At 40.8% G+C, this 60,948-nt stretch overlaps 1 long non-coding RNA gene across 1 annotated transcript; it reads left to right on the top strand.

The window, feature by feature from the left end:
• The first annotated feature begins 41,975 nt into the window (after positions 1-41,975).
• On the top strand, positions 41,976-60,547 carry LOC115656876. Its single transcript, XR_004001774.1, has 3 exons — positions 41,976-42,166; positions 43,884-43,982; positions 60,358-60,547. It is a non-coding gene; the product is annotated as an uncharacterized LOC115656876 (long non-coding RNA).
• The last annotated feature ends 401 nt before the right edge of the window (positions 60,548-60,948 follow it).

Below are 60,948 nucleotides of genomic sequence, written 5' to 3' on the forward strand. Positions count from 1 at the left end.
TGGCTCCAGTTCAGTATCTGGCTTCAGTACATTTGCTATTTGATATCTGAGATATGTACAACATGTTCACAGTGAATTCTCCAACTGAAAACAGTAGAGTTCAAACCAAGTCAATTAATTCACAGAATGAATGGATTCAAGCCCAGAATCTTGTGCCTTGTGGAGGCCTCTTTGAGTCTCCTGCCAAAAGATATCTGTTTATAAATGCAGCAAACGTAACTATTTGATACTTATAGCTCTTACAGCCTTATGTGATTTTTTTCCCTTGTTATGGCTGATCTCTGATAATTGAGTTACATTTTGCAGACATTTCATGCATTCTTTCTCCCTCTCTGTGCATTTTTTCCCCCCGGCGCTATAGCTCAGCCTGTGCTCTAGACAGTTTCACATTTCCTTTCTCTTTGTTGCCTTGGATATTCTGCAGAAGTAAGGCATAACACAGCTGTATCACAAATCCATGTTCCCATCCAGGCTATTTCTTGAATCTGCTTGAGTTGCTTTCGCATGTGGGAGAGCGCAGTTTATCTGGGGAAGAAGTTTTTGGTGAATTGGTGTCTTCATATATGTTTGTACAGCCCCTAGCATAATGAGACTTCCACTACAAGATTCAGTTATAATAAATATCATCCAGAAAGCAGCACCTCCAGCAAGCTGGTGTCCCCTATTGCTACCTTAAGACATTGAATTCTGTTTAGCTGCTCAAAGAGAAGCATCACTGACTGCAGCAGCTATACTACCTTCTTTGTTGGAAGTCTCCCATTCAAATACTGAGCCAGTTTGGCTTGTGAAAGGTGGTGGAGTCACAGCAAGGGTTGGCACAACGCTAGGTATGCAGTAGTACTAGTGTAAGTCTTAGCATTGTGTTCCATTACCACGGTATAATCAATGAGGAAAGATTGCTGATGAAATAACTGTTGGAACTTTAAATCATTTCACATTGTAAACTGATGAACTGCCTGGATCCTACAGTAGTTCAGCTGCTCTGAGTTTATTTAACTTAACTCACAGCGAGAAAATCAGATCATTGCTATTTTTACAACTGCAGATAAATCCTGCCAGCAGTGATCAAGAAGGCAAAGGGCTGAAACAGTAAAGACAGAAAATAATGAAATAACGGCATTGCTATCATACCAACTGCTATCGCTCGCAATTCAACGAAGAGTTGAGAGTGATCATGTTAAATATCCTGGAATATCCGTTCAAACCCAGATGACTGGGCCTTGCTCTGGTAGCACCTTGAGCAATCACTTTGAAGGACTATGAATACTGCTGCTAGTTTACTGTGAGAAATCCAGTACTGTTGAGGCCATTTTTTGTAGTCATCTCTAGCTTTATAATGTTTATTAAGCTCAATTAGAGTTGGGTGAATAGTGGGTGGGTGGGGACGAAGTTGCAGTATTTAAATAATTGTGAACCTGCACACATAGTATTGATGATTCTTATTTATTTGTATCCCTCAAACATTCATATCAGTGATTATTTTGGTGACAAGTATGCTTGTGGAATGTGAGAGTCTAACAAATATCAGTGCAAACACAGGGTGCATAGAGAACTTTCTCAAATCTTTTTCCTGGTAGGTTAGCGATTACCTGTTTGAGTCACTATCCCTTATTCTTGTACTGAGGACTACCAGGGGGAACTTGTAATATCTTATGTTCATCAATACAAATAAAATAAAATGCAAAAGACAAATTTTTTAAATGACGCCCACTGTTTATGTTCATCAGAAGCTTCATAAAGAGTTTGTGCAGCTCTTTGGAAATCTCTGATTCCCATCCTCCAGTTTAGAAGAGTGTCAGTTATCCAATCAGGGAGCAGAATCAATATCCGGTGATGTGGGCATCTAACCACACCCCCCGAAAAATGAGCAGCTGAGAGTGTGGAACCAACCCACTGAGTGATATGTGTTAGCTTATCTAAAACACTTAATCCCTTCACACAGTCTTACCACTATGGGGGAGAGAGCTTTCTCTTGCCCACTGTCTGCAACCTCCTTCCAAGCCATTGCCTCTCCATCCATTGTCAAATCTAATCTGAAAACCTTTGAGGGGAGAGGGGCTATGTAAAAAGAGGCTAGGATATTGTTATTGATGCTTTTGAGAGTTTCAGGGCTAAAGCCTTGTATAGTGAGTTGAGATCATATCTCCCAAATATGCACATTTTGTGCTGAATAAACTCAGACTCTGGTCTAGATTCTGACTTTAAGCACAGCTTTGGGCAATGAGGGGTGTGTAAATTGTTTTGCTCCAAGAGCAAAGGTGAGGCTTTTGACTCAGACAGCCATTTGAATTTCAGTTCCCCCCTGCTTCCTCCTTGCTTTGGGGGATGAGGGTGATAATTTACCACTTGCCTATGTTAGCTGTAAATTATTCCCCCTTCTACACACACTCTGGCTTTGCCACTCTGGCTAGAGAGCAGGGGGTGGAGAGAGGGCTCAATCCATTCCCCAACACTTCCACCTGCCCCCAGTGAGAGAGTAACTGAGTGTGTACCCCATTTACTCCTACACATTAGGACACTAAGTTTGGGTTGCTTGTGCAGAGGTGTAAGGGGAAAGGGAATTCTTACTCCGGGTATGTAGCCCAAGTCACAATCTATCACTTTGAAAAATTTCCTTCCCTTTTCACTAGGGCTGCACAGTACTGTAGCCTGCTCCATAGTCTTCCTCCTGCTTTTTTTTCCCCCAAGAAAGTTATCTCCTGCTTGCTAGCCTAGCTCAGAGTAATCTATCTGGTTTACAGTTACAAAGTATTGCACTAAGCCATCCTTATCAGTAAGTCACCAGTCCATATAGTTAAAATTATAACATAAAGGCTAATGTTTAAATAGATTTTTTTTTCCTGGAGGCATTTATGCTATTTAAATAAACTCAAACAGCCCAAGTCAGTCCTTCTGACATTCCAAACCCTTCAATAGTCAATGCTTGCTGGCATGCAGCCACTCACTTCTGCACTTGTCCATAACTAAGTCCATTGAAACATATCAGCTCCTTAGAATTATGTGCCTGAAAGTAAGATTACCATGAAGAAAACTACAAAACAGGCTGCTACAATGCAGTGATCATTTATGTGCATCTCTTTATGTTTGAATTGTAAGGGGATTTTCCAACATGCAATGAATTCCCAGTTCTCTATGGCAAGATTTGGACTAGCTAATGGAATGCAGAATAATTATTGTCACTACACATTGGCAGGATATTATTCCAGCAGCTTCAGAGATCATATCAGGGCCTGAGTGGAAGTCACTGTGTTTACAGAGACATTGGGTACTAAGTTAAAGGGCTTGTTTGGAGGAAATAAAAGCTTAATTTAATTCTCATAATGATGATAACATGCAGCTTTGAATGGTATTAATTCCTGTTTACATTACTCATGGTGTTGGTCTAAGCTGCATGTGGCAGTTAGACATAATTACTATTTTATTATTTTTTTCACAGTTAAGTGGAGCATTTTAGCACAGCTGAACTGCTGCAAGCCTTGGTGGAACAAATCTATTAGTGGTATGGCTTGAAACAATACACAAAAGAGCCCTGTGTGTGGTCTGCTCTACATGCTTTTCACTTCCTTATGTTAAACAATAAATCTCCGAGTCAGCTCGAACTCAGAGACTAACATCCAACCAGAGCTGCATTTTATCTTTTATTCATTGGCAGGAACATAGCTGTAGGAGGTATTCAAATCACACTTTTATTTAAACAAACACAGCTGGATCACAGCCTCTTAATATAGCAATTCTCTGATGAAAAATAACAACATAGTATTTATCTCTTTTCTTTTGTGTGGCTCTCAATTTGCTAAAATTAGGCAGACTTCAATCCCGTGCAAAATTGGCATGTTTTCACGACCAGACCTCATAGCAGCTAACTGCAAAATTATAATGGGAATGTAATTATAGTAGGGCATGTGAAATACACATCCTTTGGTGCTGTAAGCTACATGGGGTTATACAATTATGTTTTAATAACATCATTTATCTTAAAATCAGACAGCTGATTTCATTTATTTAACTTGAGCTCACCAGTTATGTGCCTTGTCAGAGAACTGCATGAAGTGTGGTGCAAGAAGTCAGGATTCCCCCAAGAAGGAACACTCCTGCATGCTGGATTTTGCACACGTCTATTGTACTTTTTAATCTTCTAGGTGTAGCAAAGCAAATGACCTGGGCTAGGATTTCTTTGGATGCTTGTATTCTTCGTTGTTACAACTTGTGACTGCACTATTAGTTTCTTTTTGGATACTATTTTATTACAACAGTTAGTAATTAATTTCAGAAGACTATAGCAAAGTGAAATAGCTGAGTCTTCTGGCCATATGTTTAGTGGGATTTTGAAAACAAAAATAAACCACCATCTATAGAGATCGTATGTGTTCATTGAAATACTTCATGCCAACATCTGGATTGTCGTACTAGCATAACTCAGAGCAGTGTTTAGCTTTCTTTATCTTTAACAGAAATACCTAATTTTTTCTGGGTGCATGGTAAATTGTAATGTAGGTGTGAGATTATCATTTCTAGTTTACACCACTGAAGTAGAATGCAATGAGCTGGCAGTATTTGATGGAAAACACCACACAAGAACATAATCTTTTCCAACAGGATTGTTGAGTGTGTCACAACTGCAGGTAGCTTTTTACCCTATCCAGATGTCAAGAATGGCTGAGAAAGAGGGCTGAGGGTGGAGGCCTCAGAGGGGAAACCTGAGAGCAGCCAAGCCTGGAGTGAAGGCTGGGGTTGGAGTTTGTGTTTCATTATGAGTTCCTTGTGGTGAAATTCAGCCAGCACAAGGCATATGTACCATTGAAGTCCCAGGTATACCCTATTTTGAATAAAACTCTGTGAATTAAATCAAACTCAGAAAGTCAGTACATTTTAGACCCACTATAGCTTGTGTGAGCTGTGTTCGGAGTTGGCACGAGAGACCCACCTGCTCACAAGGAGGGACTCACTAGTTCCTCCCGTTTCTGCAGCATGAATAGGAAGGAAATGGTTCTGTTATCTGAGAGGCGTGCTTGCTGCTATAGCATTTTCTGCCAGTGAACTCCGCTAGCTGGTTTTGATGCTTCCTCCTAATCCAAAAGCAAATCTGTGGCCCAGGAAGCACACATTCCACTTGTTTCTTAGGCCGTGTCTATACTACACGGCTAAATTGGTGTCGTTGCAGTCCATTGGTTTAGCGGGTCTGGTGAAGACGCAATAAGTTGATGGGAGAGCGCTTGCTCATTTACTTTGGTATTTCACCTCATCGAGAGGCTGAATCTATGTCGCCGGGAGAGCATCTCCCACTGACATAGCTGGTGTAGATACTGCGTTAAGTCAATGTAAATTAAGTCAACGTAAGTTACGTAACTTACATCAACTTAACCCTCTAGTGTAGACAAGGCCTTATATCCATTATCTCAGTCTTTCCACCTCAGTTAATTAATTAATTTTTAGAAAGTCGTGACTAGTGGCCATTTAACTAATATCTCTGAGAAATATTTTGCCAAATAATAACATGGGTGGGTATATTCCTTTCAGGTCATCTCATGTAACTCAGAAATAGGCTAAATGAAGAATGGTACCTGAGTCTCCTTTCCCCTTTGTCTTCTTCTTCCCTCCCCATCATTCATTTTAGTAGAGGGGCATACCATGAACAGGTTGAGATTAAAACTCAACTCTCCCCAGTTTTAAGGGTATTGAGATCCAGGATTAGATGTGACCCATTACAAGCCCTTTCTACAGTAGGAAAATGTCCTGTTGTTGATGAGGGTATCAGCAGTGGCTTCCCTCTGCCCCATCAACCTTCTCACCAAATATACATAGCCGTTGAAATACACACTTTCCATAATGGGTGCTGAAAACAATTTGGTCCTGGCTTTAGCAGCAGCCACGTTGTTTTCAACACTGATTTGAGGGGTGGCCAGTATGGTGCTGGAACTGTATCTGATACCCATTGTGAAGAAAGACATTTTACTACTGTACACATATCCACAAGAACACAAGCCAGATGCAAACTCCCCAAACTCCAGGGGTCACAAGGATCTATTGGTTTGTATTGGGCACACTCTTAATTTTTTTTTAATTCATAAGCCATGATGCCTATAAACAAGCCAATAAAGAGTAACTTTCAAATGCAAACTTTAATTGAACCATACATTTCTGTATTCATGCCTAACTTGAGTACAGTAACAGCACAATCTGATTGTTAGTAACCTTGACTTTCCAACTAGTTATACCCACAAGCTATGTCACATCTAGAATTAGGTCCAGCCTTCCTGGGCAGACCGTTATGTCCTGTTGACATCAGTGGGGCTCTGAATGGCCACAAGTACCTGCTGACTTGAATCTGATTGAAGCATGCTAGCCCTAGTTTATAAAATCTTTCTGATAGCTACCTTGTCTTTTTGTTTGTGTTGTAAAGCACTCTGTGTGCTTCTGGGTGATGGTTAAAAATAATAAATAATGCACACTGGTCACTGCGAGAGCTGATGGGGCATTCTACCTGTCTATAAATACACTGGTGTGTGGGGAAAAGGGGTCAGAGAATCATCAGTGAGGGAGAAGAGCTATTTAAACTAAAGGACAATGTTGGCACAAGAACAAATGGATATAAACTGGCCATGAATATATTTAGGCTAGAAATTAGAAGAAGGATTCTAGCAGAGAAAGGTATAAACACAATCCCCTGGCTGGAAGCTGAAGCTAGACAAATTCAGACTGGAAATAAGGTGTACCTTTTTAACAGTGAGAGTAATTAACCACTGGAACAATTTACTAATGGTTTTTGTGGATTCTCCATCGGTGAACATTTTAAATCAAGATTGGATGGGTTTTTTTTAAAAAAAATATGCTCTAGGAATTATTTGGGAAAGTTCTATGTTATACAGGAGGCCAGACTAGATAAAGAATCATAGTGGTCCCATCTGGCCTTTGGAATCTATGAACCACTGGAGGAGTGAGGTTCTGGAACAACCTTTCAATTGGAGAGGTGAGAGCAAACAACCTAACTGGTTTTAAGATGGATTTTAATAAATTTATGAATGGGATTACAACAGTGTTGCCTGCAGTAGCAGGGGGCTGGACTTGATGACCTGGGTGCCCCTTCAAGTCCAATCTTTCTATCATTTAATAAACACTTCTTATTTCTTTAAATAAGTATGGCTATGTAACATGCAAAAGTCTTATCTGTTATGAAATGACCTAACAGAAATGGAGTTATGCAGCACTATGTAACTGAGAGGTGACATTTTATGTGTAAGAAAAAGGGAAATGTTATCTCAGCAAGCAAGTCCGGTGTTTTCAAAGTTAGTTATATTTAGCTGACAATTACTAGGTCATGAATAGAACTTTGAACTTGAATGGCTAAATACAAATGCCTTGGAAAGTTAACCGGATTACATCAGTTCACTCGTCCCTCATGAAGACATTAGAAACCTGTGTGCTGCGAAGGTATGGGGTGTGAAGTGGAAATGATAAAGCAGGTATTAAAGGTGGAAAGAAAGCAAAAGCGTGGAAAGATATTATAAAGATGAAAGGACATCAAACAGCTTTAAAAATATCAGCGTACTGCTTCCCTACTGAGTATCTCCACTCTACAGATGAAGAAATGAAGGAAGTCACCTAATATTTCTCAAGACCACAAAGTTCTAGGGGCTGTGAGAAAAACAAGAATAAAAAACAGGCTTCCTCAATCCTAGTCTTGTGAGTTACTCAGAGGGTTAAAGTCCTTTTGAATCTGCTGCTACTGTTACCTTTGTTGACCATACCTGTATCCATGTTGTTCACAACACGAGAAAATGACCAGTGTCCTGCAGGCGAACTCAGATTATCTGAAGCTCTTGGAGGATTCAGAAACTACTGGATAATAATTGAAGAACTAAGAGCTTCAGCCTTGCAGAGTACATTGGGTTCTTGGAGGAGAAGCTGAACTCTCGATCTACTCCTGTGAAGCTTAGGAGCATTTCAAGAGCGGGCTTCAAACTTGCAGAACTTGTGAGGCTGAGAATGCAGTTGCTTGCTCTTGCAGCCTCTGGGGATCAAACCAACCTTCTGTTAACCCAAAGTCTTGTCTTACTGAAGGTCTTTTAATGGAGATTTACCTGCATTGCATACAGGAAGAGGAGAGGACTTTCAGGGACTTGAAGGTATCTCAGAAATCAGATCTTCTATGTGACTAGATGAAAAAGGGTCTCTCTTTTTGATCAGTCTGTAATTCTAAAATCCCATCCATAACTTAGCATTTAATTTTCTTCTCTTTCCCTCCTCTAAATCTTCACTAATTTTCTCCAATAGGGTGCCTATCTACTATCAAACCAGTGCCATTTAGCCAGCCCAGTTGTTACTATCATAATCCTGGGAAAAATCTGTGAGAAAGTGGAAAGAAACCTTGAGAACCACCTTTCACCCCATTAGTACTGTGTAGGTTCATGGCGCCATTTGTGAAGGTGTGGAATACAAACAATAGCAGGTGAGCAAACTGGATACGTAAGGGAAAGCATTTGACAAAGAAGGCTACTCTTCCAGGGACTATCCACCCACAACTGAAGGCGAAAAAACAAATAAGTTAACCTTGGCGTTGACCTTGAGGAATGAAGCTCAGTCAGAATGACTTATTTTTATGGATGCCTCGTAGATCATCAAAATGACAAGTAACTTGTCTGGGCACAGTGACAATTTTCAGATTTGGTCTATGGGTGTGCAGTTTCACTGAACACAGCTCTCATGAATTCAGATGCATGCTGTTTGTGTCTAATTCCACTCTGGTCCACACTAATATTATAGATGGGCAAAGCGGCAGAAGTTCAGATGGGATAAACTGCCCAGCAGTTCCAAATGTTTATCCAAACTATTCAAAACCCTTTGGGTAGTGCTACACTGCTGCAGAGATATTTCAAGAGAACAGGCTATCTTACAGCAGGCCTGATACTTCCTGTTTCTGATTTTACAAAGAGAAATCTTTCTAAGTGTTGCTTTAGCCCTTCTGTGTCAGTCCTTCAGGAAGTGTGGGGCGAGGTTACGGAGGGAACATGGGGGGTAGAAGTAGTAGTGAGAGAGGGAAGCCAGCCAAACTCTTTCACACCTCAAAAAAAGTCTTATTTCAGGTTTGATTCTTGGAGTGAGTGAATGGTTTACCCATTCCTGTCTAATATACTAATCTGAAGAGAGGTATTCCCAATTCACTGTGTAAGCAGAGTCAGGATGAGCTCTACCCTGACATCTGGGGGAAAGAATTTCAGAAAGTGTATTTGCATAGGCACACCTACCCCATCCCAGGCTGTCAAGCTGAGGGACTGCTTTGTGACAGAAATAACTCAACCTCAGTTGGGTGGTACTTGCTAGACAAGGGACATGGGTTCCAAAACCCTTGAATTGAGAGAGGTTGGGGGTAGGTATCTGTGTCTGGTGGTGTAGTCTCCTTGTGGAGCTAGAAGCACCAGTTCTATGCACTCCTCTCTCCACTGTGGAATGTCAGAGTTGATTTTTTATTCCCTTAAGAATCTAGATACAGGTTACTGAGCTGAACTCACTTTGGGCTAATGGTGCATTAGCACTGGGGCTCCCCTACTAAGAGTTGAAATCACTAAAGAGCTGGAATTACTGAGCTGAGAGCACTGAGTACTGTGCTAACTAGTGGGGGAGCCTGAAGCTATACTGTGGAACAGAGCAGCTGGCAGAGTGGCATGGAGCAGTTTGTGGGGATGGCTGGAGCGGTCCATGGAGTGAGTGGAGCCGAGCAGTTTGCGGGGACAGCTGGAGCAGCTCATGGGACAGCTGGTGGAGCGGAGCGGAGCAGTTTGTGAGGACGGCTGGAGGAGTGGAGCGGAGTGGCTGGTAAAGCGGAACAGTTTGTGGAAAAGGCAGAAGCAGAAGCCCACGGAGAGGCAGGGCAGTTGGCCCCAGATCACGTAAGTTGCCCCTTTCTACCTAGGCTGGGGGGAGGGACGTCTGCAGATAGACTCTCATACTTTGGGGCTGCACTAACCCAGGACAGAGACTTTTGGATTGTGGGTCTTTTGGAACTGTGGGTGATTTGGGGGTTGCTGGACTCAAGAGCCCAGGGAAAAGGACATGGCCAAATTTCCTGGGGTGGGTCTTTGCTCACGGTTTGGTCTATGAACTCTAGTTAAGGTGTTTTCCCAATTTAATGCTTGTTGTTTATCTCATGTAATTAAACCTTTTCTACTACACCGAGACTCTGTGCTTGCGAGAGGGGAAGTATTGTCTCTTCGAGGCACCTATAGGTGTGTATAAGATTTTCCCAGGTCACTGGGTGGAGGCTTGAGCTGGTTTGGCATTGTGTTATTGAAATGAAACCCCTGGATACTGAACCCGGCCCTTGTTGCTGCCAACTCAGAGGGGCAGAAGGGTTACAACTGTTTCAATGGTTTTATTTGAATTTGTGTTGGAACTGCTGAATGAGTATTAATTTGCTGAAACAATGCTTTGTGACCATGGAGTTTCCATTGGGATTGCTAAGCCATAGAATTTCATGTACATTCCAGGAGGCTTGAAATTCCACCCTTCCTGCAGCGGGGATTCCACTGAAGAAAAATTGTGTTCTTATTCAAAACAAAAAACAACCACAACAAAAATACACTCCCAAGCAGAACAGGTGGACCTTTTTAAGGCTCTGAGACTGTTTGTATACTTGGTTATGTTTGGCAGAGTAAGCTGGGGCCTGTATTTAAGTTAGGAGGAAAAGAAACTCCATGGGCCAAACACCAGTCACTCTTGGGCTTGTTAAAATTATTGGCATGCAAACGTTGTCTTGGCTGATTTGCTATCTAGCATCAGACAAAGGGGGAAAGAAACTGGCAGCATTTCTACTGCAGTAAACAGTAGCTAGAGTCTTGCCTGTAGATGTAGGTCATGATGGACCAAGTGGAGTGTCTTCGAAGTGTTGGAAGAATTTTTGATATTTCTGTTTGTGTGTATTTGAAAAATCTGAGATAGGCAAAAATGTTTTCTTTTGTTTATCATTTTTCAATGTCAATGAGTTTGCTACCAGGCTAGGTGTAGATCCAGTGATGGAGACAGGTAGAGCACTGATTTTGGAAGGTAACTGGAAAAACTAAAAAGAGGATTGTAGATTCTCCTGCTGTAGCAAGAAAATGACCATTTATGTTTTATATCATTTTTTTAATTTACAAAAAAAGCACAAAATAGGATTATTAGATACCCTTGAAACCATTGATTTCAGCTCAGAAGGTAGATCAACATGCATGGGGTCCCAATAGAAGGAATTATTATTCTGAAATACATCTTTCATAATATCTCTGTGTGCACCTGCATACATTATTTTTTAAAAACCAGGCACCATCAGTTCACATGCTACTACTTATTACATCAATTAAATCTAACAAGACTCAATCATACAATCAGCTGTGGGCTGAGGTTACCCTCCCGAGTTAATAGACAAGGTTTTCATTGTGATTTGAAGATCGAGAGACCCAGAATTTGTTATCCCTCCCTTAGATAAACTTTGCCTCTAGACAGAAAACAAGGCAGCATATAAATTGACTTCTGCAGCGTTGGCCGAGTATAGGGAAAGAGGAGGTTCTTTAGATACTGTACTTAGGACAAACTGCCCAGAGAATCAAATAAATATCAAATCCTTCAATTTGCACCTGAAAAGCTAATAGGGAACCACTGTGTTCTTAAAGCACTGATCCCTGCAGCATTCTGCAAGACAACAGCTTCTAGTAGTCTTCCAGGATAGCTATTCATAGAGCCTGCTTATATAATCCATCCTGGAAATGATAAAGCTATGGATGTCCATGGCAAGCTCCATATGAGAGAAATGGTGGATATAATCTTTGCACCAAATACTGACTGGAGGGGAAAAAGAGCTCTTTCTGGACACTCGGGCCACATGGGACTTTAGGAGTAACAGGGGATCCAGAAGTGCCCATAAACAGAGAAGTCTAACCTAAGGACTGGGATCAAGCATGGGGACAGGCACCATCCCTTTCCTGCTTTCTAAGGCCTAGATTTTCAGCCCTCAGCCTTAACCTGCTTGCACAAATTGGGAGTTCATAAACTTGCACCAGGTAATACCCGTGTTTTATTAACATCTGTACATCTCCTTTAAATAGTGTAGCACCAGCTGATATTCACATGTTAACATTTTGTGCCTGCGAAGCCATTGGCATCCATGGGGTTTGCGAGTGACAATGACACCTGCATTCATGAATGCAGTAACATTTTTACTAGGAGCTTACAAATGCTAGTTTGCACAAGCAAGTGCAGAACAGGTGGAGGCCTGGCAAAAATTGTACCTCAGATTGCTTCTCCTAGCTGTCATGTTTGGCAAGGATGATTAAGCAATAATTTTAGGGCGTGAAAGGTGCAATTCTATCACCTCTGTTCGGTTAAATATTGGAATTTTAATAAGGCGCTCCTGGGAGCCCTTTTCTACTGCATTGTCGGAGAAAGAACTTCAGTTTTAATTCTGCTGATGAACATGAGCTCCTGGAAGGATTAAAGTACCCAGGCAGATCTCACTTCTCTCATTCTCTCTGGAGTAGTTACATTGCTATTTTCAAGCAAGATTTCTGCTGCCCTCCCCCACCCCTCTTCTGTTCATCAAAATCAACATAAGGCTAATTTTGATAAAATGCCCCGAGCAACTTGTCAAAAATTTTAAAATCAAATTTATGATGCATTATGTCACCATGCACAAGCCATCAAATAAGTCTTTTTCAAATAAATCCTTTATAGATTCTCCAGATTACTAGTATGGTCTCTCCCAGTCTGGGTAGGATCTACTGACCTCCGTTACTTGCATGATTTTTACATAGACCAACATGTTACTTCTCTGTATGATTGAAGTTTTGCACGGTACTAGTAACTAATAAAGAGCTAAATTATGATTTTAGGCACAGCCTTGAGCAAGGGGTGATGTGCAAGCTGAACCCCTCCTGCAGAGACAGTGACTTAGACGTGCCTCTCCTGCTTCTGCCTATATCAGCAGTAATTTGCTACCTGCTCAAACTGGCTCAGTTAATCAGGCTAGTATGTAGCAAGGACAGAGCCAAGGCTCTGCGCATCTGCTCCCGGGATGGGATAAGTGAGCAAGTAACCAAAGTCTAGGTAGCATCACTTTGTATTTAAGTTATAATGGCATTGCACTAGACCTGAAACTTGCCCAGTTATTACATAGTTACATTGTTAGGTTTCAGAGTTAACACACAACCTAGATTAATGGGGGTAGTTCATGCTCCTTAGAGCTATAGTTTCTATCTGCAGGTTTGAGAGACAGCATTGCCTTAGTTCACATTTGGAAAGTTACTTTCACAACCCTAAGAGCTAATATAATTTTTTTTAAATAAAAGCTTACTTTCCTCAGCAATTCATAAACTCCCCAGAGCACTCTTAGTAAAGGCTAAGGTTCCACTTGGTAATGGGCTCAGATTCTTGAGCAGAACAAATAAGAGAACAGAAGAAAAAAAGGATTTTTTTAAAAAGAAGTCTTTTATGTTTAGGTCACTTTAATCTTATATGGTTTCTAAAGACTTAGCTACTTGCATAACATTAATGGCCATAATCCTGGGATTATTTAAAATTTCAAAAGGAGGTCTGAAAAAGGTCATTTAAATGAATATTAGCACAAAAGTCTACCCAGGAATTGGGAATGAAGAGGTCTAAGGGAGAAGAGAAATGCCTATGGCAAAATGGGATGTGATAGAAACGATGTGTCAGCTATCAAAGGCATTGAAAGAGAGCTGAAAATGGCAGTAGGAATACATTAATAAAATGTGAAAACAACACCTTGAGGTGTTTGGTATGTTCCATCCTTCATGTCTATTGGAGAGACAGAGAGAAGAAAAGAGCGCATGGAAGATTCCACAAATTTGCATAGAGTTCTTCAAGAATTTTAGTATTTACCATGTTATGGGGTCAAGGCTATCTATGTTTGAACTGTGCTGTAATTGCATACATAAACCACACACTGGTTAACTATGGATAAACAGGGCCCTGAGCCCAGTTAAATAACTGGGTAGCATCCAGGTGCTTGGCCTGAATGATGATCAGTCGCAGCTGGGGAGGCACTGGATCTTCATAAAGGAAGGAGCACTAAATGGGAGGAGATCTAAGTGAAAGTTAGCTAGGAGTGTTTTCTGTTAGGTTACTGGCTCTGGGAAGATTGTGGTCAGAACTGAGCACTTGAGCCTATGAGGCCATGCTCTGAAATAAGAGTAAGAACAAACTTAATGGGCATTAGGCTGAGCCCCTGCAAAAAACCTAGAGGAAGGCAGCTGGGTGTAGGACTTGGAAAAGGAAGCCCAGAAAGCTCAAGGTACCAGGAAAGGCCCTAGAGGCAGAGAAACCTTGTGTATGGACAGTTAAATGCCAAGATGGTGTTTCTCACTGCAGTGGATCCAAAAGAGATGATGTTTCTCATGGCAGTGGAGCCAAAGGAAGGGGGAGTTGAGATTAAGGAAATATTGAGATTTCAGGAGATAATGGGTTTTCACCATGCCAAACTCAAGATAGGGTTCAGTAAAGTACTAGGAATTAAGAGAGACTAGAAGCCCTTGAGCTGAGATTTCACTGAGTGGCCTATGTTGAAGATCTTGGATGAGGCCCTGTGGGTCTTAGAAACCTGCAGGAAAAGGGGCTGAAGAACTGAAACTCTGAGTGTTGTTTTAGGATTTAGGGCCTGAAGATCCCTGGAAAGGGTGGACACTGTTAAGTTTCTAGCAAACACAGAGGAAAATCAGATTAAAAACATAAATACCCTTACTGGAAGGTTGCAGTGTAACACAACTTTATTTTTTAGGGTTCAGCATGAGAGCATCCAAAAACAGACAAAGCAGGCTGCTGTCTAAAGCAGAAAGGTACAACTTACCCCACCTCACTCTAGACTCCATCTCTCCTAGGCCTTGATCACACTCTTTTCTAAAGAGTCACCCAGCCTGCAAGTAGGACTAAGAAACCTCTCTGAAATTTTACAGTCAGCCTGCAATCTCAGTATGGTTTTTAGTACACCACAGGAACAAAACGTGGCCTGCCTGAAGGCCCAAGTCATGAGAAGAGGCAGACTATCACAAGAGCAGAGTGACTGGTGCCAGGTGCTGCTAGTGAAGGACAATCTACTACTCTGGGGCAGTGCGTTTGGTGAGTCCACTTCTACACATACCCATCTCCTGTACTCCATACCTGGTGCTATTTCTTTTCATTTATTAACATTTTAGATTGCTGCATGTGTTCCTATGTAAGTTTAAATCGTTTAATTGTAGTGAAAACTGCTATACACAATATCAGTGAACCTGTCTGTCTACAGCATGATTGTCTGCTAACCTTGCAATCATAAGGGCTAGAAATGTCCTCTGTGTGTGTGTGTGTGTGTGTGTGTGTGTTAAATGAAGAAGCTCTGATGTAATCAGATGACTCCAGGAGCTGGATTCACGTGGATGGCCCTAGAATGCCTTTGCCTTAATGAGCCCGATCATTCTGCCTCTTATAGACTCGAGAGAGAAAACATATATAGATAAAATTGATAACATCATTTTCCAACTTCGATTGCAGAAGTGGAAACAATGTAGCATCTTTAGCTGGACACAAACTTTTAACATTAAATATCCAGTGTACTGTGATAATGCAAATCTTTAACCCATTTTAAAAAAGTACCAACAGATTAAATTGTTTTTCTGGAAACTGGAAAATCCATTATATAAAAAAACAAAACAAAAAACCCCCAGCCAGGTGGTAACCCTAGTTGCAAATATGAGTGTTCTGACAGTTGGCTGTGGTGCAAATGTTGCCATTCTAGCCATGTAGAAAAATGGTGGGTGAGCTTAATTACATTCAGGAGTTCTCACAATCCTGTTTTCATGTTAGTGTTTGTGAGAATGTCAGCTTTCTCACACAACTACGCACAAGGCAAAATTTCATGCTTTTTGTAAAGCTCTAATAAACAATTGCTTAGTGTCTGAGCTGCAATCTGACCCTCTTCCTGCAATAAGATTGTGAGGGCTTTGCTTGTTGTCAATGAGCCTGTCATGGTTTTCAACATGTTTCTTTACAAGAATTTTGTTTCCAGTGATCAGCTTATAAACCTGCCATAAGGAAGTGTATTTTCACACTAGTCTAGTGTACTACTTGTTTTCAAACTCTCTGGGACAGAGAAATACACCAGATTTTTGGCAGCACAAGGCTTAAAAATCAGCACCAACTTATCTATTAAACATCTCAAATGGGTAAAGAAAAGGGCAGATTTCATTGGAGGTCAGTAAACAATGAACATCTGCCTTGCCAATCTTCTCCTCTTCTACCGTTATGTGCAGTCCTAAAAATCTTTCAGACATATGTTAAGCAGAGTTTCAAAGCACCAGAGCCTCCTGCTTCTGCTGATATTTTGGCCAGTACTTAACTCTTTGCTGTTCAGCCAGGATTTTTCTAACTGTAATAGATCAGTGGGCAGAGTTAGCCAAGTCTTCTGTCTCACACCAGTGTGTAAGCCCATGTCAGATTGCTAGCATAGGAGACTGAATTCTCAGTCTGAATTCTCTTAGATCCATAGGGCAGATGAAACTTGGACAGCAAATCTACTAACTCTGTTTTGTTACTCAGGATGAAAGTCTAACTTATATATTTACTAGTGTTCTTCTGCACCCATCATTGTCCTATCTTGGCACTTGACAATTAAATACAGCAAATGTTAGACTGCTCATTATAGCCAGTCCCCTTGAACTGCCTCTAGTGGCTATAATAATTCCACCATGGTCTTAAGTCAAGGAAATATTTGACCTAAAAGATGCCTTGCACTACACCCTGAAGCTCAGCTGTGGGGCATCCTACTAGTAGCACTGTTCCTTGAAAGTCAAGTTCAGTCAGGCTATCATAGAGAAGTGAGTCACCAGCTGTGAACCCTCCACTAAAAATACCAGCCTTCAGTCCTTAAATATGTTCATGGAGCACACATATTATGTGCTCATGTTGACCCACTGCATCAAAGGAGTTCGGCATTAGGTGAAGCTTGTGAGTGATTACTGTTGTAGACAAAAGTAGAACCTACTGTTGTGCTCCAACTTGGAGGCTTCAGCTCTTCTGATAATTAAGTGTTGGTCACACTTTAGTGCTTAAGATAACACAGGCCTAATTATGATTTCATACCAATGAAACAGATTGCATTGGCTTTGTTTAATTAAAAACATTTGCTTACAATAACTTTCAGCTGATATGTGCACACTTAGCTTTCGTTAACAATGAGCAAGCTTGTTTTACAACACGTTGATTGATGCAGATTTTATCTCGCCACCAATGAAAAGATTAGAAATGCAATAAATGGCAATACACAAAATACATTTAATGCTAGGATCCTCTGCCTTATAATGTTCTCCACCTTGGCAAAAAGCATTGCACACCCTTTGCACAGATAATCGCTGAATTTATACTGCCAATGAGAAATAGAGAGAGGTATGTTGAAGTTGGCCTATTTAGTTCTCAAAAGATTGCCTGAGCATTGCTGTGATTAGAAACTAAAACTGGTTTTGTTATAAATTCAAGGGTATAGGTCCCAAGCCAATTCTCATGGAAGTCAATGGGAGCCTTTCTGGTGACTGTAATGGGAGTTGATCATACCTGTAGTGATTAATGCAGGGATTTTGAAAAGCTTGCCTGGGCACAAGTGGCTTCCAATATGCGCCCACTAGGTCTTGGTGCATGTTTGAGTGGCCAGGGGATTTTCAGAACAGCTTGTTAGTCATGCCCAAGTTCCCTGAGAAATTTAGGGGTGGAGTGCTCTGAGAGGGTGGGTCCAGGGCACGATTAAAGGGCTTGCCCTGCCTTAGAAAATGAAGGAGGCACCAATACCTTCCCACAAGTGTCTTACTCTTTAGCCAAGGAAGGCCTTCCCTGACCTCACAGAGGGTGCAGACAGGGCATATAAGCTCTCAGCCAAGAGCATTTAAAAAAACCCCAAAAAACAGCCATTCCCCTCCCCCCGCCCAAAAAAACCCCCGAAAACAAAAACAAAACCATCAGCAACCAATAAACTTTGCTTAAATCAGTCTGGTGAATTTTTAGTTAGGCTTTGTCTGGAAAGACATTTGCACTGGTTTAACAAAAGGAATGCTTTGAAATCAGTTTGGTTAAAACCATGCAGGTTTGTGTGTAGACTCATTTATTTCATTTTAAGGGTGGCTTATTTAGGGTTAAGAAGCTAGAGGGGTAATTCAGGAATTCTGTAAGGCTGTCCACTTTCCCTCACTATAGCTGAGGGAGCACACATACCCCTGAGGTCTCCCAAGGCAATTGGGTTTAACAGAAACCCAAATAAGAGTGTCACTATGCAGAACCAGTGCTGGTTTAACTCAATTAATTAAATTGGTGCAAGTTTGTGTGAAGCTATGGCCTTAGACTTGAAAGCGGACAGTTCTGAGGGCTCCAACTGAATTGGTATCAGCATCAAGGATTTTGTGTTTAAGGCTGAGGAAATTGCAGTAGGAGCCAGAACATCTGAATTCAATTTGAAACAGATTCATCCAAACATCCTCTTCTCTCCTGATTCATGACAGTGGATGGATATGAGAAAATACTTGTCTTCTGGCTTGGCTTTGTTTAATGCTTCTAGAACTTAAAAATTACCCCCTGACACTGAAATAAACAAAACCCAATGAGACTCAGAGTTAGTCTGCTTTTTTCCCCCAAAGAGCTGTCTGCAATCAGTGGTTTGCAGCTAGGGTCTAGAATCTTGAGGAAGACTTTAGAACCCAGGGTTTAGAAAAGCACAGAGTCCAGTGACCCAAGAGTAAAGTAGGCTTGGAGACAGAGCTGGGCTGAGAGCTTATGGAGAGGACTGAGTTGACCTTACAGGAGGGAGCAGTGACAGTTCCCTGGTTGAGCACTGGAGGCAGATCATGCTGGTAAAAGTGGAATGGTAGAAGGCAATTGTGGGTCATCTACAAACTTCCCCATGCCAGAGAGTCAGGGCTGAAGACTGAGAACAGGAGAGGCCAAGGCCTGGTGGCTCTCTGAGCCAGAGAGGGTTGAAGGCTGGGAAATGATGTGGTGAGCCTGCAAATATCTTCAAGCAAGAACTGGAACCCTACCTGGGAAGGAAACCGGGCAGAGAAACACTCCAGCTAGAGGGGCTGGAGTGGGGTGAGAGATGCAGGAGCCACTCTTGGTAATGGACTGTTGGAACAAATGTACTATTTGGACCATGTTGGGGAAACTGGTTTATGGTAGTGGGACATTTTATAATAAATTAACCTTGATAAAAGGACCCGCTATATACTCTAAAGGCTTTACTGAGTTTTTCTGAAGACTCAAGAAGAAAACTGAGGCATGGGGCCATTTGCAGGGTTTCCTGGAGACCATAAGGGGATGCCTAGGAGGAAGCCACATATTCACAATGACTCTGTGCCTCTACCTGATTCCTTGGGATCCATACAGATTGCAAGGAATCCAGCAGTCACACTGCATCTGCTTGCCAGGGATGTCTATTATTATTATTAGTGAATGCAAGAGTGGACAGTAAAGATGAAGAAAAAGTTCAAAGTGTAAAATATAAAACAGGGAGATAAAAAAATGCATAAGAATTTTTTTTCCAAAGGGTTTAAGTAGGCATTGCACATTTTAGCCATTCAGTTGCCTTGCGGTCAACAGCATGGGGTCTGAAATGTCCTCCTGATTGACTAGCAGCTATCCAATAGTTATGTAGCCTCAAATGTACCACAGCTAAACAGAGGGCTGTTCCTGAGTCCCTAGGTGTGGTCATTTGCTGCACAGCTCACCACCCCACCTGTGAAACGGTTGAACTTGCACCAGAGATAGCGTGGCAGCTTGTGATGTCAGGCTAAGTAATAAGGAATGAGTGTCTTCTAGAGCAGCTCATTCCCAATCTGCTCACCACCATGTGGCAGCATCTGCTGTAGAGATGGTTGATAACATAGTCCAGGCTGGCCTTCTGCTGGTGAGGTGCTTCCCATATATTTTTGAAATGCAGCAGTTGTGGCATCTCCTGGATTTTGTCAAGGAGATTTTTTGCTCCAATATAATGCTTGATATTAGGGAGACGATAGTAGAGAGGACTTGTAGCCACTTGGTGTTTGTTTGATCTCATAGCCCCTGTTGTTCTCATTATTTCGTTCAGATATACATCAGCTAACTTTGCATGGGAAGAGTTTAACCACATTGGAATACAGTAGCAGAGAGCTAGCCCTGAGCTGCAAAGTGTTTGGGCATTAGCTCCCCAAGTTGAGCCCTCAAATATGAAAGCTAGAGTTACTCCTAGATATACTGGCTTTGGATCATGTGCCTGTTGTTCTCCATACACAAAGATCATGAGCTCTCATAAAGTGTTGGCACTTTTTAGATGAAAGCATTGCAATGTTGTCTTTGACACACTGGACTTATGTCGCCACTTCTTGCAGTGGCCACTATTGGCTGCCATATCATGGTTCAGGTTGTCCTCAATCTTTTGAAGTCTCTGTCTCTTGGAACTAGGCAGATGTCATCAGCATACTTGAATGATGTTGATGTTGGAGGCAGATTATTCATAAATACATTGAAAATATTTGGAGTAAGAATGGATCCCTGAGTGAGACTGTTCTTCTGGGTCCTCTGTGTGTTCTGTTTATTGCTTAGCATTGTCTATTTTGAAGCATCATTTCTGTAACCATTACAACACATCAAGGTAACATCTTTGACATCTTGACCAGCAGGCCAGTGTGCAAGATGGTAGCATGTGATACGATCAAGAAACACAGCCCCTGTTGGATATCATTGTCTATATAAGTGTTAAGAGCAAAAATTGGGTTAAGTGCTCCTGTTCTGAAATCTACCAGATCATCACTTAGAGCAGGGGTCGGCAACCTTTCAAAAGTGGTGTGCCGAGTCTTCATTTATTCACTCTGATTTAAGGTTTTGCGTGCCAGTCATACATTTTAACATTTTTAGAAGATTTCTTTTCATAAGTCTATAATATATAACTAAACTATTGTTGTATGTAAAGTAAATAAGGTTTCTAAAATTTTTAAGAAGCTTCATTTAAAATTAGATTAAAAGGCAGAGCCCCCCCCGGACTGGTGGCCAGGACCCGGGCAGTGTGAGTTCCACTGAAAATCAGCTCACGTGCCATAGGTTGCCTACCCCTGACTTAGAGCCTGCTCTACTATAGATATGATTCTTTGCAGAATTAATTGATCCAGAAGTTTGTAAGCACAGCTCAGAAGTGATATCAAATGGGGTAGCTAGCTGAAAGAGGCTGGTCTTTTCCTGGTTCTAATAGCTATCCTCGTTGCTTTCTGCTGCATCTTAGGCATCTTGTTCCCTTGGATGACATGGGAAATGATAATTGACTGACGTTTTATGCTCTTCTTACCAAGGTGAAGTAGCATTTCTGCTAAAATCTTGTCATGGCTGCCTGGTTTCTTGTGGCTTAGTGCTCTCTCTACTTTCTCAGTGAAGAAAGGAAGGCATTTTACAGCCTGAGTATGAGGTGGGGCTAGTCTGTATCTGCACCATTCCCTCTCCACTGATTCCTCAAAAGGCTTATCCTTCTTGGCTTTTGCAGTGTGTGTTAGGTCTGTAGTGATGCTGTTCAGGGACACTTTACACTGACATATGATGGTTTTGGTGCTACTCCAAGCTTCCTTATGAGTGACCATGCTTTCCTGATAGACCCTGTCATGTCCATATTTGGTATAAATTCTTTCCAGTGTTCCCTGCGCTGGAAATTGAGGCTGTCAATGAGGTGGTTTGCAAATCATCAGATTGGGATCCAAATCATCAGATTCTTCATATTATTTCAAAAGTTCTGCACATTCCTCATCTAAGCAGAGTATACAAGTCTTTTGATAGCCATGTGAGATGGATTGAACGACTGCTTTGGAGAAGCAAGGGTAAACATTTTCTACAGAGGTATTATATGGTATGCACACTATATACATTGGTAAGCTCTAAGTATGTTTCCAGTCTGCTCTTCTCTAGTTCCACTGCAGTCTAGGGATAGTGGTTGTTATGGGGATTGTCATTTCTCTTCGAGTAAGAATCGGGGAATGTTGGCTGTGCAGGAGGTTTCCAAGCACTCTGCAGGAGGCTGGTAACAGTTGGCCCCTTGCAGAGGTAGCTCAGCTGAGGTTAGGAGACTTGCCCTGCTTCCACCCTGTGAAGAAAAAGGTGACTCATGCAAGGGATATAGGTCACTTGCAGAAGCCTAGTCTATGAGATCCAGTCCATTTTTGTTAATTTCTCTTTAGGCCCAGGAGGTGTAGTGACTACTGAAATTCCCACCGTAGATGGATGGATATTGAAGGGTTGGTAAGGGAAGGGTGTTCCAGGCTTCATCAGGAGGTTTATAAACCTTCCTGACTTCAAGCTGCCCACCTCTTCACTTTGCCCAGCAGGCGCAATTAGGATGCCATAAATAGGGCAGCAATTGAAAGGATTTTGTTTGTGTGTTACAGTGAATTAGGTGTATGCATTTCTTCCTCCTGTCCCATGTCCCATTAAAACAATTCAGGCTTCAGTACTTGGTGTTATCAGGACAACTACCCTGATCCCCAAAGAGTTGGCTTTATGGATAGGGCTGGTAGAGCTTTTCAGTAACTTGGCTTGAGTCACTGGCGTGACATAATATACAAGAGGCTTTTTTAGGAGATACATTCAGTCTAACAGTGTTGTTATAATTGAATAATGTTGCAAATTTGTTAGACACTCAACCCGTTCCATATTTAATACTTTCAGAATTAATAACCAGTTCAGTCTGGGACATAATGAATGTCCATGTCAATGTCGAATCATATCTGCCTTTTATTCCGGCAGAGTTCAGAGACAAAACACTCTTTTATGACTCTCGTAGTCTATGCAGTTTTAAAAACACAGAATAAAAAGACTGGCTGTGGTCCAGTCACCAGAATGATATTTGTTCTATGAATATTTCTTTGGCCACTACTTGCTGTTGATCCTTCTGGTATTTTTCAGTTTCTTGAGTTTTTACATCTTACAATTGACATCTTTTTTTTTTTTTTAATTAAAAAAAAATCTGGCTTTAGTTGCTTTCAATAAAAAGGCCTAAATCCTACTGATAAAGCTATTTATACTGATATCAGAAACCATCACAAGATTTTAAACTCCAGTGGTAGGGAGGAGGTAGCGTCAAAGAGTGTGATCAAAGGCAGGGCCGGCTCCAGCTTTTTTGCTGCCCCAAGCAGCAAGGGGGAAAAAAAAAAACCTGATTGAGCTGCCGCTGAAGTGCTGCTGAAGACAAAGAGAGGGAGTGAAGGACCCGCTGCCAAAGACCTGCGCATGCCGCCCCAATAATGGATAGAGTTCCGCCCCTTTCTATTGGCCTCCCCAGGCACCTGCTTCCTTCACTGGTGCCTGGAGCTGGCCCTAATCAAAGGTCATTTGTCCATCAACTCTTACGGGGCTGCACTTATGTAGAGTAGCATTTACTCATGCACAGAATTCCATAGACGTATAAAAGTCAGATTTTGCCATGCTTACGTTGATTAGTAGCTTACTCTGCATGTAGCCCCAGCGACTTTGAAGGCTACTTTAAAATGTTGCATCAAAATCCATAGGGCTAGTTGCAATGTAAGGAACTACTCAGCTTGTGCACGAGTGTCAGAAACTGGCTACTTGCATAAGTAAGTGATACTCGGCTCTAGCATGGGCTGCAGAATCTGCCCCACGATAGAGTCTAATAACATCTAACTAGTTGTAAAATACAAGCAGTTCTAAAAAGATCTTGAGTCCATGCCATCAATGTTAATTGTGAAATTAATATTTGGATTAGTGAAGAAAATTTGTTTTTTATAAAACATGCACTCTTTAAAAGTGTATGAATTTTTGATTACCAGTCTCTGACATTTGCAATTATGAAGGGTCCTTGAAATGTTTTAAAGTAGCTTTTTAAGTTTCATGTGGAACACACACACACACACACACACACACACACACACACACACACACACACACACACACACACACACACACACACACACACACACACACAAAATACAGGGAGGTGGCAAAGGGGCTTGCTCAGTTTGAGGTGGCGAAAGAAAAAGGTACAAGCAAAATCACTGAACATTAGCTTTTACTGGTAACTTGCTCCAATAATGATAGAGAGAGGACATTAGAGCTCACCCTCAAAGAGTGAAAAGTGCTTTGACTTGGCTTGGGAAAAATCCTGCAGAGGCCATCAGTGTTGTGGATTTCTTTTCTCTGCAGTAGATAATTTTTTTTAAAAAGTGTTTTGTACACAACTTCCTACAGCCAGATTCTGATATCCATTCTCATGTTGACTAGCATCTTACTACTGGAGTAATTTATTTCAAGGTTACAGCTCATAATTTTTTTTTTTTTTAAGGCCAGAAGGGATCATAATGATCTTGTCTGACCACGTGCATAATGCAGGCCATAGCCTATCACCCAGTAATTCCTGCACTGAGCTGTTAACTTGTGGTCAAACTAGCGCAGGCGTAGACAACCTATGGCACGGGTGCCGAAGGCGGCACGTGAGCTGATTTTCACTGGCACTCACGCTGCCTGGGTCCTGGCCACCAGTCCAAGGGGTTCTGCATTTTAATTTTAAATGAAGCTTCTTAAACATTTTAAAAACCTTATTTACTTTACATACAATAGTTCAGTTATATATTATAGACTTATAGAAAGAGACCTTCTAAAAACATTAACATGTATTACTGGCATGCGGAACCTTAAATTAGAGCTAATAAATGAAAACTCGGCACACCACTTCCGAAAAGTTGCCAACCCCTGAACTAGCGCATATCTTTTAGAAAGACATCCTGATTTGATTTAAAGATTTCAAGTAAAAGAAAATCAATCACATCCCTCAGTAAGTTGTTCCAGTGTCTAATTGCCTGCACTGTTAAAAACAGAAAAATAAAAATGCTCTTAGAAGGGGGAGGGATAGCTCAGTGGTTTGAGCATTAGCCTGCTAAACCCAGGTTTGTGAGTTCAATTCTTGAGGGGCCATTTAGGGATCTGGGGCAAAATCAGTACTTGATCCTATTAGTGAAGGCAGGGGGCTGGACTCCATGACATTTCAGGGTCCCTTCCAGTTCTATGAGATAGGTATATCTCCATTTTTTTTTTAAATAAAGTACTATTCAGTATGAATGAGGGTATCAGAATCTGGTCATAAAGGCTCACTTCTTGTAGCCGTGACTCCTCCTGAGTAATGTGGAGTGGTGCTGTAGATGATCTCACACTGCAGTTTACTCAGGAATGTAAGGATATCATCAAATCCTTCCCCAAACAAGTCCAGCCTCTTTAATCCTACTGAGTGGCACATACACATACAGTACCACTGTTGTCAATAAAACTGCTCAGAGGAGTACTATTGATCATGGAAAAATGGCTGCAGAACTGAGTGTAGTAACAAACTATTATTGCCCTAGAGGGACCAAAAGAAATATTAGACAACAAACACATTTAAAGCCTAGTGATTTTTTTTAATGATCTGTAACCCCAAAATCAGTTTGCACAAATCTGTTTAAAGTTTGAAGAAAAATTCTCCTTTGCCTTCAGAGTAAAAATGGCAGTTTTAGGTCAAATCAGTTTTGCAAGCCAAACTTTAAGGGGACTAAAAATTTAGGTTATAATGGAAGCCGATTGCAACCTCAACTACAGTGTCAGAGAGCCTGTTGTCTCCATAAAATGTAGTTTCTCAATGGAGTTTCAAAGTTCAGTGTCCTCAAGTGAGTTTTCTACTCAGAAGTAATGTTCACTTTTACTTCAGGAGAATTTGCACTTTTACTTCAGGAGAATTTGCCTATATTAAAGGGTTATAATAGTTTGTGAGGAGTAGAGTCAGTCCATCATATACTTATCTAATGCCAATGGCAGATTCAGTTTCTGAAGTTAGGTTCCATTTTTTAAGTGAGGGTAATTAACCACTGGATTCTCCATCAGTTGCAGTCTTTAAGTTGAGACTGGGTATCTTTTAAAAATATATGCTCTAGCTCAAGAGAAAAGTGATAGATTTGATGCCAGAATTACTGGGTAAAATCCCATGTGTTATGCAGGAGGTCAGACTAGTTCAGGGGTTCTCAGACTTTTGAACTGGTGACCCTTTTCACACAGCAAGCCTCTGAGTGTGACCCCCCTTGTACATTAAAATACTTTTGCATATATTTAACTCCATTATAAATGCTGGAGGCAAAGTAGGTTTTGGAGTGGAGGCTGACAGCTCACGACCCCCATGTAATAACTTCCTGACTCCCTGAGAGGTCTTGACCCCCAGTTTGAGAACCACTGGACTAGATGATCACCAGGGTCCCTCTTGACCTTAAAAGCTATATGTTTTCACTCACACTAACACAGCTGTTGTTTTTCAGTTTATCACGTTTACTCTAAATTGGCATCTTAAGGATATTGGCACTTTTATTTACCAAATAGCAAGGCTCATCTTTCTTGTCCACGTCTGAATAAACTGTCAAAAGCTGGAAAACAAGAGTTACAGCAGAGCCAACCATAACTCATCAGTTTATAGCAGGTGATACCATCTATGCCCATCTGAATCCATGCTAAATAATCTGGTTCCCAGTGTCCTTAATTGTAGAGAAGGGTGGAGAGTCAAGCATTAGGAATGCTTAGGGAATAAAAGTATGAGCTTGCAATGAAGCAGAAGGGCCCTGCACTGGCAAGGGGTTGGGGAGACTGACTGACTCTTTGATGACAATGAGAGGGTTAAGAAGAGCCTGTGGACCCATTTGACCTCTCCCCCACTACATCTGCAGCCAGTGTTAGGCATGGAGAGAATAGCTAAAAGGAGACCTAGCCCATTTCAGAGATTATCAGAAAGGATAGCGGAGCTCTGCTCTTTCCTCAGTGAGGGAAAGGACAAGGGAAGCTTGGCTCCAGGCTAGAGCCTAGGGGAACTTGCTACTGGTGTGAACCTGGTGGTGAATGGGATGACTTAGGCCCCGGGAAAACTGTCAGAAAAAGGCAAGTCTGGAGCCGATGGGCAAGCGTCGTCCTGAAGATCCCATGAACGAACCTGATTCTGATTGTTTCCTTTTTGTTTGGAATCTGACTTCTTGGAAGGGGTAGGACTACAGTGTGTCTTAGCCAGATGCTGTGACAGCGAATTAATGGAGTGGTGTCCGCAGACCCACAATGGAGATGAGTCATGCCCTCATGGGCCACAAGGAGGTGTTGCCTAGACAACCTGGCAACAGAGCTTGTCATACAGGAAGGCTGTTGCCACTGATGAACTTTTGCATGGTGTGAAAATTATGGATGACTTCCCCCTCAAAATGTGGCTGCTGCTAGCTGGATAGCTAAAACCATTAATTCTACTTGCTGGACATGGCCAGCTACATCCTACTGCTGGTTCATCTGAAAAACATGCCATATGCCAGTTCACACAGGTACAGTAGCCTGGCATGGACATCTGTTTACAAGGGAGATCTACGTCATGCTTCCACCACCACTGCCCTAATTGTTTTCCTATTTCAAATTCATACTCCAATGAATGAAGGTTTGTCCAAGCATCCTTGGACAAGATTTCCTCTCCTCCATGCTGTTGTGCAGCATAATGGGCATTAGTTGTCCACAAGGTGGCTGCCCCTTCATGCCAGAGACAGAATGGCTTTACTCACCGCTAAAAGCTTTTTGATATTGCATAGTGTGTAAAGTGCCTTGTGGTCCATAGGCATCCAAAACATCATACAAACATACCAGACTACTACAATATGGATCCAGTTCAGCAACCTCTGTTCACAATGAGTAGCAGTTGCCTATTTGAATAGCTCCATTGAAGTCAATTGGGCTACTAGGTTAAATAAATACTACTCATCCTGAGTAAGGATTGCAGAATCAGGTTCTACATTTACTATAGGGAGCATCAACAACTGCCTACCATCTTGGTAATGGTAATTTTTCTGTAGTGTAGCCAGAAACCAAAAGTTTCAGGAGCAAACCCTTTCCGGTTTGTTTTGTTGTTGTCAAAGTTGGGCGAAATACAACCTATATAGTAACAATTTATAAATGTCTAAGGAGATGTTTTTAAAAGATCCAGGTGAAAGTATACCAGTCATCACTCCAGCTCAGTCTTTCTCCAGCACTCTAACCCTATACTTTAGTCACTACTGACAGGTAGAGGGCAAATTTGCATAATGAACTGTTTAAATATTCAGTTTTATCAAGGCTTCAAGGCATTATTTGTCCTCAGCATCTTCCATAGCTAGTGACCCTATCTAAATCAACATCATTTGTCAAATCAAATTAGGTTTGTTGTTAATTTCAGACAGTGATGTTCATCTTTTTGATGCTTTCAAACAACTCTGAGGTAAATCCCTGTGACATAATGCTACTTAGATATGCTAAATGAGTCACTTGTTCAATGCTGCAATTGTCAGAAAAATATGAAACTTAGCTCTAAGGTAAATATTGTTGGGTCACTTGAAATGTATGCAAATTTGACATTTCTTTACTGATTAGCATATCCACACATCAAAGTTTTCTATATATCACTTCAGATATTTTTGATTTAGGAGAGGTAAGGTCAGTAGCACTTGGCCTACTCTTTACCTTATATCTGACAAGATAAGAAACTAAAGCCTTCTTGAGGGAAACTTTCTAGCTGAAATCTTATTTTGTGTAAGCTGAGAACATTTTCTTGCAAATGGCTAGAAGAGGGTGAGGGAAGGCACCAATAATGATAATTCTTCAACATAAAACTAGTAAAGGAGCATACATTGGCTCTCCAGTGCAGTGGTCCCCAAATTATGGTGCGCTCCCTAGGTGGGTGTGGAGGAACGTTCAGAGCCATGTGGTGGGGCCTGAATAAGGCCTCATGGGGGGCTGGGAGCATCACCCACCCCTAACCTTCCCCTGATCACAGCTCCCACTCCTGGCCCCGACCGTGACTCCACTCACAGACCTGGTCCTGGCCTGACTCTGTCCCTGGCTATACTCCTGGCTACAGCTGCAGCTTCAGCACCCGGTTCCCACCCCTGAACCACAGCTCTGTGGGGTGGAGGGGAGTGGGGGGCAGAGACAGAGTCCATTATGGGCAAGGAGGGGCACAACATAAAACTTTGGGGACCACTGCTCTAGTGAATCCTCAAAAGGAATGTTGAAAAGCAGGGAATTGTACATCCTGGCTCAAAAAACCCTGCAAAATATCCATTACTGTATAACATACAATTTTCTAAATGGCAGCAAATACATATTCATATCCCCTTCATACTGGTTCAGATATCTGATGCCTTTGAAGTGAATCTTAACTACTTACTAAGAAACAGAAGTTAGATGCATTTGTTTCCATTAAAAATTGCATATTAATGACCCTTTGTGTCTTCATTGGATATAGTGAGAATTTTGCCCGAACTAAAATCTGCAGGATGAGTCAAAATTCTGTTAGGGTTTGATGGAGCAAAATACTTACTCATTTGAGTGACTTTACTCAATGAGTTGTCCCATAGATACCAATGTGAATAATTACTTGAATAAAGTTATTCATGGGATTTGCAGAATCAGGCCCTTAAGGACCATCGCTGATTTGGTAGGATGGTCTCCAGAAACTCTGTGGATTGTTTTATCCTATAAGTCCCTTGCTTACATCATGGCAGTGATGAAATATTGCTCCTTTAGAATTATAGGTTGCTGTGTAAACACTCACAGAGAGGATTATTTTACTCAACCGTTCATACTCCTTCGGAATTCTGTCCTAGTAGCTGAACAGAGCTACATCAATACAGGTGATGACATGCACATCAAACCTGAGGTATGTGCTAAAAATTCAGATGAACATCTTGATAAGAATTAAACACAGCTCACACTTGCAGTAACTGGCTTTATTTTATTTCAATGCAATAACTCAGTCGGGCAGATTTTTTTTTCAAAAATAGCAAGAGCACCTCATATGCAGGATGCTTTCAACTCCAGCACAATTTTGTTTAAAAATATAACAAACATTTTTCAAATTATTGGAGCAGAAAAAAGTGTCAGACACCACTAACATATGTTTATTTTTTTCTCCTCCTATCACTGAAACATGGCCAAACAGCGTTCCCCCTCCCTTTACATTTCTTATATATATATTTACTCTTCCACTGAGACCTCGCATGCTAAATTCTAGGAATGATTGAATGGATGACTTATTAGATCCCAGAAAATAAGGAATGTAAATGTTGATGGATCCATTATTACTGCAGGGCACATAGCACCACTACAATAAATTAGTAGTTGATGTTTGATGATAAATCAATAATGGCTTTTATCTTCTAAGTAAAAGATATTTTAATCTCCCCTCCCTTCCCATCTTTGATGGCATGGTATAAAACTGGGAAACCGAACACACATTCTTAAGGCAAGATTTAAAAAACTCCTTTGGTGCAAGATTTACATTTGCAAGCTGCCCATGCTTCCCATATTGGCAATGATTTTGACAAATGTAAAAAAGTCACTAATATTTTGACACTTTCACTGCCCAACTATGATACCAGCTGGCTGTGAATTCAGTTATTCATTGTTCTGCTGTATTTTAAAGACTGGTCCAGAGCCAATGTACTGGACCAGCTCCATTCATTCATTTTCAAGATTGAAGTTTCAGCTAACTGTAATGGCCATTTTTCAAATAGATCTGGAAACCTCTTCCAATTTAACAGGATCATACAAATTACAAGAAGTCAAATGTGCATTCAGATTTAAAGCTATTCTCTCCAAGAGAAATATATTTTTTATTCAATATAGAAATAGCTATTCTTCACATGATTTAGGAACACAGAGTTCTTTTTTGTGTCACTTTTTTTTGGGGGGAGGGGTCTGGCCAACACCTTCTCCACAATAAAACAAGCAAAGAAATGTATGGTTTCTGTTGATTAGATGCATATAAAATAAAACTAATGTAATTTCCCCCCCTCAAGCTCTCAAAAGAAAAATCACTTGCCATGTGCTCAGTGCAGCTCTTATTCACACTCATTCAATAGCTACTTTAAAAGAAACTAAACAAAAACTTACATATTTGGCTTCAGGTAAACAAACAGAACTTTAAAACAGACTTAGGTGGAACTCCCTTCAGTCCTTAATGCAGCTGCAGTACTTATCAGAACCACAGGATGTTCTTTTCTGCTTGAAAATCTTGGAGAGAGGTAAAGGTTCAAATTTAACTGTCCCTTTTGCAAATACTCTTTAAAAAAAAATAAAAATATGCTTACTTAGTAAGTCTTTTTTATTGTGCCTGCTAACGTTTTACAATATTTTCCAAAGCCAGTAACTATATTCATCCCTCTGGCTTGTAACTCACTGATTAAAAAGCAGATTGCCAGCAGTCATCTGCTATTGTCTGGCTTTTTAAATTCTGTTTCTGGTTTAATTTACTTGATTGTCCCATGCACTATTCATGAGTTCTATAATATTCCAAACTTTAATTTCAACAGATTAATTCTTTCTAATTATTCAACATATGAACCTGCACATGAGAATTCTACTGTATGCACCGTCCTGAGGCACAGAATGCAATGTCGAATCGTTTTCTGATTTCAAGTGGAAAACAAACTAATTATGTGGAAATATGATAATATATTGTGCTGCAGGGACCAGCCCTTTGTCTGTTTAGAAATGTTTACTTAAGATCGGCTCCCTGTGTTATTTCTTCCAGGAGGAGCTGCCCTTTCTTAATGCATAAACATTATTGACTGGTCCATGATTCTTTACTTCAAGTAAAGTCAATTTACATAATTTTATATTACTTCCGTCTGGTGAAAACAAACAAGACATCCTAGGAAAGTAATAATTGTACCAATCAAGTGGAAAGATAGGATGCATAAGGTCCTGAAAATAGAGGACTACTTATTTTTCTGTTATTTCTCTTAGCTTTCCTTTACTATCATGCAATTTTACTCCCTTTCTAGTTGATTTCATGAGTATCAGCATCCAGTGCCACCTCATGTCGTGATTTTGATGTTGAATGTGCCAGGTTCAACCCTACAGACAGCCATAGCATATGTGTGTATGACAATGGTTCATTGTGCAATGACTATTGTAGGGCATAGCCTTTTAAAAGAACTGATGATTCCTCTCTACTACAGGAATAAAGGGTGAGAGTCAAGTCTATAGACCGCTATTAAAGGGTCCACAAGCAAGACTTGGGAGTCTTAAAAGGGGATACAGTTAAAGATGGGCTCCCTTCGGGAGTGAGGTTAATAACATTTTTTATATTTTTAATTTGGTTTTTATATGAATCAGACATTTGCCATTTAGAAAAACCTATGGGAATATCTGAGTTGTGTGAAGGTGAATGCTTTTATGCTTGAAGTGATCAGCATACGAGGAAGAGAGATTTAAGAATTTATTGAGCAGTCATCCATTGTTTTCTTTATTTAAAGTTCAAACTTGCACTGTAGTCCACACTTCTGCTCAGAAACAAAGACTGCACTGAAACTTGCTTGTGAGGCTGTTTCAGAGCATCTCTCTGAGGCTCTTAATGCTTTTTAAATAATTGAAGTTTAAATATCGTTTGAACTCAGCCGACTGTTTTCTTTCTGTTACACCAATACTGAGCATGCTGGAAAAGTAACAAAAGAAAATACAGAAAAAAGGAATCGGTTTTTCTGATCCCTGGATTCTTTACTCTTTCTGCTATGGCCTGCGGCCATACCACTCACTATAGGCTGTGAGCTCATCTGATCTTAAACTAAGCTGTGTCAGATCAGGTCAGTACTTGTCTGTGATACGTCCCTGAAAAATCCAGGTGTTGTAGGAAGGGAAGTTGTGAGTTTATTCAGGTCAGTACTGAACTAATGCCCTTAGCTGGGTGTTAGGGAGCAATGTGCTGACGGCAGATGGGACTCTAAAACCCACATCTTCATTGGTGTTACGAGAAATTGTTTGAATGAAATGGTACCATTTCTGCTGAGGAATTCACAAAGATTATTCTGCTGGCAAAGGAAGATAAACCCATTTGGAGGAATGAACATTGTTTTAGATGTTTGACACAAATCCATCTCATTCAGCATATTTTATTAGTTAATATTTATATTATAGTAGCACATAGAGAACCCTGATCAGGATTGGGTTTTGTCAGGGACTCCTTCTGCTAGGTGTGTACAAACATATAGAAAAATACATTCCTTGTCCTAAAGAGCATATAATCTAAGAAGTCAAATGAAGGAGATAGGGAGTCCATCAAATCATATGTAAAATAATATATACATGTATATTTGTTATTTGAAAAAAACTACACATAGATAAATTAAATCCCTATCTATGGTATGCATTACTATAACATCTGAGCACCTCACATCTTAAATGTATTCTCACAATACCCCTGTGGAGGAGAGAACCGCTATTATCCCCATGTTACAGATGGGTAATTGAGGCACAGAATGATTATGTGATGTGTCTAAGTTCATACAGGAAGTTTGTGGTCGAACAGGGACTTGAACCCAGCACTCCCAAATTTTTAAGCTAATACCCTCACCAGAGGACCATCCTTCCTCTCCTAAACTAATCTAATCTTTCCTCTGTCTAGCCATCATGAATTGACTGATTTCCTTAGGCATGTTTTTACTGGGAAACATGCATTCATTTTTGCAGAAATCCAGAAATGATTCAGTGAATATACAGAAAATGAAAAAAATCATACAGAAATATGCAAAGAAATGTAGATATTTTTTTTCCAGTGCGGTTTTACTAAGATAAAATATTGTAACAGTGGGGATCACCAGATGGCGCTGTTTCACATAGTTCTTTTTCATAGCGTACAAGCACTATTTCAGTCTTTGGAGAAATGCTGCATTGTTGTTAGTTTATGATAGTTACTTTTTGAGAAAGCTGTTGCAAACAGCAGGAAAGTTTGCTCTGCCTTAATCTCTCTAAATAAAGTCAGAATTGCTCCCTGGGATCCAGTCATTCATGTTCTGCTTGAGTTTCCTGAAAGAGGGGGTTGCCATTGTAACCTGCAAGCTTTATACTGCAGCATTTGATTTTTTTCCAAACAAAGGGAGAGAAGCAGTGGGGAGGAGACATGGATTTTAGTTAGAATACTGTGTTTCCGCACACCTGCTGAGCTGGGCAGGGCATCTCAGCCACAAAGGCCCAGAAACATCCAGAAGTAGGGTGTGTCTGTTACTGGACAGTTCAGCAGCTGTTTTGGAAGCTCCACAGGAAATTTTCATTTAAAGGAAGCAGGTTTTGTAGATCCTATACAAAGTCACCATATCAGACCTGAGTGAATCAGAGCTTGGAAGTGTGAGAAGTGAATTCATAAATATAGGCATTAAAGACATCCCTGTGGACTTAGTGGCTGATTGACAGAGGACCAAGAGATGTGTCTGCTGTGGGGGCTGGGTTCTAGGGTGAGTGCAATTCCAGCTTTATATACAAAGGAAGCCCTCCAGTAGGATGCTGTTTGGTCCCCCATGGTGCGTTTTATACATAGTGGGGAAGTTACATATATGAAGATCCCATAAGACTTACTATCTAATATCTTTTGTTTAAAAACTATTCATAAGTATTCCAAATACCATTTCCAATGGGCCGTGTGTTAAATGTTTGTTTACTAAAAATGGTCTGATGCTGTCTCTATGATGCTGACTGGGCACCATTGTTCACAATTAGATGCAGGGTTTTGCATACAATAGTTCTGAGTATCAGGGGATAGCCATGTTAGTCTGTATCCACAAAAACAGCAAGGAGTCTCATGGCACCTTAAAGACTAACAGATTTAGTTGGGCATAAGTTTTTGTGGGTAAAAAAACCCACTTCTTCAGATGCATGGAGTGAAAATTACAGATGCAGGCATTATATAATGACACATGAAGAGAAGGGAGTTACCTCACAAGAGGAGAACCAGTGTTGACAGGGCCAATTCGATCAGGGTGGATGTAGTCCACTTCCAATAGTAGATAAGGAGGTGTCAATTCCAGGAGAAGCAAAGCTTCTTTTGTAATGAGCCAGCCACTCCCAGTCCCTATTCAAGCCCAAATTAATGGTGTTAAATTTGCAAATGAATTTTAGTTCTGCTGTTTCTTTTTGAAGTCTTTCTGAAGTTTTTTTGTTCAAGTACAGCTACTTTAAAATCTGTTATAGAAAGTTCAGGGAGATTGAAGTGTTCTCCTAACTGGCTTCTGTATGTTACCATTCCTGATGTTCAATTTGTGTCCATTTATTCTTTTACGTAGGGACTGTCCGTTTGGTCAATGTACATGGCAGAAGGGCATTGCTGGCACATGATGGCATACATCACATTAGTAGACATGCAGGTGAATGAGCCCTTGATGGTGTGGCTGATGTGGTTGGGTCCTCTGGGGTGTCACTAAAGTTGATATGGGGACAGAGTAGGCAACAAGGTTTACTACAGGGATTGGTTCCTGGGTTAGTGTTTCTGTGGTGTGATGTGTAGTTGCTGGTGAATATTTGTTCCAGGTTGGGGGGCTGTCTGTAAGTGAGGACTGGCCTGCCTCCCAAGGTCTGTGAGAGTGAGAGATCATTTTCCAGGATAGATTGTAGATTGTTGATAATGTGCTGGAGAGGTTTTAGCTGGGGGCTGTACGTGATGGCCAGTGATTAGCGTGTTTTGAGAACTATGTCCTTGCAATTAAGGGCAGAGAACTTTCTGAACCAAGAAAACGTGGCCTCATTCACTGCCTTGGTGCAGAAGGGCAGCGTATATTCTACACTCTTCCCCTTCTGGATGATGAATATGATACTGCATTGTCTGCCTTAAAGAATTTTGTGTCTAAAATAAATGTGGTAGCAGAACACTATAAATTCTGCCAGTATGAATAGAAGCTGGGGAGTTGACAAATCAGAATATTGCCGCTTTGAGAGAATTGATTGTCATGTGATTTTGGCAACACGGCAGATGAAATTATTCAAGATCAGTTTTTGGAGCAAACAGTTGTGCCTACAGTTTGAATTGGGTATGACATTACAAAAAGCCACAATCATTGCTAATCACATAGAGTCAACTATGGCAGAGGTGAAAATAGTGGGTCCAGATACAGCAGGTGCGATCCAAGCCAGGGAACCACTGCAGAGGTGGACTGCAACAAAGCGGTCGAGGCAATGCAAATAAGAAGTCACAGGTCCAGCGACTTCCAAACATGCAAGGAAAAGTAAGTTATCGCTGTGGATCTACAGAACATACCGCAAACTACACAGCATGTCCTGCAAAGGCAGCTCAGCGCAATCATTGTGAAAAGACTAAACATTTTGCTAAAGTAGGCTGAAGCAACCAGCCTAATCAACAAACCAGTGCAATTACTGTGCCTGAGGCTACTGTTTTGAGAGTGGACGGAAGCAGCTCTACACGCGTGGCAGATATAAGAATGTGTACTGTTCATATTTCTGCTACAGCAAGAGGAAAGCCCTAGGCAGTGGAACTATGCTACTTGATTTAATTTACTTGTAATACTTTGGGTGGGTGCCACCTACTGAAGCAAGCTTACACCTAAGAAGAACAGGAGTACTTGTTGCACCTTACTGCTTGATGACCCACATTCTTGTGCTTGGTTGCTTGCCTGTAACTGTGATTGTTGATTCATACTGCATACAGGCGGAATTCTGTATTGTGCATGGGGTACTCCTATCTCAGAGATTTGTTTGCTGCACTAAACATGCAGGTCCCCAATGGGTGCATTGCTTCTACCCCAAGCAGGCACCACTACAGCACAAACTCCAGTCTCTGTGCTTAACGAGGATAGTACAGAGGAGCCCCTTGGCTGTGCATTTGGATTTGTTCACAAAATTTAACTTTGACCTCATATGGCACCCGTATGACAGACGTTGCCCATCTATTGATCTCGGTCAGGGATTATCACAAGAGCTTAAAAAACAAATACCATACAGTATTATTGAAGCAATTGCATCACCTGAATAGGTCTCACTGATACTGATGATGAAGAATTTATCTTTGCATAGACTTAAGGGAGTCAAAGAAAAGCGTTCTGATTGACAGCCAGCCACTCCCATATACAAAATAAGTGTCCGTGGAACTTCGTGGTGCAAAAATGTTTTCTACTTTTGATCTACAGAGTGCGTATCCCCTGCTTGTGCTACAGGAGGTCAGCAGAGATTTCACAGTATTTATTATGCAAATGGACTATTCCACTTTAGACGTGTACCATACAGATTTGAATCAGTACCTAGCACTTTCCAAAGAACGATGTTAGTGATTCTCAATAACCAGCCTGGAGTCCAGAGTTATTTGGGTGATGATATTGTGTTTGTAAAGTCTCCTGGGGAGCACAGAAAAATCTTCACTATATACTATGCCACATCAGAACAATAGGGCTGAAACTGAATTTGACCAAATGCCAATTCAGATGGCTATAAAAATGTATTACTTGGCAGTTACGTCACAAGACAGTGGTGATGCATGTGCCATCATTACAGCCTCTTTTTTCCAGATGCAACATGGCAAAAACTTGCCATTGATATTAGAGGTCCATTTGACAATGCCCCAAGTGACTGTTGCTATGCTATCACCTTGATCAACTACTTCGGTAAATGACTGTCAGTGATGTTTACATCTCAGGTTAGCTCTGTTTTGGTGATCAAGTTCTTGTTGATGCCTTTAGCAAGAAACAGAACTTGAAAGAATTAGTATCGGACAACAGAATGCAATTTACCTTTCTGGGATCTGAAACTTTTCTGGCAGAGAAGAATATTAGACATAGAAGATCATCCATGTATGACCCTCAAGAGAAATTAAATGAATCAACAGTAGTTTGAATCTACAGGCAGCTATGTTTGAAAGAAAAGCATGGAGGACCTTCGTTACAGATTTCTTACAAATCTACAGGGCTATGGGCCATGCCACAATGCAAAGGTCACCGCCTGGATTATTACATAGCAGAGAAATGCATACTAAATTAAACATTGCTGGGAGCCGCATTTGAGATATCTGTGCAGCTGGATATAAGAGAAATATTCAACAGAAACAACAAAAATATACAACACATACAGATAAATGTTGTTTTATCTAAAATTTCAATGTGTCTCATTGATAAGAGTACAAAAACCTGAAATCTTTCAAAAAAGAGAACCCAGGTTCATGTCTCCACTGAAAATTGCTGTGAAAAAAGGACCATACGCTTACAAACCGTCAGATGGTTGAGTGCGGGACTTCATTCATCTTGCACCTGCTTACCAAGAGCAAAGCAGAGATGTTTCAGACCATCTAACTGGTCCCAGTGATTTTACTTTGCCACTGACAACACAGGATAACTGACAGGATGTTGGGCTTGATAGACGTGCCGTCAGAATCAGATGGCCAGCTGTAGGGACTGGGGACGGAGTTATGAAATTATTAAAGGAAAATGGGATTAGTTCCTCCGTATAACTAGAATTCTAATTATAGTTACATATTGTTTGCTTTTTAGTTATGGTCAGCAGCTGCTGCTTCGGCAACTGCTTCTGGAGCTACACAATTGTTATCTTAATAAAAACCCTTGTTGGTGGTTTTTACTCTTTTGGTCTCGGCCTCCGCTACTCCACAAGAAGCCAGTCAGAATGGCTACTAGATAAAACAAGGAACCATCCCTAGATACAAGCTTCTCTATGTTTTTGATAATGTGGCTGAGTGCAGACTGTTCATCAAATGTTTTATTCTTTCCGGCAGGAAAAGTAAGGTGGATTTTTTTTTAAATGGACAAAAAAACAACTAATTGTGCCTTTTGTCTATAATTTAAGATTTTTCTATATCCAATTATTTTCCTTTGCAAAACTTGGATCATGCATCTACTGTACATGTCTAGAGATTTATATGGAGCTTGTCATCGTGGCATCTGAGTACCTTGCAGAACTAAAAACCAGTTCATTCTTGGTCTGACTCTTCTTTCGAACACCTGTTGTGCATTAAAGTAAAATCGATAATAAGGAAAGTGGCAAGTATATCGTTGTAGAAAATATACATTCTTCTAAAGAATGAGACGCAAGTAAAAGAAGCCTTAGCACAGCAGTGACACCTACTTACATGGGGGTTGCATGCACCTGTTCATTAGGCAATAACAAATGCTTACCATGGTGGTAGCTGCATCACACGGTACATATGCTGCTTCTGACATACATAACACCTCTTTAAGGAAACATATGGCCCCATATGTCACAAGAACTTGTTTACATTCTGCAATACAGTAAGGAAAAATATGTTTCATAATAAATGTTTTCATACTTCCTGTGTGTGAGGAGAAAATGGGGATTTTACATCCTGGCTGTCAGTCTTAACATGCTTTTGTATTGTTCTCGTTCAGAGGTGTGTATGGTTGTGTATTAAAAGAACCCAAACTAACCCCCTCAGATCCTAGCACCCCCAAACTTTGTGACAGTTTGGTTCTGAACTATGGGGATTCTGGGCCCAAGTTTATGGATCAGACAATTTTTAGAGGAAGTAAATTTGTGTGTGTGGAAATGCGTGTATTTAATTATTTTAGTTTTTACTGAAGCTCAGCATTTTAATAAAAGGTAAATCATATTACATACACAATATACTGTCTCCACAATTCCTTTTAATATTGATATTGTCCACCACAGTAGTAATGTCCCTGTATCTAACCATCTGACATCTTCAGTTCACCCACTAACCATGAGCTGTAGAGAAAAAGAGCTTTGCATTATGTTCACAAAGTTAACATATCCAGATCCCCTGAGTCATGCTGTAAATGAACTATTGTAAGGCTACAGGCAACTAGTGATGGGGTTTGGTTCAGATAAGTCTCCTTACATAGGCTGGAGCCTTATAAAACCACTTTTAAGGTCTACTTCCTCTGACCATACTTCTTCCCTTGACAACCAAGTTCCCACGCTGAAACTCTCCAGACCGTAGCACAGAACTTTGAGTCATCCATTCCATTTTACTACTAGTGCAAGATTGTGTCCTACTGTAAAACTTCTAATATTTAAATGTCCCCAATAATGGGGCTTGCTGCTTCCTTTGAAAGATAATTCCAAAGACTAGGTCTCATTGATGGGAAATTTTACCTTTAGTTAGCCCAAGTTTTCCTTTTCTGGGATTTATTGCAGTGCTATGCTTGGAGTACTTTTGTAAAACTAATGGAATGACCGAAAATCAAAAAGTCTGTTTTACTCCCCTAGGGGAATGCAGTCTCCCATGGATATTGGTAAAGTGGGAATATCAGAGAGAAATGTGCAAACAGAGCTTTGATTATCCTGATTTAATAAATACACCTCTACCCCGATATAATGAGGTCCTCTGGAGCCAAAAAATCTCACTGCGTTATAGGTGAAACCACATTATATCCAGAGGTTAAAGTAAGCTGGTACAGTCAGGCTTCCCCGGTGGTGATTTAAAGGGCCCGGTGCTCCCCGCTGCTTTAGCAGGTTATATCTGAATTTGTGTTATATATGGTCATGTTATATTGGGATAGAGGTGTAGTAACTAATGTATTGATTTTTCCCACCTCAGCCCCTCTGCAACAGGTATTGAGAATTCCAGCAGTTCATTTAGAGGAAGAGAATAGGAGAATGATTGATTTTTTTTTTTCAAAATTCTGTATCCTAAAATTGTCAAATCTATTTGTTGTTAGGTCATCCAATAATAAAATCAATGACATTCACAATTATTCTGTAACATGCACACCACTTAGGGCTATTGATTACATCAATTCTAACAAAAAAACACAACCAAAAAACCAAGGACACTAGGAGCTAAAGAAGTTGTATCTGTATATGCTTCACTTATTTTCATATGAAAGAGCTAAACTGATGTCAAAGGTACTTAAGAGGTCCCTGAGCCTATATCCCAAGAAATCAAGAGGGCAGACAGAGAGTAACTTTCATTGATGGATTCAAAACAGAAGAGAATGAGTCTATAGGATATAATTAATGAAGACTCTGGAGCCGAGGACTAGATTCCTGTGTTCTAGGCTCAACAATTCCACTAACTTCCTGTATGAATTTGAGCAAATTGCATTCAATTTCCCCCTCTTTCAGTTTACCCATCTGGAAAAAGGGTGTAGTAGTTGCCTACATCATGGGGGATGTGTGTGTTATGAAACATAGTGGTTATAAAGCACTTTGAAAACCTTTGATTAAAAGGACTAGTTAAATATTAAAATAATTATCAAGTAACCAAAAATGGGTTAAAAATCAAAACTTAATGCAAGGTTTCCTTGCTTACAAAGGGCACAACATTTAGTTGTTGAGCTACTTTCCTGGCACTTACACAGGCTCATTGGTATATGCTCAGGAATGAGTTCGCTCTTGGGTGTACATATTAGGAAGCAAAAGATGTCACTGGTCATCTATATAAGATGACTTCCCTCAGCAACTTTGTCTATCAGGCTGCTTGGACTGTCCATTCCAGGCAGTTTGCTCTTGTGTAGTCTAGACTGGAGATCTATCACAAATCAACCATCCTTTAAACCAATAAAGTAGGGAGTTGTGCAGAAAGGCCATGTCTACACTACCGGCTAAATCGGCACCACTGTGATCGATGCAGCGGTTTTGATTTAGTGGGTCTGGTAAAGACACACTAAGTCAATGGGCGAGCGCTCTCCTACCAATGTTTGTACTCCACCTTCCCCAAAGGTGGAAGCTGTGTCAACAAGACAGCATCTCCTGCCAACATAGCGTGGTGTAGCTACTGCTGTAAGTTCACTTCAGGGTTCTTTGAACCACGGGCATATGAGTATTTAATTGGAAAATTGAGTGATCATGGTTGGAATCAGTGTCAGGGCACCTATTGGTTCCCGTGCCATTTCATCATGCCCCAGCCATCAGGTATAACACTAAATGAATTCATAGCTTATGGGGTGAAGATCAAAAGAGCCTTTGCTTTCTTTGTAAAATCAGTTCTCATGGCTTTGTATAACTTCCACTGGATGGTGAAGGATGAAGTTGCTATCTTGAATAATGAGCTTCTGTTGAAGAACTACTGTTGATTATTGTAATTCCTTGTATCTGTGTGTGAAACCCCCAACATTAAAAAGGTTCAATTAGTTCAGAGCACAGCATCCTATTAGCAGCAACTCATGCTACTGAGAGACGTTGCCTCTGACATTACTCCATTCTCTTCACAGGCACTGCATTGGCTGCTGATTAAATTCAAGATTTCAGTTCTCATCTTTGAAGACCCATGTTACCAGAGGGATTGTCTCACCCATGTTATCATGGCCTCCCATGACAGCAACACTCCAGGGAGACAACAGAGCTGCCAACCTCAGAGTGAAATTCCTGGGTGCAGGAGCTGGAGCTTTCTCAATACCTAGCCCACAAGCCTGACACTCACTCCCGGGTAAGATCAGAGCATCTGTGATTCTCAGTGCCTACAGAGCAAAAATGCAAACACCACTTCTTTGACAGGTATTCCTACAGTCTCACTACAAAAATAAGAGCCAGACAAAAAACAAACTAAGCTGAGTCCCTGCTGTCTGGCTCACAGAGAAAGAGAAATATAATATGGCATGCTTAATAACTCTGGAAAACACTTAGGCCCCAGTTCAGGAAAGTGAATACGCGTATTTAATTCTTATTACCTTCAATGGGATTTAAGCACATGGTTAAAGGTAAGCATGTGCTTGAGTGCCTTGCTGAACTGGGCCTTAGATGATGATATAGGCATCGTATAGAAACCTAGGTGGATGGAATTCAATTTTAGGTATTTTCAGGCTTAGGAGCTCTAGGCTTTATTTATGAATTAACTCCCTGATCTTTAAAAATATCCATGTAATTCACAAAAATATTATGGCTTTTGTCACTGACGTAATTTCCTATCAGCAGAGGGAATTACAGCTAAGGTTCTTTTTCTTCTCTTATTAAAGATTGTTCTTTGATCCAAAGGAGACGTTCTCATTTTTTTTCATCTCACTCCAACTTCCAACCCCTTTTTCTCCTTAAAGAATGAGCCCCAGGACTGCATTTGCATTTATAAAGAGTGTGTGAGGAAAAACCAGACTTCCTACATCATGTTTGGACTTAGGATTCATGGGCAGGTAGCTTTTATTTTAATATATATTTGACATGAGTGTATTATTCCTATTTGACATGAGTGTATTATTCCTTATAGCTCTATGAATAGAGCCCTTTATATCTTATTTTATTGTGCCTGGCACACATTTTATTACATAATAGAGTACTGTATCTTGATGCTTATTAATATCTTCTAAGAGAGTGAAGTTTTCACTGTCTTCAACTGTGTAAGGGAGGGAATAGTCTCTTTCCAGGTGCCTTTTAATGTGGTATTTATTGTTACCACATTTTTGGGCTCTTGTCTATTAAATGTGCTACTGAAGACTGGAATGAAGTCACTTACATATTTCCTCTGTGAACTCTGTTAAAGTACTAATGTTCATTTACTTAGGTGTCTTGCTTAGAGCAGGGTGCTGACAAGCTTCATGAATGGGAGAATGGCATCATTTAAAAAAAAATAACGTTAAATCCCTACGGAAGATCTGTTCCTTGGCATTTTGAAAGCAGCATAAAATGTTCCATTGGTCTGAAGCCAACCTTTTTTGATTTATGCTTTTTTAAACGTAAGAAACAATATGATAAAAACATACACAAACTTGGCGCCAGGCTTAAATAATCATTTTCTTGCAGTGTCAGATCTGGGTCATAAAAAAAAAAATTCTAAAAGATGACACAAATTTTATTTTGCTATCATATTCTGTGAGTGGTTTCCAAGAAATATTGTTTCATCACTGCAGGGAACCAGAACTTGCTAATACCAGAGCCAAGAAAAATTTTTGAAAATTGTTATTGTAATGTTTATCTAGTGAGATCATTATTTTTCCCTGGTGAAGCACAGGTGCAAAATCTAAATACACTGGTTTCAGTAGTACAATTTTCTAACCATTTCCTTTCTTTGCAGGCCTAACAAACGTAGCCTACTATTAACAGGATACCAAGGACCCCTTGGACTCTCATTTTCTTCACTCCACCATGGCAAAAACCCCAAAATCTTTCTGCCCTTGTAGAATTTATATTTTGTCTGGTCATATTTTTTTTTCAAGGCCCATTCAACCTAAATGATAGCATCTGCTGGGACTGGGGAAGCAGACATGCAGAATCCTCACAAATGGAAATGCCAGGGATGGATCAGATACCAGATGGTAAGAACGTTAACTCGTAATAGGGCTAGGAGGTTCTTTTGCCTTCATAAGAAGGAAGGCAGCACCCTCTAGCACTGAGCCTTTGCTACCACTATGATGACAGAAACTGCCAAACATAAATCAGAGTGATAACAGCCTCTGTTGGGGATTCAGACCCACGTTTTCTGGCATGGAAGATAAAATCTTTTCTTGGTTCTTAATTCAATCACATACCCAACTGGCAATCTTGCATATAAAATTGGGAATCCTGGGAGGCTGCTGGAATATGCAGATCAACAGAAGCTAATTAGCATTTACTCGCAGCCATCCTTAACTGATTGGCAGCACAGCTGTGGGGACCAACCAAAAGATGCTGGGTTGCATATTTGTAAGGCCACCTGCCACTTGGTGGAATCTAAAATTGTGTAAACTACCACTTCGTAATAACTCGGTGACCTTAGTTTTGAAGTAATACTGAATGGGTATATTTGGCTAAGTGTATAATTAGTGCTTATTTCACCTGACATGCAGCTCAGCAATAGACAGTGCAGCAGTACCTTCTTAATTTGGCATGTTGATGTCTTAATTAAGATTGACAACTTGTTAGAGAGGTGCTGTATTTCCGGTGCAGGCTGATACGTACCGAATAGCACCGACTTCACTACCAATATGAAACAAAGCACTTTTATGGCTTTATACACATTCCAGCCATTCAAGAAGGAACAAGCAAACATTGAAAGAAAAAGGTCTATTTCCTGTAAACGTTTGTGTAAGTACTTTATTGCCTTACACTCCGAATATAAATTGGGAGAGGATGCGGGAGGAAGAGAGATGAGGAGAAATCCCAGAAAATTAAAACATCAAAAAGCATGACAAAGAAAATAGAGGAGAGAGGCATATGTAGACAGAAGGAATTCCAGCATTGTGGTCTTACTTGGAACATAATGGTGAAGTGAAAATTATAACAATGATCTAGCCTAGGTTTTTTAAAGGAGAATGGTACTTTTTATGGGTAGGCAAAAAAGCAGGTTTGTAGACTGGTTGCCTCATCCCCTAACTGGAAAACAGAGCTGTCCATGTTTCAAGATGCTCATGCTGAAGCAAAGCAAAGAAGGTGAGAAAGATCCAACATGTCTGCATGTGATTAGCCAAATTTTTGACTGGTGTAAGTAAGTGCAATTCCATTGGCTTCAGTGTGGTGGCTTATACCAACAGAGAATTTGGTCTTAAATTCAGAGTAGACCAAGGAGGGTTGAAAGGGCAGGTATAAATGTATACAACGATGCCTGGAAGATTGCAGAGAGACGACATTTCATTCAGAACTGTTAATCTTAATGAAAATAAATTGACCATAGTAAAAATTATAATGTATAGTTTAGGCCAACTGGAAGAGCCAACAATGTGATGGGGAACAACAGAGGAGGCAGGTCTAAAAGACTTCATAAGAAAGCCAGTGAATAGTGAAAAGCAGCTGTTAGGAAACAATTCAGCTTCTTTGTATCTCATTATTAGTGATTAAAAGATACATTTGGATGCAGGCAGGAGTTTTAAGTTTTCATCTGCTGCTGGATCTTGTTTCTCGCTTGAGATCATGATGCTGTGTTGTGGAATCACCATCATATTCTTTATCAGAAAGAGAAGGAAAAAACCCTAAAATATCATTTGCATCCCTGTTCACTGAAGAGAAATTTTGGGGAAAGATGCCAAAGAGCAAATGCATATTTTACAGGGACAATGAAGAAATAATGTTCAGGACAAGCAAATTCATGTGCCCTAAGCTCCATACTGCTCTTTCTCTACTTGCATATCCAGAATCCTTGGAATCTAAAATTAACCAGAGATACCTGTAGAGTCTGGGCATCTCTACCAGAAGAATGAGTAGGGCCCTACCAAATTCATGGCCACGAAAAATGCATCACAGACCATAAAATCTGGTCCCCCCGATGTGAAATCTGGGCTTTTGAGTGCTTTTACCCTATGCTATACAGATTTAATGCGGGAGACCAGCGTTTCTCAAATTGAGGGTCCTGATCCAAAAGGGAGTTGCAGAGGGGTCACAAGTTTATTTTTGGGGGTCGTGGTATTGCCACTCTTACGTCTGTCCTGCCTTCAGAGCTGGGTGGCCAGAGAGTGGCGGGTGTTGGCCAGGTGCCCAGCTCTGAAGGCAGCACTCTGCCAACAGCAGTTCTGAAGTAAGAGTGGCAAAACCATACCACGCCACCCTTACTTCTGTGTTGCTGCCTTCAGAGCTGGGCAGCCAGAGAGCGGCGGCTGTTGGCCAAGTGCCCAGCTCTGAAGGCAGCAGCGCAGAAGTCAGGGTAGCAATACCATCCCATCCTTTCTTCTGCGCTGCTGCTGGCGGCGGCTGTGCTTTCAAAACTCAGCTCCTGATCAGCAGCCACTGCTCTCCAGATGTGCAGCTCCAAAGGCAGAGCCACTGCCAGCAGCAGCACAGAAGTAAGAATAGCAATACTGCAATTTCTGCAATAACTTTGTGACACCCCCCCACAACTCCTTTTTGGGTCAGGACCCCTAACATTACAACAATGTGAAATTTCAGATTTAAATAGCTGAAATAATGAAATTTATCATTTTTAAAATCAAATTACCATGAAATTGACCAAAATGGATCGGGAATTTGGTAGGATCCTAGTAATGAGGAGGGAATGGAGAAGGGTGCAGTGCACTTTGTCTCCTTTCCAATTCTTATATCTGTTGCTGTTATTGTCTTGCTGTTAAGGTTACATCCAGCCATACCACAGGACAGGTTCTCATCAATTTTCTCATCATGAACTTAGATGGGGTTACATCTGGTTAGTAGTTTACCAAGGAGCTGCCATGGGAAATAATGGTTGATAGTTTAATAGGTGGCATGCTTTATGTGGAGACAGTACTTAACCAGTGCCACAGTGTGGGGGTAAAGTGCTGTGCTACTGAAGGCCCTAAATAGAACAGAACTGGGATCATAAGAACCTGTGGCCATTAATGAACACAGATCTTTCACAACTCTAAGTCCAGTAGGTTAATGCAGTTTGCATATTAATTGTGTTCTGTTTATTCCCCCCGCTCTCCCAGTTTCAGTGGCATGCACTATTCTTCACTCCCTAAACCTAAACAGTTATACAGCATCTTTGCTCGCTGGTTTGCAGTTGTCATGCTCTGCACCAGGTTGGCTGCATTTCGGTGGGGTGTGTTTGTGTGAAGTTATTTCTGTGCATTCCATTTAAAAAGGACTTTGGGAATGAAGGTGCACTGAGAGATGCAAAGTGACCTGGCTGTATGAAGTAACACTGCATCCTTTTTTCTTGTAGTTTAAGTTTGAACATTTGACCCTTGAGCTGACAGTTGTTCCTAAGGAATATCACAAGATATTGAGACAGCAGCTTCCCCTCAAGCAGCAGATGCAGCAGCAGGAGCAATCAGATGCGCATAAGAGTGACATGGCATCAGGGCTGGCTTTAGGAAGTGCGGGGCCCAATTTGAACAAGTTTCGATGGGGCCCAGCAGGGATGACTTAAAAAAAAAAAAAGGGGGGTAAAAAAACCACGTGGGGCTTGTATTCACCAGGCGGTGCTCTGAGTCTTCGGCGGTGGTTTCTTCACTCGCTCCAGGTCTTCAGCGGCACTGAAGGACCTGATGCTGAAGTGCCTCCAAAGACCTGACGTGCCACCAGGTGAGTAAAAATTAAAAAGGTGCCTCTAGCCAGGGAAGGGATTCTCACTGGGTGCGGGGACCTCTTAGGCGCGGGGCCCGATTCGGGGGAATTGGTGGAATAGGCCTAAAGCCGGCCCTGCATGGCATGCTGTAGCAGTTAGTTGCCTTTCATAATATCCTTGTGATATGTACATTTATGGGTATTGGGGTTTTTGTGTGTGGGGGGGACATGCAAGACATTTCGCTGTTACAAAACTATTGTGCATTTCTGATATTGCACATGAACAGGTAACAATTTACCAGAAAATACCAAAATACCTTGGTGATTTTCATAAATCATAGAGGGAAATGACTTTTTAGGTCATTCCATCTATCTCCCTGCCACTGTATGAGTTAGTCCTATGAACCCCTTGATGATAATTGTTCTGAGCGCTCCTCAGTTGTCAGTATCTTTCTGCTAAAGTGGTAACCACAGTTGAAAACCAGAGGGAGAGGGAATTAACTTCCTGCTCTGTGCCGTGTCCTTTCTACAGCCATCTTGCATTTCAAACCATGCTTCATAGGCTCACTAAGTAATTGTTTCCCAGGTTCCTCCCTTCTACACTGAGTGTTTGTGTTTGTAGAATATTTTCCCTCAGATCTATCACACTGCACTTTAATTTTTGCACTCTGCTTCTAAGCACCTCTAAGTCCCTTTGCATTATTTCTCTGTGCTGAATGGTGTTTGAAGGTCCTCCCAGAAAAGTAGATTTGGGAATTTCATTAGTGTGCTGTTCTCTCCATGCTCTCTCGTTAAGATATTATATCAGACTAGACATGACCCTGCTGTTTCCCACGACTATATAGGTCAGCATCACCTCCATTTAAAAAACTCTGAAACTCAAGTTCAGACAGGAAGTGACTTCTCTCAGACACACTGTGGTTAAGTGGCACAGGCGTTGCCTTCAGTGTGAAGAGGCCTCTGTCCTAGTCAGGTTCTGAACGTATCCGTTAAGCTTTCTGAGCTTCAGTTTCTGACTCTGTAAATGGCAGTGATTACATAGATTCACTTATAAGTAAATGATAATTGTAAGGTGCAAAGTAGTCTGCCTAAAGGCCTTACCTCAGACTCAGGACTCATCGTGTCAACCACTAGATACAGAGAAACAGGCAATCCCTGTCTTGGAGTCTTTAGTCATGGGGCAGAATTTCCAAGCCACAAAGCCATTAAACAGACGAGACAAATGAAGGGTGGGAGAGAGGAAATATTATAATTCCTCCCAGAGGCCCCGGCCCAGCCTGCCAGATGGACTGCCTAAACTCCGGGACTTGCAGGGTTCTTGGCTCAAGGGAAGCAGGACATGCAGACTACTGTGGAGTTGAGCAGCCTTGGGCTCCCTAACTCCTGGGCTAGCTGGCTGCCTCAGCAGGCGGGGATTCAGAAACAGGGCTGACAGAGAGCTGGGGGCATGGAAGCCCTGACAGCATTAGCTGTGAGGCTCTGAGCTAGCCTGGACCCCTTAGCACTTCCAGGCTCCTAGCTCCATTTCAGCCCACCAGGCAGGATTTAATTTAAAAATTGTGGTAACAAAACATTTTTGATTTTTCAAAAGTAACTTTTTTTTAGATTTCTGTTCCAGAGAGAATCAGTTTTTTCCCCTTTGCATTCCAAATGGGATTGAAACACATTTTCAAAATACGAAAATGCTCTGCAAAATGGAAACTCCATTCTCTACCCAGCTCTGTTCTTGTGTTTGTGAAATAATGTGATTTGTGACTGTTACATTCTGTTAATCACCCTGTGTAATTGACAAGCTGATGAAATGCATGCTTGAGTTGTCACATTGCTTTAGGTGGGTAAAGACATCCTGTGTTCTGCTAAGCAGGTAGAAGGGGTAAAGTATCTGGTGACATTCAGATACATTACTGAAAATGCAGAATTCACCTGAAGGGTCACATCAGTGAATCTGACCCCCTCTGTTCCTAGCATTTTGTTAGAGCTTGTAAGAGTTAAAGACTGAAGGTGATCCTAACCAAAGTCTAATTTATCACAGGGCTGATGTGGATATTTTGTAGAAACCAGTTCCCTAAAGATATCTGATCTGGCAGATGGTATCACCTCAGCTTTAGGCCTTACTGATGTGATGACTGATGAAACCTGTTGCTGAAGAGGTTTTGATGTTCTTTGCCCATAAGTGTCTAATGATATGAAAAGGAAGGATCGTCATTTGAAATGAGGATGAGTGACACTTCCATACAGAGACCTTTACTTGGTCTGCTAAATGAATGTCTCCAGTAACTCAGTTAGTAGAGAGAACTGTTACTCAGGAATATGTTGTTCATGTATTTTAGCAGAGGACAACAGGACACAGACACAGGGGAGTATATCCCGGTATATTTTGCAGCTCATGTACTTTCACTGGAGCGTAGGAATTGCTCTATTGCCTCTAGCTGTTGGGTCATTCATATTATAATATGGACACCTTGTTAATAGACATGAGAACTGCATTATCTGAAAACCTCTAGTTCAGTTACAGATTATTGGGCTGGATGCAGGAATCGCCTCAGTTATGCAGGTCAGAATAGGTGGTCACAGTGGATACTTATGGCCCTAAAAAATCGATGAATCTATAAGACTCCCCACTTCCCACTAATGATGAAAGTAAGTCAATTCACAGAAGACTGCATGCTGGATTTTCATTTAATGGCAAACATCCATCCCTTGTAACTAGCTGAGATCCCAGGAGTTACGAGATGGTTCATGCATCAGGCAGACTATAGCAAACATCTTCATTAAGATTCATTCTGACCTGTGATGATGCCATTGATGGTTAATGTAATAATGGTTCCAGTTTAAAGTATTGGGTAGTGTCAATGGGAAATCTTTTTCGTAAATATTTTTCTTTTTTTTTTCTACCATGTAAAATAACAAAAAAGACTAATCTTAAAAATGCTGTTAATGACTGTAACCAAAATATTAACAGTAGTAAACAAGAATACATTTGCTCATAACTTGTCATATCAGTGTAATAAATTAAGCCAGGAACACATTAACATTTGACAGCTTAAACAATGCAGGAAAAAATACAAACCTCACAGGGACTACGTGAAGCATGTTGGCAGTTTAACAGACATTTTGAGATGCAGATACATATATCAACCTCTCTGAATTTAGTCTTGATAACTCCTTTTCCAGTGTGTGCCAAAACACTGCCATCCAAAGACTGAGTTCCAGATTTGTTTATCTGTGGTGGCGAAGGCAGATTCATGAGCCCCCTGAACCCATTTTACAGCAGACATGTGATTTTATCATACAACAGCAGAGACAGAAATTTCTTTCTAAATTAATGAATTTAGAGCATATAAAAATATCTTATTAAGAAAGATTTGCCTGGCCATCTAATACAAGGGACCATATCAAACCTGTTTCGGAGGACTCGACTGAATGAGTAGTCCTGCACAATTTGATATAAGTTTCATCCTTGTTTTCGTTCATGTTCCATCTGGTGCAGGGTAACAAATATTGGAAGTAAATCTTGTAACCGGAGCCATGTGAGCTGATGTGTAGCATCAAGATGGTGTGACATGCAAGCAACAAATGCATACATATGGATTTCTTTCTTTACCTTTTTGCATTATGTAAATCCTAGGACAAGTAGAGTGTTTACAAAGAAATATTGTGCCCTTACTCCACATAAGTCAAACTCCCTCCCTTTATATATTTCCTCTTTTGGACTTCTGCTGCTTTGTTTCTCCTTTTATTGTTTTTCTATTATGATTTTATGACTGAATATTTATAATTCTCTGCTAAGATCTGCTCACTTTCTCTGATGGTGGAGATTCTGTGAATAAATGTCACCACACTTAATAGATTGCATTTTGTATAGATTTTGCAATGGAGCAAAGTAATGGAGTTGAGCAGTTTCCTGTTGGAGGTTCCAGTTGATTAAGGCCAGAAGGGACCATTGTGATTGTCTAGTCTGACCTCCTGCACATTGCAGATCACAGAACCTCACCCACCCACTCCTGTAATAGACCCCTAACCTCTGACTGAGTTGCTGAAGTCCTCAAATCATGATTTAAAGACTTCAGGTTACAGAGAATCTACCATTTATACTAGCTTAAACCTGCAGGTGACCCATGCTGCAGAGGAAGGTGAAAATCCCCTAGGGTCTCTGCCAATTTGACCCAGAGGAAAAGTCCTTTATGGATAGATTTTTTTTGTTCAGTGTTTTGAAGATAGAAGGCTCAAGTGTCTGGCTAGCTATGGCTGCTTTCCGTCTCTTTGAAAGCACAACATGAATGCAAAGTTGGCTTGAGCAGCCAGTGGAAGAGTCTGTCAGTGAGAGAGAGTTCCTGGATAGCTGATAGTTATTGTAGGGGCTCTTCCACACTGCCCCTTCCAGTTGGAGGAAAACCAGGGAGTGGGCGGTGCACCTCCGAGCATTAGCAATCTGGCTGCAAGAATGGTCCCTGGGGCTGGCCATAGGCAACGGGGCATAAACTGGAACAGCCCTGAGGTGGTTCTAACTTATGCCAGGGCCAAACCTAGTTCTGATCAAGACTGGAGGTTTGTGAAGTCGCATTTCCTCCTCCGCCCTGAACTCCTGTGCTCAGTGGAGTTTGGACATAACCCAGTATTGAGACAGTAAACTGAAGAACAGCCCTAAATATTACTAATATTGTAGTGGGTCCTATGGCCGAATAACTCTCTCGCGTTCTAGAGTCCCAAAATGAAATGCTTACATTGAAATTTGGTGTAAAACATTAGATCGTTATGTGGTTCTTTTTGCCTTAGCAGGTGCCCTTGAACCAACTAATCCATTGGTTAGTGTTTGAAACACCATAGGAGTCGTACTACAACCAGCTATTTGTCATAAGTAATATTTTTCCAATGTTTCTTTGTACAATAGTTATTTGATTATGGTCGAGTAGCATTCTTCAGCGTCAAAATGTTAATAATAAAACTATCAAGACCTTTTCTAAATAAAATCCCAACTCAAGAACAATAAAATCTAAACCCAGCCAAAACAAGCTCGTATTTTCTACAGAAATCTGACTCCAGATAATTTTCTTCCAGCGTTTCATGCAGTAATGGGAAGTTGAGGCACTTGTGGATATAAAGAGGCGTTGTGGGGATCTGCTAGTTATTTGAAAACATAATAAATCTTCTGGATAGTTGGATAGAATTCTTGTTCTCTTGACACTTGGCAAAACAGACTTGAGTCCTGTTCATCGCTACCCCTCTAGGATAGAAATTCTGCCTGTGCTGCACGCAAGCTACCCAGGTGAAATGAAGCAGTGGTCTGATTTGGCTCACAGCAATGCATTGGACTCCAGTCTAGTTAGGTTAGTCTAGTTAGTTGTAAGAGAGGCCTGAACATCCACTAACTGATTTTTAAATTGCTTACAATGTCCAGCTTTATGGGATTTCACTAATCCTGGCTATCTTCATTATTTAATATGCGTATTACAGTAATGTCCAGAGACCTCAACCGAGATTGTGCTAGGCACTGTACAAATACATAATGACTGACATGCCCTGAAGAGTTAACTAAGTAAACAGAAAAAACAGGTGAAAAAAATGTGTGGGTTGGGGAAGGGGAGGAAGGATTATTATCTTTGTATTAAATGGGGAACTGAATCAGATAAGAGGGATTGAATCCACAGTTATATCAGGCATCTGTAGCAGAGGTAGGGATTTAACCTGGACCCCCACTTGAAGGCTTTAACCACAAGTTAAGGGCTTTTAAGGGTACTTTCCCAATATGTAGGTTAGGGAGGATGAAAGCAGCCTCTTATTTCTTATAACAAATATAAAATTTGCCATATCAGATCAGACCAAAGCTCTTTGTTAAGTGTGATATCATTCCACCAGCAATAACTTGCAATATTTTAGTAGAAACCAAACCTCCACATATTTTGTAACTTCTGACCTATTAATTATAATTTCTTTCTTAACACTTGGACTTGGATCACGTTACTCAATATTTTTACATATCTATATATGTGTTTTTGAAGCTGCTGGGTTTGGGTTATATCTTTTCCATATGCCTAACCCACACAATCCCATCAACACTTTCACACACTAGTCTAACACTCTATATTTGTGTGAAACTCACTGGAGGAAAAAAAACCCAACCTATTATTACTATTACTAAAAACTAATTTCTCATCACAATTATTAGTGTTTTCTTTAACACCACAAAATGCATCCAGTGCATTTGGATGTCTAACTTTTCCTCCATTGACTGAATGTAGATTTATGATTTATATTCAGAATTACCCCACTTCTACCACTACCTGCCCTTTTTTCCTTTTGGTTTGACAAAGCTCCCTTTACAAAAGTTAATCACTTTCTGTATAAGCAATTCCCTAATACATTTTATATTCTGTTGTTCATGGAAAATGACGTTCTGAAAGTTAATGTCCATTGCAATACCAGGTGTTAAGACAGAAGTAGGGAACAGAAGTGCTGACTGCATAAAGAAGTCTAATAATAGACAATTTGTTCACCTGGCACTGGGTGCGTTAGCATTTGAGATGAGCTCATTGTTGTCTAGCAATCAGCTTTTTGCTAGTCCGCGGGATAAAAGTATGGAAAATCCAGGTTGTGGAAATAAGGGCTTGCTAATATTAGAATTACATGATAGAATTAGAAAGCTACACATTAGCTTTTTTTAAAAAAAAGAGGAGAGACATGGGATTGTAATTATTTAGGTAAGTAATTAATAAAGTGACAATCATATATATTCATATATATAAATATACATATATGTCTTGCCAAAAAAACATACATAGATAAACATTTTAGATAGCTTTACAACTGGGTAAGCTGTTCAGTGCAAGCTATCACTCTGAAATGCAGCAAAAGCTCTCCCAGTCTCATTGAGAATGCAGCCTTTAGCCTGGGAAGCTCACCAGGAAAAACAGAGTTATTCAGTGTGTTCAAAATTGAATCACTGCTCCATGAACGTGTTCGTGCTCCACTGTGCAATGTAGTCACCAGGGCTTCAGAAACCACTGACAATAGTGAGAACACTTCCACCAGTTGACTCACCACTCAAAACTCCTTGTTCCCTGAGCTATATTGTGATGCAAAACTTTATGCAGCAGGTATCAGAGGGGTAGTCGTATTAGTCTGGATCTGTAAAAGCAGCAAAGAATCCTGTGGCACCTTATAGACTAACAGACGTTTTGGCGCATGAGCTTTCATGGGTGAATACCCACTTCTTTGGATGCATCTACAAAAGCTCATGCTCTAAAACGTCTGTTAGTCTATAAGGTGCCACAGGATTCTTTGCTGCTTTTGTGCAGCAGGGTGATTAGGAAAAGGGGAAGCATGGATTAAGTACCAGGAAACACTCTTAAGCAACAATTATTTGGTTGAAGACACAACCTTGAGTGTTGTTTGAGCCTCCTCCTTAGTTGGTGAGGTGATGACACACCAGAAAGGAGAATCTGAAAGTGAGGGGGGAAGCAGGAGCTGGTGTTTGGCTGGGCAGTTTCTGGGGCTCTTGATGCATTGGTAGTTGGAATGTGATGGGGAAAGAGAGGCTACCACAGCTGAGCACCACCCATCCACTTCCTGTCTCTAAACAAATCCTACTCCTGCAGCCAACTTCCCTCTGGCTGAGGAAGAGGGGAAGGGTTCTATCATAACCTAGTCCCAGATTTGGACCTTAGCATCCAAAATATGGGGGTTAGCCTGAAAACCTCCAAGCTTAGTTACCAGCTTGGACCTGTTAAAGCTGCCACCACCCAAAAAATTAGAGTGTTTTGGGGCACTCTGGTCCCCCCAAAAACCTTCCCTGGGGACCCCAAGACCCAAATTCCTTGAGTCTCACAACAAAGGGGAATAAACCATTTCCCTTCCCTTCTCCCTTCCAGGTATTCCCTCCCAGGGTTCCTGGAGAGATAAACAGAAGCAAACTCCGTGAATCTAAACAGAGGGATTCCACCCTCCCCGTTTCCAGCCTTGGAAAACAGAAGTACCGAGAGCTAATCTCTCTTCCCCCCTCACCCAGAGGGAATGCAAAGTCAGGCTAGTAAATCTAACACACACAGATTCCCCCCTTACTTCTTCCTCCCACCAATTCCCTGGTGAGCACAGACTCAATTCCCTGGAGTTCCCCACTAAAGAAAAATTCCAACAGGTCTTAAAAAGAAAGCTTTATGTAAAAAGAAAGAAAAATACATAAAAATGGTCTCTCTGTATTAAGGTGACAAATACAGGGTCAATTGCTTAAAAGGAATATGAATAAACAGCCTTATTAAAAAAGAATACAATTCAAAACACTCCAGCAATTATACACATGTAACTACAAAAAAACAAACCTATCTTTTTGTACTTACAACTGGGAAACAGAAGATTAGAAAGCAGGAAATAGAGAAATCCTTCCCATAGCCAAGAGGGAGATAGGCACAAGACCAAGAACAAAGGACTCACACACAAACTTCCCTCCACCCAGATTTGAAAAAGTCTTGTTTCCTGATTGGTCCTCTGGTCAGGTGTTTCAGATTACTTCTTTCCAGGTGAAAGAGACGTTAACCCTTAGCTATCTGTTTATGACAGGTTCACACCAGCTCCTTCTAGGAAAGAGAGAGAAATGAATGTTTATACTTGGTATTTAAAACAAGTCTTTAAAATTTTCTACAATTCAGCAAATTGCGCTATAATTTCGTGTGTTTTGTGGAAGAACCCTCTGATCTAATTTTTTTTATGTCCACACACATTCTCCATTCTGGTGAAGTAGAGATGATAGCTTTTATAGGAATGGGGGTGGGAGTTCTAAAAGTGTGCCCCTACTCAACTATGTAAGCTGTGCCTGCAATTTTGTTTGACTTGCTATGGGGTTATGAATATCCATGTATTTATTTCCTGTAGCTATAATGTCAGACCTATGATGACAACCACCAGATTTGGTGAGCTCTCCATCCTGTCTTGTTGTACTTTAACTGCTGCTAAAATCCAATATTTATTTTACCAAGACAGTCCAACTTTACAACTCAGTTTTTAATCAATAGTTTTAATGTCTCAGGTTTATAGGTGCAATTAGTGGGAAGTAACAATCTTCTGTTTAATTCCACCTAAGCTTTATCACATTTGTCATGTGCCATTGGTCCTGGACTGCCATGTGTACATTGAGCTTATCCCCAAACTAAGAATGAATTAATGTTTGAGTGTTAGTGAACATGTGTTCTTCAGAAATAACAGAAAAAATGAAAGTCTGTCAGTCACGTTTCAGTCAAAGGGCTAGTCTAACTTCCATGCAATCGCTCAACTGCCAGATTTGTTAGCATAAGCATTAACAATGGAAATCTGATTCTAAGAGTTACACTTATCCAATGAGGGAACAGAGAGACACCATATGTCAATGTACGTCCAGTAAAAACACATCAAGATCAGAATACCAAATGCTTGTAATGAACGGCTTGCAGTTGAGCTATCGACCAAAAATTATTCATGATAATTCTTTACTGTACCACATTTCAAATAACAAATATTTTGGAGAAATTAATAATCTGTTGGTGTTCAAGTCACAAATAGATAACGAGCTGAAATTTGTTGAATAGGGCCCTAATCCTCCAGTGATGACCCTTATGCAGGCATGGAGCTCCATTGAAGTCAGTGCCCATAGATATGTCATTGTAGGCTTGGGGTCAAATAATTAGTTGCTCAATATCAGACAACATTTTTAATCTTCCATTAATTCTTTCTGCATAAATGCCTGTTGGAATTCCGAGCAATGGTATCTCAAGAGAGACTAATCCAGAACAGCAGATCAGGTTGCTTTTCCATGTAAAACTCCTCTCAGATCCCAACCCTACAGAATATTATTGCAATTACATAATATACAGATAACCAAGTGCTTTAAAATGCTAATTACAATATATGATGCCTAACTCTGAGGTTATTTTGTTTATGATGGAATAGAATGGGAAAGCAGAGTTATCCGTTCTCATTATCATCAGAATGTTCTTTTTTTCCTGTTCTTATCCAAGTAATGTATCTCTCCGATCAAAGGAAGTCAATCCATCTAAACAGCATAATTTCTAACAGAAGCTTTTTCTAAAGACAAGGATTCTTTTTTGTCCACTTTCCCACCACAGATTCTGAATGGATTGAAGGATAAAACTATCTTAAAGGAATACATGCTAAGCCCTTTGGGTTTTTCCATTTGAAACCATATATTGGAATTGTTATAGCCTGTAATGCTTTCAACCCTGCTCACCGTAAGCAGAAATGCATTCTCATTAATCAAAGGAGAAGCTGAGTAAAGTGGTACGAGCTGTAGTCCCATTCAAGAAAATTAAAAGGCAGTATGATTATTAAAAGGCAGTTCTGCTAAATGTTTTCTGATGGAGAATTGGGACATGCTATACAGTGTCCAGTGACTTTGCCAAAAATATGACACCAGGAGACGCAATAAATGAATGTATAAATAGGAATTTGTTCCAAAGGGGGTAGTCATAAATCACTAAGCAAGGTACAAAATGTTTCCTTTTTGGTGATGCTTAAAATGTGATCTGCCTTCAATTAAAAAAAAACAGATTTTTTTTTTAGTTACATTAAAATGATATCAAAACTGGAAGCATAATTTTTCACCTGGGTGAAATGCGAAGCAGGATGTAACCTCCATACTAAACATCAGCCCAGATAACAAGCTTTGCAAAAGGGGGAGATTTGTTGAAGAATGCAAACCAGCAGTTTGTTGGACTAAGTTATTAATCATATAACATTTAGGAATCTCTGAGATGGTGAAGTTCTGGCCTTGTATCAGCGATGCACTCTAATAAATTGGATTACATCAATAGGAATAGTTATTGCATTTGCTTAAGGTCCTGGGGGAGAGGAGTCCTGTGTTTTTTCATCACTGTTTAGATCTAGAAAGACTTTTTCCTTCATGAAGCAATTGGTTTTAAAACCAAACACTGGTCTTATAATTTGTGGACATCTGCCTGCAGAATTGAGGCCTTCCTTCTCTTTAGGACTCATGTGGCTTTGCTGTCTGTTCTCTTTCTAAAGGGTTAATCCATCAACCTATGTTTCCTGAGGGGGCTTCTCCATCAGTAGGTGCATGAGGCTAGGAAGCTGCAGTAGCAACTACTTAGAAGCTGAAGTCAGGAAAGTTTGAAATGGACATAATATGTAAATTAACAGGCAGTAAGTAACCACTGGAATTTATCAGGGGAAGTTGGTGGATTCTCCATCACTTGGAGTCTTTTGAATAAGATAAGATACTTTTCCAAAAGGTGTGATCTTGCTCAATCATTAGTTATTGGGCTCGATGCAGTATTCAGTGGGTGAGTCTGTGGCCTATTCTACACTGGAGGTAAATTAGATTATCATAATGGTTTTTCCTGGCCTTAAAAGGTGTTAATACCCCCATCCATGGGGCCCTTCATAACATCCCCTGTCATGCGGATGCTGGCCTCGAGCTCCCCAGTGTCAGCTTCTTCCATAAATGTCAACCTTGCTTCCTCCTTTCATGCTTCTGTTAATTCATAAAGCCACAACACTCTCTCCTTCAAATCCCTCCTCAGATCCAATTTCTACTGCAACAACTCCAATAAATCAGCCATCCAGTTGCGGCTAGGTTGAGGGACAGGCTTGGCTGGTGATATGTATCTGATTTTTTTATATAGTTTTTCAACCATTGAGCTTTGCAATAACTATCTCTTATCTATCCATGTGATATTAGTTTTATGACCCTCAACTGCCTATTCCCCTTCCTTCCTATTGTTTGTCATGCTCACTTTTGTCCTGTTTCAAATTAAATTGTAAATTCATCTAGGGATGGACTGTGTCCTGCATCTCTTGGTACAGTTCCTAACACCATGGGGTCCAGATCCTAATTTAGGTCTTTGGACTCTACCACAATTCCCCAGGGTCATCGTAGACTCAGCCTGGATAGGGAAGGAGCAGTAACATATTGCAGTGTCCCATTAGGCCACAAAGAATTCTCCTAAGCCATGCAGGGGCATGGAAGGAGCGTCACCCACTCCTCTCATCCCTGCCCTGTCATTGGGGTCAAGTAATTGTAGTGGAGACGCCCCTCCCCCACCTGACAACTCAGAAGGATTTGAGACAAAGGGAGCAAAGCCTCCTGACTCGCCTACAGGATTAGGAGAGAATGAGGCCACACGAATGGCAGGCTAAGTCCCCCAATCCTTTCACAAGTCCACAAGTGAGAGGAGGAGGAAGACAGTTTTAGGAGAGGAGGTGCCGCTAGTGCCTTCCTGGGCTGGGAGGGAGAAGAAGAGCAGTGATGTCATGGAGACCAGTCTCCTAGTCCTGTCATCCTTCCACAAGCCCAAGAGGAGGTAATGTGGTCCTGGCGTAGGGCCAAGAGGGAGAAGAGGAGCCCCTTTCTTGGTTCCTGCTCAGAAGTGCTTGCTATCAGCAGCCATCCCCTAGGGACTCAGTGACTACTGTAGTAATTTTTAACTTAAAAATGGGAAATGGATTCAAAATAAATTTGTTGAGTGTTCATTACATCTGAGCTGCAATCCAAGTTTCACATAGGAATGGGCTTTTACAGATTTACAAATTCCTGTTATCAGGAATTTAATATGGGAAAGGCAGACTCAGCGCATAGGTCACAGGCATATTATTCTGAATCCAAATTGTTGGTTTCTTCACTGGGTCCCTAAACTGATAATATGTACTTTGTGATTCAGTCACTCAAGATGCTTAGAAAATGTTGGTGACTGTACAGATCTGAAACATTTTTAAAACTAATCTCTCATTCTCATCCAGCACAGGTGATTCGGTCCCATCTCTTCTGCAGATGAGAAGTTAGCCTGGTTGCTGAGCTGGCTGGTGGAAGGACATCGTGAGAGAGGCCAAGATTTCCAAAAGCGAGAGTGGAAGTGGAAACAGTTGCAGGGTTAGGGGCTTACAGGGTATTTTTGTTCAACGTGGCCTTCAGATTGACCAACACATGGTAATAAACAATTACTGACAATGTTGCCATTCTTCTGCTGTTATAGTGTTTTGAATCTATATGACATAGGAAAAATAACCAAATGCATTGTCAGACTTTTCTTCTGCTAATGCTGGTAGAACTGTGCATATAACCAGTGCCCCAGGCACTGAATACATAACATCTGTGGCTCAGCAGCTAACTCTTCTGTGTAGGTATGTGAATCTCATCCAGTCCTGGCATATCTTCTGTCTCATTAATATCTGTATGGTTGACCTGCTTCCTTGCCAGAGATCATTCCATCAGTAACTAATCAGCTTTCCAATGACTGGTTAGTCACTCTATAAAAATCAAGAAATCTGTCACCACTGTTTCCTTTCTCCCACTTATTTTTGTGTACTACACACTTTCATCCATACCATTAA

This window comes from Gopherus evgoodei, chromosome 8, assembly GCF_007399415.2.
Source record: "Gopherus evgoodei ecotype Sinaloan lineage chromosome 8, rGopEvg1_v1.p, whole genome shotgun sequence".
In the NCBI taxonomy this organism is placed as follows: Eukaryota; Metazoa; Chordata; order Testudines; family Testudinidae; genus Gopherus; species Gopherus evgoodei.